Below are 71349 nucleotides of genomic sequence, written 5' to 3'. Positions count from 1 at the left end.
TTTCTAAATTTTTTAATATCCAACAATTCTTCCAAATCATCACTTACTTGTTTCTTCTGTAGGGATGCAACTGATTTCTTCTCTAGGATTTCTACTCGGATTTTTTTTTTGAAGTTTCTCAATTTCTAGAGGTGAGCCTCTTGTTGCTTCTTGAGAGTGTGATGTCCTTTGACCTTTACGATGTTTCAGCATCCTATCCAACATGTCAACATGTTCTTCTGGGATCCATTTGTAGCAGTCATTCTTAGTTCTTTTTCCTTGCATAAGAACTCGTCCCTCCTTATTTGTTACCCCTGCATCCAAGTTTATTGAATCTTACCTCCGGACCACTGGTCACATAGGCGACTCACGCCGATTAAATTTGAGAAGAGTCCTTCAACAAATAAGACATTATCAAGTTTAGGCAGCTTATTACCGATCAACTTACCTTTACCTCGTATTTCTCCCCTACCATCATCACCAAAAGTTACATATCCTTTTTCACAAGGTCTTATGTATTCGAAATAGTTATCATTCCCAGTCATATGTTTGGAACAACCAATCGTCAAAATACCAAACTTCTTTTGATATTGGTTTTTTAGACGTGTGTCCTACCAAGCCAATGTTGTCACTCTTAGGCAACCATTTGTGATTAAATTTACACGGATAACCGTATAGTTTGTAGCGAAAGGTCTAATGTGACCTTTTCTCTTACAATGATGACAAATCCATGGGCGAGTTTTCCTTTTCTCATGCAGATGTTGTTGAGAAGGTTCCAACATTGTCTTGTTGTCGAGGTTCCACCATTTCTGAAGTGTCTATAACCTTATGCTTTTTAGGTTCTTCTTTTCTTATCAATCCATGATCTTCCACAAAGCATATACAATTTTTTTGTTGCGTTGCTTTCGATTTATAGATTGATAATTGAAATTTATACCTTTTGTTGTGTCTTGGCTTCACCTTCTACGGCATTATTCGGAGATGTAGACTTATTTTCAACTTTGTATTTTTAATTCTCCAATTTGTGAGTTTAAACATGTTACCTCAACATTGAGATCGAATACTTTTGTCGAGAAGAGCCTTTTTATCGCAAGGAGTTGATTATTTATCTTCTTTTGTTCTCCTAACATCTTACGGATTTCGGTGCTTCTAGCATGCGGATCCTTATATGCGGTAACTAGGTCATCATATTCTAATTCATCATCACAAGATTCATCATCGAGTAGATTTTTCCCGTTAGAGCGATTACTTGTCTAGAGAACATACCTTCATTTAATCTTTCGGACATATTCTTCTCGGACCGAGGCACTATTGAGGCTTTTCTTGTGGAAGTTAGTACATTTTGTTGTTAAGTGACCAAAACCTCCACATTCACTACATTGATCTTCCTTGTCTTTCGTTTTTTCTCTCGATGTTGGACTTAGTGTTACGACCATTTGTTGTCAAACTCACAATTTTGTTGAATGTTTTCCTAGGAGAACTACGGACTCGATCAAGTTTTCATTATTTCCAAGATTCCCTTGAGCTTTTCTAATGCCGGTAGAATGATCTTCCTTTTCAACCACTGCCGTTGATGATGATTTCAAAATTCGAAGAGATCCAATGAGCTCTTCTATCTTCATTTCGAAATGTTCGAGCTTCTTCTATAGCAATGACTTTCATGTCGAATCTTTTAGGAAGCGACCCGGGAATTTTGCGACCGTTTTCTTCGGACATCTTTTCCCCAAGAGTGTCAAAATTATTAGACATGTCAAGAATGTTCATGTAAAATTCTTGAATACTCTCATCTTCCTTCTGGTCGGTTTTCAAACCGAGTGGTTAGAAAGTTTGTAATCTAGATTTTTTCACTCTGAGGTGCCTTCATAAGTAATTTCCAAAATTTCCCATGCCTTTTTAGCAACATTGCATTGTTTAATCATTACGAACACATTTTGATCAACCCCGTTGAAGATAGCATTTAGAGCCTTAGAATTTGCTAGTGACAATTCATCTTTAGGAGCGGTCCACTCCTCTTTCGGTTTCGGGACGGTTGTTTTGTTTCCATCTTTGTCAAGGACAATCGGATGTTCCCAACCTCTTAACACTTGCTTTCCGAGGTTTTGTTGTCTATGGATTTTTGGTATGCACACATACGTGACTTCCAAGAGTCATAATTGGTTCCATCTAACAGAGGTGGTACGTTAACGAATCCTCCTTCTTTTTCCATATTGCCGAACAGATCTCCTCCGGATCTCACCGAATAACGGGCGAGTGCCCGCTCCGATGCCAATTGTTATTCGGCACGTTAGACTTACGATGTTCCAAACGATGTTCCAACACGGGACACGGTAAACGAGATGTTGTATATGATGTTTAGAACATTAAGCTAACAGACATAAATATAATAAAGCAAATAATAGACGGGAAAGAAAAGAGGCACAGAGAATTGTTAACCCGAGTTCGGTGCAACGTCACCTACATCTCGGGGGCTACCAAGCCAGGAAGGAAATCCACTAGTGCGGTACGTATTCAAAAGCTCTCGGCAAACCACGTTTGCACTTATGACCTAGGACCTACCCCAACTAGACTTCAACCTAGGAACTCCTAGATTTGAGATCCCATCTCACTCCCTTACAACAGATCACAATCCCCCGTGATTCCCAAATTACGAGACTCAATTCAAATGAGGTTACCCTCGAAAAACAACAACTTGCAACCTTGCTTAAAAGCTTAGATGCGGTCCACAATCTACCTAGCTCCTTGCTTAAAAGCTTCGGAGTAGTGCACAATATTACAACTCAAAGCACAAGTCCTAAACATGTATCAAGATGATACACGAAAGGCTCACAATATGTATGACTCAAAACCTAAACAAAACTCTATTTGTAAACCAATGTCTTGAGTGAATATCTTCAGGTCTTGCAGCCTTTTATATACTGAAGCAAGGCTTGTCATTCCTTCAATCATGCTTCGGATCGGATCGGTGACTTCTTCATTAAGCAATGGACGGATATAGAAAATCCTATAAAATAGGCTTATTAAAAGTCACATAAAAATACTTTCCTAAGTCATTTCATCAATTCCTTAAGAAATCACATATGTTACGATCTCTTCATAATTGCACACGGTTCATACCAACACATCTTTGGTGTGGATTCCTTCAATCAAGCATGTGCGTGCGTAAACATAGGTCGAGCCCGAACGTACGGAACAACTCTTGATGTTGGAACATTGTGTTCCACATCGAAGTGAATATTTGTTTTAGGCAAAAGTGAAGCCAACATACAAATATCCAACAAAATCTTACAGAGTGATAGGAGTTTATATACCTGTCATATTCTTCCTTTGTCGGCAAATCCTCAACCAATATGCCGACCAAACCGTCATGAGCGAGTTGGACACCACCCCTTCTTTGTCTTCTCCCTCTGCCCCTTCTAGTTCGTGTACCTGTTTAGGACCCATTTGGACGATGATTGAAGTGAGAGTTGGAAGGATTTTAGGGAAATTATGGTAATTGGTGGTTTAGGGTCGTGTTTCGAGAGAATAGGAAGAGAGAAAGTTGTGGTTTGTAATGAATGGTTAGGATGCAAATGAGTTATCAGATTTTACGCATATGAATCGATTCACTTGTTTTATTGATACGATTCATAATGAATGGATTCATTTAATTTTTAAAACGAAGTGAATCGATTCAAAAATAAAAATTTATGAATCCATTTATTTTTTGGAGATTTAAACACAACCACAGAGAACATCTAAATACATCCTAAACAAGAGCATGTAGACAATCGCGATTGACATACGTGCAAGCATGCAAGAAACAAAGAAAAGATAGCATGCAAAGGATGAAAAGATGATCAACACACATCTAACTCATAGGATAAACACACTTAACATATGAGAGGAGATGATTAACTAATATAGAGATAAAGAGAGATTTTCAAGGAGAGATAAATATTAGTTGAATCTCCAAGAAAATTTTACCTACTACCAATAAAACTTACTCCCTTGCTAGAGTGCTCCAAGATTAAATGATGATAGAGAAGCCACTTATGATCAACCAACATGATAAGACAATGGAGAGGTTAAGTATTCAAAGTCCTCGAGAACGTCTTCATCACACTTTTACTCATGATGTCCTTAAGAAATAAGGAGCTTATTATGGAGCATCATCCTTGACTTGCTTCATTCATCATCAAACCTACACACACTTAAGACAAGCAAACCTTTCCCAATCTTTTGGGATTAAGAGAAAACAAGGAATACCAAATTTGATTTTTGAGATTTAAGATGCACCTAAGGATATGAAAGTGAGAAAAGGAGCACATCTTAATTTTAGTGTCTTGGACAACCTAGAAGAAAGAAGTTACTTCAAGGTAGCAAGACACATTTACACAAATCAATTAGGATTCCTTTGGATTCCAACACAAGTTGGAGCCTTGTGATGAATTTCACAACAAGTAACTTTAGGCATCCACATCATCACCCCTTTAGGAACTTCAACTCTCCTAATGTGGCAATGAGGTGTGGTGTGATCACTTATACCACAATAATGATACTTGTTTTTCCTCACATAAGAATATTTGGTGTAGGGTCTTTTAAAAGGAGTTCTTTCATCTTCCAAATTCATAGCAAAAGTTATGGTACCTTTTGAGACATGCTCTAGTTTCTTATTTGGAGAATTTATCTCTTCATGAAGGCTGGGGCAAATCTCACAACTAGCAAAGTCCATCCAATTATCATATTTGGGTGACTTTGTTTTAGGTGACTCAATTGTGGGACTTACAATTTTCTCATTAATAAGTAAAGCATACTCATCTCTTAAACTTTCAAATGTTTCCTTAAGTTTAGAAATTTTGGATTCTAATTTCAAAATAGTTTTCTTTTGAGCAATTAGTTTCTCAAAAGTATTTAGAGATTCGGCATGCATTTCCTCATGGAATCTTGTAAGTCCTTATAGGTGGGTTTAAAATCGGAGTAAGAATCGGAGTCGGAGCTGAGAAGATTACCTCGTTTTTAGCTTTCTTAGTTTGACCCATGAAGCAAAGGTCATCTTCATCCTTGTTTTTGGCATCACTATTTTTGGAGGTAACTTCATCTTATTCCCAAGCAATGTAGGCCTTTCTTCCTTTCGAGTTTCGATTGGGTCCGGATCTTCCTCTTTCTCTAGTAAGTTCCGGACATTCATTCTTGTAGTGTCCTACTTTGCCGCAACCATAGCAACTAACCACTTTCTCATCACTATCCAACTTTTTCCTTTAATTGATGCCTTTATAAAGTTTACTAGATTCTTGTCATTGTGCTTTAACCCATTCCTTTTAATGTAACAATTGTACCGCCTAACAAACAAGCTCATTTCCTCTTCGTTTATAGCATCATCATTGGATTCATCATCATTTTGAACCAAAGAGGTAGAGACACACGAAGTCGTGCTTAAAGCAATTGACTTCCTTTCCTTCTTCTTAGAGTCATCCTCACTTGACTTAAAGCGATTTTCCGAAGAGTTTAATCATGCTAAGAGCATTGAGATTTTGTGATTCCTTGATAGCGGTAACTTTGGGCTGCCATTCCTTCGTCATACATCTCAAAATTTTATTAGTGCAATCTTGGTTTGAAATTGTTTTACCTAGGTTTTGCAACCTGTTTACAATATGAGTAAATCTCATTTGCATGGACGAGATGGTTTCACAATCTTTCATACAAAAAAGCTCATATTGTTGCACAAGGGTATTAATTTTTTATTGTTTAACTTCATCGGTTCCTTTGTGAAGGGTTTCCAATGCATCCCACATATCTTTGGAGGTCTTACAATGAGATACGGAATGATACTCATTAACCCCAAGAGAGGATATGAGGATATTCCCCGCCTTCAAATCGTATTGGACCTTCTTTTTGTCATCATCGCTCTGATCGGCTTTAGGCTTATCTTGTGTTACACCGTTGGCAACAACTTGAGGTTGAAATCGCTCGTTGGCCACGGCGTACCACACATCCATATCCACGGATTTGATGTGAACGCTCATGCATTCCTTCCAATATACGTAATTTTCTCAATCGAAACTAGGTGCCCTATTATACGCCCCATTGGGCTCCTTACTAGCCGTAAGAAGAGACCAAGCTCTATGATACCACTTGTTGGTATATATGGCTAGATAGTCACCAAGCTAGGGGGTGAATAGCTTTTTAAAAGATTTTCGGGAGTTTTGACAAAAATGGATTTTAGTGAAATTTGACTATTGGAATCATGCTCGAACAATCACAATCAATGAATCAAAAAGGCAAATATATGTGCAATAAGATTTAATCTTAGAATTGAGAGATTCACGATACAAATCTTATTATACAATCAAATGTTAATAAACCTCGAACAAAGTACAAAAAAATACACAATTTCAAACCAAACCTATATGAACAAAATTACTAAGCTATCAAATCAAAAACGCAATACATGTGTAATTGAAGAATTGAATATATTTTGCAATCAATTGATCTAAGAAAATTATGTGAAACCTAACTCAATGAATTAGATTGATTTTCAATGAAAAACAACTTAGATCAACACTAGCAATTAACCCAACAATTATTCAATTAATCGGATGCAATAGCAAAAAGTAAAGAGGATAGGGAAAAAGAGATAACACCGATATTTTTATAGTAGTTCGCTCTTTCCCGTCCTCGCTAGAGCTATGTCTACTCTTCTTGATGAAGTACGCCTTAACCAAGGCCATCCACTAAGTAACAAATGTTTATTACAATGTGTTTACAAGAGTTCCTTGAAATTAAACCTAATTCTTAAACCCCAATGCAAACACTCCCCCAAACTCCAAGTAACCCTTGAATTTGGTTCTGCTTGAATCTTCGGATCCTTGATTACCGTGCACCCCTTCGAACTCTTCACTCAAGTCATCGATGCTACGTCCAGGTAAACGAACCCCCTTCGACTTCAAGAACGGTTAGAAAGACCTCAAGTAAATAAAATAGTCACAAGGAAGGGGGTTTGAATTGCGACCCTTTAAAAATTAACCTGCAACTTAAATTTAAATATCAAGTAGTTTACTTGGAAAAGTTAAGTCGGTGAAATTGCTTGAGAACATTCGACGTTCTTGCACAAATTTATGCGAAGCTATTTTAATCAAATAACCGTGTTGTGTGTGTATAGTGTTTACCGTAATTAAAAGAGTAAAGGGAAGAGAAAGAACACACAAAAAGTTATAGTGGTTCATTCAATGTGGGTTAGTCCACCCCTCATAATCTTGTGAGAGTTTCCACAACGATGCTTGAGATAACCTCCCAAATCCTGCACCTTACAATCTTTGGTCACCTGAAAAATTACATAACCTGTATTCTCTAAGCCTCGGCGGGCATGCACTTTTCTTGCTAAGTTACCCACTTAGACTTTTTACACCCTTTGCTCAAACTAACACTTTAGTACCCCTAAAGCTAGATGAGGCTTTACAATTTGTTGTGAGTTTGAATGATTGAAATCGGACAAGGGAAGAAAGAAGAAAGAAGTTTATCTTTTATGAAAGATAAGAGAGAATTGATTTACACTTTTAAGACTTCTTGGAATCTTAGTGATGATCAACTTTTGCAAAAGCTTCAAAACACTCTTTGTTGTTTTTCTTGTATGTTTTTGCCGAGGTGCAAGTTATGTTGAGGCCTTATTCTCTATTTATAGAGTTTTTGGGCTCATATCGCCGTTGTAGGGTGACCAATGGTCTTTTGCCATGTGTCATGGGCCCCCACTAGCTTTTACTTGAAATTGGGTAAACATTCGACCATCGGAGATGTTGTTGTGTTCTTCGGGATGAACATCGGAATGTTGTTGTGTTATTCATCGGAATGTTGATGTTCATGATGTTCTTCATCCGGGTTCATCAATGATGAATGTATGATGAGTTTTTGGGTTTGTTCAATGCGTGCCATATGATTTTACGGGCTTTACCCATAAAAAGTTACTTCTCCATATGCATCAAAAAGTTGCTGGATAAAGTAGGATAAAGTTCACTAAATCTGCATTGAACAATGTGCGGGAGAGAGAATAGTGGATCTGCCGCTTCGGGACCATGATTCTAGGAGATTTTGCTTTGATACGGATCGAGAGGACGTGTCCATCTCCGATTGATTGGAACAAGATCTCCTTTTGCTTTGCTTTTTATCCTTCCACCAACTACACTATTCATATTTTAAAGCATGTGCGGAGATGAACATTCGACCTTCAAAATGTTCCATTTGTTCTTACTTTAGGATGATTTGTAAGACTAACTTTTGATGTAATCAATCCTAATAGTATAGACATAATTGAAGTGTAGAAATTGTAACCTTTAGGGTAATATCCTCTTTGGAATATTCCTAGTACTTCAAGTGTTCATAGTCTTGAATGAACCTTGAAGACCTTTTTGACACTTTTCCTTGTTTATGCCTTTATTGCTGTTTTATCCATGCGAGATGAACTTTATTGGACATTTATTTATGTCACGTATGTCTTGCATCTTTTGATAATGTTCTTGAGTTTTACGGGTTTGTTTAGGAACAACCTTCGATCTCGGTTGGAACATTTTGATCAACTCACTCGATCAACTTTACGAACTAACTTTACGAACTTCCAATTTAATTCATGAATTTAATGTCCGTTGATTTCTTGTAACTTGGTGAGATTTAAACTTTGTTCCTGTCTTAGTAAAAACACTCAAGAGCACAAGTTAAATACCAAGGAAATAATCAAAGTCCATTAATTCCTTAATCATTTACTATTTATTATCTTTAAAATTAATTAGGGATTTTGCCTCAACAAGACCCCCAAGTCGTTTGGAGGTGGAATGAGATTATTCACTTTCTTCGAAGCCTTGATTAAGCCCAATCAATCTTCTTGAGAGAACCAACTTACAATCCCTACTAGCACCCTAGAGAATCTATACACTCAAAGAACGAAGTGATTTTATGAAAAAGTGTTTAATCTTGAAGAATGTATTAACAATGAGTTTTTGAGACCTAGAGAGAATAGTTGCAAATGATTCAATGATTTTGGAGTTGTGAGGAGAAGACAATATATAGGAGAAGGTAGAAAGGCTAAATTTTCGCACAAAAACAAGCTTGTATGAATCGATTCACTTACTAGTTGAATTGATTCAAACCATGTAAGACAAAAGGAACAAAGGGAAAAATATGATGAAGAATGATACATGTTGTAACACCCCGTTTTCCCAACATAAAAATTTCTTAAATAAATCGAGTATTTCTTCGTGAACGGAATGTCACATTTCATAAAAATCATAAATGGATTAAATAATAATTTATCCTTCTAAATATTTCAACATAAATATTCAAACTCGCAGCGGATTAGTTCAACAACATAAAAGTCTTTGGAACGCAGGCCTCATCATAAAAATCTCATAAATCTTGGTTCGACATTTATTCATAAAAAGTTCATATGCAATACGTAAGGAATAGAAAGTAAGTCAAAGTCCCATCCCGTTACGTATCGAGCACCTAAGACACATACGTGAGGAGTCCCACTCACGACCGCCTCTAGTCTTTATTACCCGCAAGTTACCCATACGAAGAGCAACATTTTCAAGCGAAGGGGTGAGATTTCACAAACAACATATTAAGCACATAATTCATCAAAATATATTTTACAACATAATACATCGTAAGCATCAATATTAACAAACATTTAGCATTATATCATCATCATAAACAATTTCATAATCAAACATCAACGTCAAATTCATGATCAACTTATAAATCAATCTTAACAACTCGACTTGACTCGACAATGCAACTTGACTCGACAAATGCAACTCTTATCATCTTAAATCATCTTGATATGCAAATGCATGTGGTACCAATCGGGGCATCAAGCCCCCAACATATATGAGCGTAAATAGGCTCCGGGGCATCAAGCCCCCAACTTAATTGAGCAAAGGCTCCGGGGCATCAAGCCCCCAACGTGGGTGAGCAATGGCTCCAGGGCATCAAGCCCCCAACTTTAATGAGTATGCAAATGGACTCAACATCTTTCAACTTAGACATCTTGAACATCTTAATCATCTTAAACATCTTATGTGACTCCAAGAGTTTGGGCAACATCATACAACTTACAACTTAGACCGACGTTTACGACTTGTGACATTAAATGGTCAACAACGGCAAAAAACGGTAACAAATGCATCATATAACGGTGCCTAAATATCATATCATCATTAAGAATAATTCACATCAACTTAATCATCAACAATTGCCACATAGAGCATATATATTAATATCACATTAATCTTAATCTTAGTCATCCGAATCGTGCTTCGGGCAGCCTATATTGTTCTAAACAATCTTCATTCTTACCTCTAGGATCAACTCATAACTACACGTGCGAATGGATCGCAAGGAAATAACTTTTGGGCAACTAACGGCTTAACTCACGAGGCGAGTACTAATGCTCGCAACGGCGAGCAAAACATGCTCTACGGAACTCCTAAAAATACCCGCTCGCGAGGAGAGCTACTTTGCTCGCGTGGCAAGCATTCCGGGGGTTGGCTCGCGATGGCGGCCGAGATACTCGCGAGGCGAGCTCCTGGGTTAGCTCGCAATGGCGAGCGATACCGCTCGCGAGGCGAGCTATGACGATCGAGTTTGGGCGAGTTCGATTTTCTTAAATTTTCACTAACCTCATGGTTCTAACATCAAAACAGCATCTAATTAACACCCTATGGAATATCTAATGTATGTACACAAGTTTTACATCAATTCAACAAGTTTTCATGGTTCAATCATCAAAATTGCCCTCAAACCCTAATTTTCAATTCTCACAAAACTCAACCTACATCATGCTAAATCTATTTTTGAGAATCATAGGCTTAATAATATTGAAAGTTAGTCCCACCCTTACCTTATAACGAGATGAAATCGGCACTCTCCGAGTCTTCTCCTCTTCTCGACTTTTTCTCCCTTTTTCACCAAAAACGTACGTACTATGTCTTTCTATTTCCTCTTAACCCACTAAACTCTCTAAATTTATAAATTATCCCCACTTCTCTATAATTATTTTATTTTTGAATCTTATTTTATTTAATAATAAAATAAGTCTCACCATCATTATAACTTCACAAAAAAAATCATATAACTCACATAAATCTCAAAAATCACATAAATCGTATATAAATCATATATCTCTCATAAATCACATAATTCATATATAAATATACGTTAAGACTCATTAAAATAATTAAATAATTACGACGGGTGTTACAACTCTCCCCAACTTAAAGAATTTTCGTCCTCGAAAATTTACCTCAAGTAAACAACTGCGGATAAGACTCCGGCATCTTACTCTCTAGCTCCCATGTCAAGCTTTCACCGGTCGCTCCGTCCCAAACGACTATCACAAGAGGTATCTCTTTGCCTCTCAACTTCTTCACTTCACGACCTTCAATCCTCACGGTGAGGTCTCAATCGTAAGATTATCTCTAACTTGCACATCGTCTCTTTGGATCACATGAGATGGATCCGGAACATACTTTCGAAGTTGCGACACATGAAACACATCATGCAAATTCTAAAGGTGCGGTGGTAAACCCACTCGGTAAGCCACCGTTCCAACTCTTTACGATATACGATACGGACCAATAAACTTTGGAGTCAACTTCTTTGACTTCAATGCACGACCCACACCGGTCATGGGAGTAACTCTTAGGAACACATGATCTCCTTCTTGAAACACCAGGTCTTTCCTACGCTTGTCATGATAACTCTTTTGTCGACTCGTGACGCTTTCATCTTTTCTTGGATCATCTTTACCTTCTCGGTAGTCCGTTGAACAATTTCCGGTCCTAAAACCACACTCTCGTCCGATTCAAACCAACACAATGGAGTTCTACACCTCCGACCATACAAAGCCTCAAAAGGTGCCATTCCAATACTAGAATGGTAGCTGTTATTGTACGTGAACTCTATCGGTGGTAGATGACTATCCCAAGTCCCACCTTGCTTAAGTACAAAGACTACGAACAAGTCCTCTAGCGGCCGAATCGTCCTTTTCAACTGACCATCTATCCGAGAACCTAAAGCCTCTTGCAAACACTTCAAAAATCTAGAAGTAAACCTTGGATCTCTATCGACACAATGCTCGAAGGAACACCATGCGGCTTCACTATATCTCGAATATAAATCTCTGCTAAGCGAGCTATAGGAAAACTAATATTAATTGGAATAAAGTGAGGCGACTTCGTCAATCTATCAACAATCACCCAAATGGCATCATTCCCTTTAGGAGTATTGGGCAAACTTGTCACAAAATCCATGGATATACTATCCCATTTCCACTCTTGCACATCTAAAGGTGTCATCAATCCAGCAGGTTTCGATGCTCAACTTTCGACTTCGACAAATCAAACAAGAATACACAACCTGTGCCACATCACGTTTCGATCCGAGACCACCAAAACAACTTATTCAAATCATGATACATCTTTGTAGCTCTGGATTAATATTCGAAGCTACTTCTATGACTCTCTTCAAGAATAATCTTCTTCATCTCATCATTGTACGGAATACAAATCCTACCTCGAAACCTCAACACGCCTTGATCATCGACCTTAAAGTCACTATCCTCATTCGATTATCGGCAACCAACAAGTCCACAAATTTAACATCAACTTTCTACGCCTCTTTAATACTTTTCAATAATTCACTATCAATCTTGGCATTCCTAATTTAACACTACGAGATGACATTTCACGAGACTAAGCTCAAATCCCTAAACTATTCAAGCAGTTCAAACTCTTTAACCATCATAGCGGACATATGTAAAGTCTTCCTACTCAAGGCATCTCGCAACAACATTAGCTTTACCCGGATGATAATTCAAACTAAAGTCATAATCTTTCGGCAATTCAAGCCACCTTCGTTGTCTCATATTCAATTCCTTCGATCAAACAAGTATTTCAAGCTCTTGTGATCACAAAACAACTTAAATCTCGAACCATACGGGTAATGTCTCCAAATCTTAAGCACAAATACAAGCGCAGCTAGTTCAAGATCATGAGTAGGATAATTTCGTTCATGAATTTTCAAGCTGTCTTGATGCATAAGCAACCACTTTACCATCTTGCATAAGCACGCCACCTAAGCCCAACTTGGACGCATCACAATACACCACAAAAGGTTCATCGGGTTGCGGCAAAATCAAAGCTGGAGCCGTCGTCAACCGTTTCTTCAATTCATTGAAGCTTGTTCTCACACCGAACATCCCACACAAAGGCTTTTCCTTTACAAGTCAATTGTGTTAACGGAAGTGCCAACCTAAAAATCCCTCTATAAACCTCCTGTAATAACCGGCTAATCCCAAAAAGCTTCTAATCTCGCAACCGACTTAGGAGTCTCCCATTGTGATACCGCATCAACTTTAGACGGATCAAGCGCAATACCACTACCGAAATAACATGGCCAAGAAAACTTACCTCCTTCAACGAATTCACACTTTGACAATTTAGCATAAAGCTTCTTCCCTTTCGGCACTTGCAAGACAATCTTCAAATGCTCGGCATGTTCTTCTTCGGTCTTAGAATAAATCAAAATATCGTCGATGAACACAACCACGAAGCGATCCAAAAATGCATGGAAAATGTGATTCATATACTCCATAACCACACCAGGTGCATTACTAACAACGAAGGGCATCACCTTATATTCATAATGTCCATAACGCGTTCTAAAAGCCGTCTTCTCGCTTATCTTCATCTTTCACTTTAAATACGGGTGATAACCCGATCTCAAGTCAATCTTGCTAAACACACGTGCACCCACTAACCGATCCATCAAATCATCAATTCTTGGAAGTGGATATCTATTCTTTATAGTCACTTTATTCAACTGTCGATAATCGATGCACAACCTCATACTCCCATCTTTCTTCTTCACTAGCAAAATTGGCGCTCCCCAAGGTGAAACACTCGGTCGTATAAATTTCTTATCAAGCAAATCCTCCAACTATTTCTTCAACTCGGCCAACTCGAGAAGTGACATACGGTAAGGAGTCATAGACACGAGGCTTCGTTCCGGAATGAGATCAATCGTAAATTCAACTTCCCTCTCGGCGGCACATCGGGAATTTCATCGGGAAAAACTTCGGGAAAATCGCATACCACTTGTAGCTTATCAATCATTGCTTGATTCTCAAGAGACAAAGACGCCATCAATGAAAACATTAAAATTCCATCGCGTTCTAAGCTCGCTTCACGCTTCGTAGACAAAAACTCGCTCCACTTTCTTCTTCAGAAGAGAAATATCACCGACTTACTAAAACAATTAATGTGAACATGGTTGTACTCTAACAGTTCATACCAAGGATTACATCCATTCCACTTAAAGGTAGGAAAACTAAATGAATTTCAAAATCTCGACCAAACATAGACAAAGGACATCTCAAACAAACAAGAGAAGTAGTTACCGAGACCCTTAGCCGGAGTTACAACAACGATTTCCCCATTCATATCGGACATAGTAAGGCCCAACTTAGAAGCACAATCAATAGCAATAAAACAATGTGTAGCACTAGTATCAATAATAACAACTAGAGGAGTATTATCAATGTAACAAGTACCTTTGATCAAAGCGATCCTCATTCTCTGTCTGAGTACCGATCCAAGGCAAACACTCTCCCGAATAGTCTTAGTCTTCTTCGGTTTCTTGCATTGAGACCCAATATGACCTTCTTCATTGCAATTAAAGCACACAACATCCTCATGTTTACACTCGCAAGCGAATGTCCTTTCTTGCCACAACGGAAACACCATTTCTCATCCTTTGTACAAGCATTACTCTTATGGCCTTTCTCGCCACAAGTGAAGCAAACGATCTCGGCGACAACATCATTCTTTCTCGGCCTCCTCTAATCATTAGCTCTTTGTTTTCCTTTATCAGCGAGAACCTTTGTAAGGCTTTGGACGACTTTGCCGACCCCTTCCTCTCTTCTCATTCACAATCTTGTAATGAGCTCTAGTATCCTCTTCATAGATTCTGCATTTGCTCACTAGTTCGAAAAAGTCACGAATACGTTGATAACCAATGGCCCGCTTGATGTCGGCACGCAAACCATTCTCAAACTTGATACACTTGGAAAACTCGGCATTCTCGGCGGTGTAGTGCGGGTAAAACTCCACAAACTTTGCGGCATACTCGATCACGGTCATGTTACCTTGCTTGACTCAAGGAATTCAATTTCTTTTCTTCCGCGAACATCCTCGGAAAGTATACGTTTAGGAACTCTCTCCTAAACACAGCCCCGAGTAACAACCGCATCATCTTGCTTTAAGTTAGGTAGAAGACTCACCCACCAATCATCGGCTTCCTCGGCCGGCATGTGCGTACCAAAACGCACCTTCGATCGTCCGTACATTGCATAACACGGAAGACCCTCTCAATCTCTTTGAGCCACGTACGGGATCCATCAAGGTCGTACCTTCCTTTGAAAGTAGGGGGATGATTCCTTAGGAAAGTCTCCAACATTCTCACTTCGCATTAGGGCCCGACAGATTGGGATGTTGCCCCACGGCTGAGCTACAACTTCCAACGCAAAGAAGAATCGCAACATAATTTCTTCCGGCCATCCTAGTTCTCTGCATATCACACAACAATCAGAATAACATGATAATGGTACTCCAACGGTTAAACGACACTACTCGACTCAACTACTTGGCCGGACGGACCGACTGCTCCGATACCAATTGTAACACCCCGTTTTCCCAACATAAAAATTTCTTAAATAAATCGAGTATTTCTTCATGAACGGAATGTCACATTTCATAAAAATCATAAATGGATTAAATAATAATTTATCCTTCAAAATATTTCAACATAAATATTCAAACTCGCGACGGATTAGGTCAACAACATAAAAGTCTTTGGCACGCGAGACCTCATCATAAAAATCTCATAAATCTTGGTTCGACATTTATTCATAAAAAGTTCATAAGCAATACGTAAGGAATAGAAAGTAAGTCAAAGTCCCATCCCGTTACGTATCGAGTACCTAAGACACATATGTGAGGAGTCCACTCACGACCGCCTCTAGTCTTTATTACCCGCAAGTTACCCATACGAAGGGCAACATTTTCAGCGAAGGGGTGAGATTTCACAAACAACATATTAAGCACATAATTCATCAAAATATATTTAACAACATAAAACATCGTAAGCATCAATATTAACAAACATTTAGCATTATATCATCATCATAAAAAATTTCATAATCAAACATCAACGTCAAATTCATGATCAACTTATAAATCAATCTTAACAACTCGACTCGACAATGCAACTTGACTCGACAAATGCAACTCTTATCATCTTAAATCATCTTGATATGCAAATGCATGTGGTACCAATCAGGGCATCAAGCCCCCAACATATATGAGCGTAAATAGGCTCCAGGGCATCAAGCCCCCAACTTAATTGAGCAAAGGCTCCGGGGCATCAAGCCCCCAACGTGGGTGAGCAATGGATCCAGGGGCATCAAGCCCCCAACTTTAATGAGTATGCAAATGGACTCAACATCTTTCAACTTAGACATCTTGAACATCTTAATCATCTTAAACATCTTATGTGACTCCAAGAGTTTGGGCAACATCATACAACTTACAACTTAGACCGACGTTTACGACTTGTGACATTAAATGGTCAACAACAGCAAAACGGTAACAAATGCATCATATAACAATGCCTAAATATCATATCATCATTAAGAATAATTCACATCAACTTAATCATCAACAATTGGCACATAGAGCATATATATTAATATCATATTAATCTTAATCTTAGTCATCCGAATCGGGCTTCGGGCAGCCTATATTGTTCTAAACAATCTTCATTCTTGCTTCTAGGATCAACTCATAACTATACGTGCGAAAGGATCGCAAGGAAATAACTTTTGGGCAACTAACGACTTAACTCGCGAGGCGAGTACTAATGCTCGCAACGGCGAGCAAAACATGCTCTCCGGAACTCCTAAAAATCACCCGCTCGCGAGGCGAGCTACTTTGCTCGCAGTGGCAAGCGTTCGCAGGTTGGCTCGCGGTGGCGAGCTGAGATACTCGCGAGGCGAGCTCATCGGATTAGCTCGCAATGGCGAGTGATGCGCTCGCGAGGCGAGCTATGACGGTGAGGTTCGGGCGAGTTACGATTTTCTTAAATTTTCACTAACCTCATGGTTCGAACATCAAAACGGCATCTAATTAACACCCTATGGAATATCTAATGTACGTACACAAGTTTTACATCAATTCAACAAGTTTTCATGGTTCAATCATCAAAATTGCCCTCAAACCCTAATTTTCAATTCTCACAAAACTCAACCTACATCATGCTAAATCTATTTTTCATAATCATAGGCTTAATAATATTGAAAGTTAGTCTCACCCTTACCTTATAACAGATGAAATCGGCACTCTCCAGTCTTCTCCTCTTCTCTCGACTTTTTCTCCCTTTTTCACCAAAAACGTACGTACTATGTCTTTCTATTTCCTCTTAACCCACTAAACTCTCTAAATTTATAAATTAGCCCCACTTCTCTATAATTATTTTATTTTCGAATCTTATTTTATTTAATAATAAAATAAGTCTCACCATCATTATAACTTCACAAAAAAATCATATAACTCACATAAATCTCAAAAATCACATAAATCACATATAAATCATATATCTCTCATAAATCACATAATTCATATATAAATGTACGCTAAGACTCATTAAAATAATTAAATAATTATGACGGGCGTTACACATGTCAAGTGATAATTGAAACGACGCAAAAACCCCATAAGGAGATTGATACGATTCAAAACTAGTTTGAATCAATTCAAACCATGTCGAGAGAATTTGATGAATCATTTCGAACAAAAATAATACCATTCATAGTTGAATCGATTCACTAAATAAGTTATTCGATTCATATGAAGTCGAGAGAGTATCAAGTTAGTTTCAAAAGCTAAGTGAATCGATTCAAACTTTGTTTGATACGATTCATACGAAATCGAGAGAGCAATGCAACTTTTCTAAGACACATGAAATGCAATTTTTAAAAGGAAACAAGTTGAAACACTTTGTCCATGAATGCCTGATCTTCTAGGGTGCTATTACACAAATTAGGAACCTAACTAAACAACAATTATATTCAAATCAAAAGGGAACATCATCAAAAACTATTAGCTAAGCTAGAGGCTTCATTGATCACACCAGATCAGCCCGTTACACCATGTATTATCAACCTCAACGGGCTTCTACAATTCTTTGCACTAGCAAAAGAAAGGTTCGAATTTTCTATCTCAAACTATTCAGCCCAATAGACTTGAGAATTACAACACGCTTTGTATAATGAGGTTTTGTTTGGATCAAATAAATACTTGTTTCAGATTTACAATAGCAAATTCGAAAGAGAAGATTCAAGAGATATAGTCGAGAGAGCTTGGAGTTTGCTTTGTTTGCGAAGAGCTTTGTATGTAGTGATGATTTTCACTTGAGAGAATATTTGCTTTCAAAATTCTTGCTTTCAACCTTCAAAACCACTTGTATTTATAGGTGAGGAGTGTCTTGGTGATCAAGGGTGAAAATAGAGATGTTGGGTGCGTTTTTTATAGTTGTCCAAAGTTTCAATTGATTTCACTTTTCTTCTTAAAAATAGGTAGAACGATGTCGAATGTTTTGTCGATTTGCCTAGCCTTGCTTGCCTTTGTTGCTTGCTTGCGAGTGAGAAAACCGGTTGTTTTACTTGTTGTGCAATTTTGATTATGTCATATCCTTTTGCTTTAGTGATGTCATTCCTAAAATGTCATGTGCTCTTATCCATGAGTGAGATATTTTATTATTTATGGGCCTTTTGCATCCAAATGGGTCGAACCCTTTTCTTATGGCCCAAGAGACATATTTCAACTTATAATCTGCCATGTTTTCTTGTTGTGCAAACTTTTGATGTCTTGTTTTAATTTCTTCGTATATGCGAGAACGTTCTCGGTACATTCTCATGAAACAAATTCTCACAAAACAGATTAGATAACAAGATTAAATAAATATAATATGTTTGTAATCTTTAAAACATCAAATAAGGATTTTGTCTCAACATGTTTTGCCTTGCTTCCTTGCTTTTTCCGGTTGGTGGAGGTGAACTTTTTGGTGGTGGGTCGCCGCGAACTGGGTGGTGTTTTGGCAGCTCTGTTTTCGGTTTCTTTTTCACCTTGGACTGCCTTGGAGCTCGGTTTGTTTCAGTATATGTTGAGATTTGCGGTGTCCCTGTTGTTGTCTTCGCCGCCACCGTGCCGAGAGTTTAGAGGCCGTTTAGTTTTTGTTTTTCGTTATGTATTGTGTTTTGTTTTGTATTGTGTTTGTATCCGTTGTTGGCCTTGTATTGTGTTGATCATAGGGCGGTGGGATTCGATTTGGCTTTTTTTGCGGTGGTCTGTTTTCATGAACCCGAAAGGGTCTGGTTCGTTTAACCCGAAAGGGTCTGGTTGTCGATGTATTGGAATCATCCCTCGATGTGAGTTCTTACGCGTTGTTTTGTTTTAAAGAGCATTTTAAGCTTGCTATTGATCGGGGAGCTGTTGGCACTTGGATTTTGCATGGCGGTCGATCCATTCTATATACTTATACTCTAACTATCTGACGCGAGATGGTCACTTTTCATTCTTTTACGTAACTTGGTTTCGCATCCGTACGCGGGTTCACTTTGGGTTGCGCCTTTCGATTAGTGAATTTTTGTTAGGATAGATTATAGTTGATCCACTTGGACTGATTTATCACTTTGTATTCTCGATTGGGTTATTCTGGGTCGGGTCTTATGTCCCCCGCCTTTGTATCACTCTCTTTTTATTTATTGTATTTACTATTTGGCCTAAAAAAAGGCAACAATGGAAGAATAAATAAAAATTCCTAATGATGCTTAGTCATAACTAGAAGTATTACCATCCCATTTAAAGTAAGTATTATTAGAAGATGGTGATAACAAGGTTGTAATCATTAGCATTTCACTCTAGGCTAAGGAGGAGCAATAGTTGATTAAGATACCTAAAAGAAACAAAAGTGAAATAAGTTGGATGTAGCATCCCAAATTTTAATTTATTTTTATTTTAATTATTTATAATTTATTGGTTTATTTGATGTGGTTGATTTGAGGGGTTAGTAGATTTTCATTAGAAATTGTGAAGTAAAGAGTATTTTGGACTATTAAGGAATGAAGGGTATTTTTTGAAGTTGTTAGAAAATAAGAGTTTTTGAGGAATTAGGAGAATATGGGTGTATGAGTAAAAGGGAGGTTTAAGTGAAGTAATTGTGTAGTGTTTTCTTTATGAGGAATGAATAGAGACTAAGTACATTAAGAGTTGTGAGAACTAAACCAAAAACAAGCGGATATAAATAAGTGGTAGTTTTTGTGAATTAGGTTTAGAAAATCATTTGCAAACTTTTTGAGAAAGAGACAAGAAAGAGGCAAGAGAGAAGAAAAGGGGATCTAGAGAGAAATGGGAGGAAAGCTCAAGAATCAAAGAGAAGAGGGAGATTTAAGCTTGCATGAGGCTAGCTTTTGAAGATTAAGAGGTAAGGGGAGAGTTTTATTCACCTCTAGGAATTAATGAGCAAATGGGTAGATTATGGGTTTTTTGTGATTCTTGCTATTTTCATACTTTTATGATAAATTGATGATGAATTGATGATGAAATTGTGTTCTAATATGTTATTGTGATTATGAGTATATGATATGAAGTTATGATGATAATTCCATGATTTGAATATATGGGCATTGTGTTCGGAGTTCTATGTTGAAATTGATGAATTCCATGAAGTTGTTGTATAATTGATGTTTGATATGTATATTTGAATGTGGAGATATGCAAGAGTTTGAAGATGAGAGAATATCGTTGTGATGATTATGAATATGAGATAATGTTGTTATTGTTATCATATTTAAGAGTGGAAGTAACATGTTAAAATTGAAATGAACAACTTAAGATAATTTGAATCATGTAAGCTTGTGGTGTTAGATAATTGAGTAGATTAAAGTAAAATTAAGGTGTAATTGGATGGATTAACTTAGTATGAAGATTAGGGTTGACTTTGTCGAGAAATTGAACCGAGAATTGTATCGGAAGCAATTTTACTCGCTTCCGGGCGCGAGGGCACAAACCCTCGGCGCATAGCGCCTAATGCGGCATGGGTTGTTGTTCCCAGGGCGTAGGGGCGCATAGCTTAGGTGCAGGGCGCCCGAGGCAGCCCCTCGAGTTTTCTTGCGTCCTTACCCCATTTTCGATCGTTCCTTCGCCCGGTAACTCCTATAAACTTGAAATTAACTTCTTTCACTTTGTTTAGTCTATACCTACCTTCTAAGTACCCTTAGACTTGAATGATAATTGTATGTTTTGGAGTTGTAGGAATAATTAACTAAGCTATTGATGAAAGTAAACATAGAGATTATGTGAAAGATGTGTACTTGACTATGTGTAACTATGGAAAATGTGTGAGTTGATGATAGTGATGATGTGTGAATGTTATATATTCAACTTGACGATTATTTGATGATGCGACTACTTTCTTATAATCTTGTGATGATGTTTGAAGTTGTTATATCTAATTGAATAAGTAAATGAGAATACATGTGAATATTGTATGCTTTTGTAAAGTATGTATGTATGACGTTGTTGTTTATCGTGGAGCTATACCTACATTCGTATTTTCCTTTGTTGAATATTTCTCACCCTAATTGTTGCATATTGGACACCTACACCCTTGTGGTGTAGAGACTTGCGAGGTTGAGAACGCATAGTTACCGTGAGTTTTTCGAGGATGGCTTTGGAGCCTACTCATCTTTTACCGCTTCCTTTTGGAGTCTTGTCTAATGGTGCTCGATTAGGATTGTTGGGATTTTATTTATGTTATCAAATTATGTTTGAGGAACCTTGAGTTCTTTTCGGGATATATTTATTACGAGATATGATATATGACATTTATGTTGTTGAGACTTATTTTCATTGTGACTTGATATTTTATGATGAGTTTCCATTTGTGTTGAATGATGAAGAGTAGCACCTTAATATGTTCTTTTAATTGTTTGAATTATTATTTAAAAATAGTATGTGGGGTTTATGGTGTTATAGTGGACACTAGAGATAAGATAGTACTAGTCCCTCCTATTGCATGCATAAAATCATGATGGAAAATATTTTAAAACTAGTTGCCGAACCTCAAACTATAATGAATCCTACCATAAAGTGGTTGATCAAAAAGAAGTTGTGACACTACTAGAAGTAGGCACAATTAATTTAATATATGATAGTAAATGGGTGAGTCCGGTCGGTGGTTCCAAAGAAAGGGGGTGACATTGATTTGCAATAAGAAAAATGATTTGATACCAACTAGAATAGTCATCAACTAAGGAATGTGTATCTATTATAGGAGGATAAATCAAACTATTATAAAAGACCATTTTTCATTACCATTTATGGATCTAATATTAGAAAGATTTAAGTCCTTTAAGTTTGTAAACGTTTTCAATTTAGTTTTTAGGTTAACCAAACATTACAAAAACAATGATGTGGTAGTTAAGCGTATGATGTGACATGTTGATGGGAAAAACACGGCGTTTTGGCAACAAGGAAATTGAGTTTGGGTTTTTGAGAGATAGGGAACGAAGTTGGGGAAATCGCAACCCTAATTTGGGTGGAAAATCTATGATTCTAGTTGATTTGTACATGAAATTGCAAGTTCTTTCTACCTTAAAGGTTAGTAATCTTTTCAACATGCCACATCATACACTTAGCGTTACATCATCATTTTTGTAATGTTTCATTAAATGAATGACTAAATTGAAAGCAAACTTAAAGGACTTACGTGTGACCAAAATAACTTATATGTTACAAACCTTAAACTTAAAGGATTTCTAGTGTAATTTAGCCAAAATTATAACTAATGAAATTCCATAAAGTGATTAAAAGGATCCCTGGTGTAAGGACCAAAATCTAAATTTCATAAAAATTATTTATCATTTACACACATTAAGAGCATATAAACAGCCAACCTATAGCAAACATAAAGTGATTAAAAGAAGAAAATATACAACACGCCACTTTTATTGGTGCTATTTACGATGGTAACATTGGCCAACGTACGGTCCACGTATTCCTTTGCATTTGCATTTGATTATGGCAAAGGATGTCCATCATCCATAAGAAAGAAACAGTTATAGAATGGGCCAGTGTTTTATTAATTAAAATGATAGTGATTTTAGTATAAATAATGAATTTTTTCTAGATGATTTAAAAAAAATATGGTTGAAAAATATTTAAGTTTAAAAACAACGAATGTACATTAAAAATACTTTTCGGTAATATGGTTGAAAACTCTTGGACACCATAAATTATGTTTTTGATATGGTTTTATTTATTTTCAGAATAAAGGTTATTTTAAAGAAAATAATATTTGAAATGAAACTTACACCCAAACATAACTTAAATATTAAAAATCATTTTTCTTTAAAATCTTAAACAAACAGTCTCATATATATATATATATATATATATATATATATATATATATATATATATATATATATATATATGTTTTGCTAGAAGACACCTAAATTTTGATTGATGTGGACGAATTTTATTTTTGAAAAATGATTGATGTGGATGATAGTAGCCACCGATTACATTCTTTAATCTTTCCATTTCATTAATAATACAATTATGATACCTATAAAAGAGGATGAAATCAAGGGAGACAAGCAAGAACTGAAGAAGACAAGGGTGGTTGTCATCGTACAGGAAGAAGGGGGAAAGGAAAGAGATGCGCGTGAGTGAAGAGGAAGAGGCACGTGGGTTTTTAATAGAGCAATTAAATATCAGCCTTTAGTTTTTAGGGTGCGTTTGTTTCACTTTTAAAAAAATAGATTTTGTGTCAAAAGAATTTAGAGATTTTTTTTAAAGATTTTTGAAAAAAATCTGAAGTTATTTGTGTTTGCCTACTATCCATAAAAATCCATTTTGTTAAAAAAATGAGTTCTAACATGCACATGTGTTATCTCCTTGTTGTTGAAAAAAATAGATTTTGAGAAAAGCTAATCCTAATAGCTTTTCATTTTAGGGTCAAAATAGATTTTTTTGATAAAATGATTTTTCTAAAAATCCTAAACAAACACTTAAAAATGAAAAAAGTGATTTTTTTAAGGGAAAAAATAGATTTTTTGAAAAAAATCTGAAACAAACGGGCCCTTAATCTAATGGTTCAAAATCATTCCTATCATTCTCACATAAATGTCCATTCTCACTTGATATACCCACTATATATATATATATATCAAGTAATCTTTAATAAATTCTTTCAAAAAAAAGTAATCTGTAATAAATAACACGCATATTATCTTTCTTTTTTGAACAACTACTCTCTGGAAAAGGAGATTCTCAAAGCATATGCATGCATGATAGTAGCGTGCTCTTTTATTGGAGATGTAACAATCTTTAAAGAGTCGAGATGAAAAGTAGTAACAAACTCATGTAAAGATTAAATTGTTTTATTAACTAACTTTTTAGCGGTGTTGGTACGAGATCTTAAAGTGTGCTCCTTTTAAGGTATATGGTTCGATTATTCCTTATACCAATTTTCGGTGGATAATTTTGACTTCTTAAAAAACAATATTAGAGCAATCATATTTTGTAAGAAATACAAAAGACTAAAATTTTAATCATTCTCTAAGAGTTCAAGCAGCACATAAATACATTTTTGATAGAAAAAGCAAAGAAGAAACTTAAAAAGAGAAAAAAAGTCATTTCATTAAAATTTCCATTGAATTTCTATGAGTATTGGTCTAGATAATATATATTTAATTAGTGTTTTTCTTATATTGCGATTTGGTTTGGTTTGGTTCGGTTTGTAAAATCAAAATCGCAAACCGGACCAAACCATGCGGTTTAGTAAAAATATGATCCAAATACATCCGAACCAAATGTGGTCTTTTGCGGTTTTGGTTTGGATTGGTTCGATTTGCGGTTTTTCTTTTGGATTGGTTCGGTTTTGAACACCCCTATTTTATGATGTATTTACTTTAGTGTTTTCTTTGATATTGTTGTAACAACTAAATTGTTGTTTGAATTTTTTCAATTGAATATCATAAAAAAAATAAAAAAAAACTATATGATAGATATTACTTATGAGAAAGATTTCAAATATAAAAATTAAGAAAATTGTTCAATGTTTCTAGCATTTGAAAAATTGTTAATATTATAAATGATAATATGAATATTGTCTTCACTATCTAAAGTTCTGGATTTGCACTAATATTAATGTAGCTGATGACAAATCTCCACCCTATTTATCATTTAACTTCTTAATTAACTCTCTTCCATCCAACCACCAAATTAATCTTATATTTATCCTAAGATGGATGTACAAATAAAAAAATGTTATATATTGTACCAAAAGAAAAGGTGTTATATTGTACTCTAATTAAAATATGGGATGAGGAAGACTTGCTTGAACACAAATACATAAAAATGGTTTGGACACACTCATATAAGTTAAGAAAAATAAATGAAGAAGAATTTAGTCATATCATTCTATTATTATTTTTCTTTAATTTTGTTCAATTATGTGTATGTCTAAACACTTTTTACTTGTGTTTGTGACCAAAAAAAAATTGATGTTATGTCAGGTTATAGGCAATGACATGACAAATACGGGATATCTGTTCGGTTTATTCTCTCAAATAAGTTAAAGAAACCAAGGTTCGAGGCAGCTTCATGCTTTTTGTTTGCTTCTTCATAATTTGTTTTTATCACTACCATGTTACTATAATCTTGCAATTAATATTTGGAATTTTATAGGTCCACTTGAAGCTGGACGACAAGGCCACAATCAAATTGTACAAACTGTACTACTCATGAGTAGTCATTAGAATCAATACTCTAATTGGGTACGGAAGGAATTCATTATCATAAAGATAAAATATCATATATTAATTTTAAATTAATCGTAGTATCCTATGTATATTGTGTGGTCTATTTTCCAATATAACTAAAGCTAATAATTTATTTCTTTTATTTCGAAAATATGTTATAGTTTATGATCAGTCAAACCAAACGTTGTTTCTAAATTAATGTCTTGTTATGACGTTTATCTGTCAAGGAAAATGTCTTGTTACGATGTTTATGTGCCTAGGAAAAACAAGAATTGAACATGCAAGTGTCAATTATATTATATATGTATCCGGTCCAAGATGGTATTTTGTGATATACGGCATTTTTGATGGATGGGGTTGAAACGCTTAGAGCATTACATATAATATTATGCATTGATATTATGCATTATTCTATACCAATTGAAAATAAACCAAATCGAATATCCGAATATTGTTTGATAACCCGCTACTAATTCTTCTTCGCTACGGTAAATCAAAAGGTAATCTTTCACATTACTGCTAGTGAAGAAACTAGAAAAACAATGAAACCGATAGGTTGACGCCACAAATTCCATCCCCAAAAACCATATTTTGATTGCGCATCAACTATATCAATTCTACTTAAGCTGCTAGATAATCCTAGCGGTGATAACATTATTTTTCCCATCTCTATTACAGAACCGTGCATGAGATTTTCACCTCATACGGCTCTGGAAAGCCTTAAGTAAATCTAAGGACCGGGACGATTATTAATCTCGTGATATATCCATAAGATATAGAAGATTTAAATCAATCGAACGGTTACGAATTAGACCAATTCAATTCTATTTGTTCTAGAAATAACTAAATAAGAAAGATAAATCCATTTTAATAAAAGATACAATAAGGCACTTCTGAATTGATGGAGGGGGCATTATGAGATAGGTACAAACGGTTGTTTGATTTAAGGCTTAAATAAGTAAAAGGTTTCTATAAGTTAGCGCGTTTTTGGTTTTAGTCACTGTATCTTTTTTGTTGCAAAACATCCCCTTTGTAAGTTGTTAACTTTTTGGTTTTGGTCTTAGGGTGTGTTTGGAAGACAAGAGAAAGTGAAAGGAAAGATAGTATGAGGAAAGATTGTTGAAGGAATGAAAGAGAGTAGAAAGTGAATGGAAAGTGAGATGATTGTTTAGCCGTTTGGTATCAAAGAAAGTGGAAAGAAAAGTAAAGGAAAGATAGATCTATGTTTATTAAAATGACATAAATATCCTTACATTAAAAATTGAATATTATATATATATATATATATATATATATATATATATATAATTAATTAATAACGTAACATATATTAATAAAAAAACAAATAATAACCCCTAACAAACAAATAATAAATTAAAGGTATTATATTGCATAAAGTAATAAAAATTGAATGCCTGAAACCAAACCAAAGTCACGTGAGAAAACAAGCACATGTCATTGGAATTTTTATTCAATATTGGCAATATTGTAATTTTACAATTCTGAAAACCATTCCCCAACTTTCTTCACTGCATTGAGTGGAAAGTTTTAGAACGTGGGCTACCACCAAATTGATACTTTCTGTCTACAGTAACAAAGCAACCAAACCAAGGAAAGATTACTAATCCATCCACTTTCTGTTCTTTCATCAATCTTTCCTTACACAATCACTCAAAACAAACAGACCCTTAATGTCAACTTCTGTAAAAAAAAAAAACGATGTGCTGGCAAACGGGCTGAGATGGCATTAGTGGCTTACATGGACTGACAGAATGATAAGTGAGTAGTTTGAGGGACCAAAACCAAAAACACAAATGTTCATAAGGACGAAATTGAAAAAACGTAAATATCAAAATTTCAAATTTAAAAACAAGATCTTCTTCTTCATCCCTCTTTTTTCTCTTATTCATCTCCCTTCCCTTCCAATTTCTTTATCTCCCTAAAAAAAACCCACCCCCTCGTGGCAATTGGGGTCTCTTCTCCGGAGGTAGAAAAGCATATTGTGCCATATTTTGTTGGACAAATATTTTATCAGAGTAGTTGTTTGAAATTTCTAACGAGCGCATTTTCCTTTTGCGGAATATTTATGTTTTTCACTTGACCACTTTGCAATACCAAACACGCCACTTAATCATTTTGGTGTTGAAGAGATGCAGTTCTCTGATTGTGGGAAGGATGAATTCTTTTAAATGTTGCTTCTTTCTCATCTTTGTCTCCCACATGTTCAAAGGTTCGGTTTGATTTTTAATGTAGCAGATACTAAAAGGGGGCAAGGCTTTAGTGTAGGGGTAACATCAAGCATTTTTAAGGACTTCAGATTGATGTGTAAAGTTTATCAAGGTTATTAGAAAGTTTAGAGAGATAGAGATAGTTGAAATATGAAATGGAACTGGATAATTCTATAAACTTTTTTATTCTAAAGTGACAGCAAGTTCAAAATTAGAGTTAGAACCAAAGGCTGAAAATGATATTACCTTCGATGCCTTCGTCATCCTAGAATCAAAGAAATAGGAAGAGAGGAGAGATGAACAAGAGAAAAAAGAGGGTTTGAAATTTACCTGTTTTCAATTTCGTCCCTATGAACATTTGTGTTTTTTGTTTTGGTCCCTCAAACTACTCACTTATCATTCTGGCAGTCAACGTAAGCCAATAACGCCATCTCAGCATTGCCATGTCGTCCTCCGTTTGCCAGCACATGGTTTTTTTAACATAAGTTGACGTTAGGGACCAAAACCAAAAAGTTAACAACTTACGGGGGTTGTTTCACAACGAAAAATGATACGAGTCTAAAACCAAAAACGTGTTAACTCAAAGACCTTTTACTTATCTAAGCCTTGATTTAGTGAATCAATTAGTTACAATAGCTGAGATGTATGCCTCAAATTGGTGGTTAGCGGCAAAGGCTTGGAAATGGTGGCATCAATTATAATTTGCTTGGGAGGAGATGTTGGATGAGTGTAGTGAGTTTTTATCTGTTATTGTTTTATAGGTTGGTATCTCACGCCCGACAAAGGTTACACCATTAGTGTGGCTTATAATCTTTTGACGACAGTGGAGCTAAGTATTCAACATGACTTTCAGGAAATCATTCTGAACAAAACAATACAATTACAAATATCTATTTGTGTGTGGTGGCTACTAATGAACCGGATTCCTACAAAAGACAATATTATGGTAAAGCATGGAATTTCTCAACCAAATATGAATGTATGTATTGCTAGTTGCGGTTATGAAGAAAACATAGATCACTTGTTTGGATGCGAGTTTTTTGGAAGCATTTGGTTACTGATTCGGCAATGGATTGGTATTATTTGAGTGAACCCTCTTCATTTGACCGATCATATTTTACATTTTAGTACATTTGGAGGATTCTCCAAGAAAATAAGTTCTTCACACAGGGTATAGGAGGAATCAGTTTTATACAAAAACAAAAATAATAGCTAAAGTGGTACACCCAACAGAGCATTACATGCACACAGAAAAACACTAAATTTCTCAAAATATCTCAACTAAACTTTCAGGAAGCAGTTTGGAACAACAGCAAAATAATAATTTTATACACTGCAATAAGGCAAATCACAAGTCTAACAAAGGTGAAACCTGAGCTTCTGGGTAAGAACTAATTTAGACTCTAAATGATTCTAGATATTTGTCTAGTTCTATCATTTTCTCTGACAATCTGAGATTGAAATAAGGTAAATGATACATCAAACCATCTTTTCATTGCATTCTGAAACAGCTTTGGAATATAAATATCACACTGGCCTACAAAATATCCATGATTGATATTGTAAGTGATTTCTATAAAAATGGAATACGTAAAGTTTATCGGCGTAATGCAGTCACCAACTATTTCTATGGTTGTCATCCTACAAAACCCAAGTGTGTTTCCAAAGCTGTTTGATTGATCCCCAATCTCAGGCACAATAAGGTGCAGATGGCACCACTGGAACAGGTCTGTGTCATGTTTGTTGTCTGTGACAACCATTTTGTATAGAAAAAAAATTTGAATCTTTTTAAGCCTTGAAGCCATTGAAATTGAACTAATTTGTTTGTAATTTATAGGCAACTACATTGGTAATAATTATACGAAAGTGATATTTCTAAGAGCCTCATCCTCAAACTCTATGGTGGACTAATACGAAAGTGATATTCATATACATTAATCCAACAACTAGCACTAGTGTTGTGAGGGTTTTGAGAAGAAAAAAAATCTATGCGAGTTATACCAATAATCTGTTATGTACTTTTGTAAAATAAGACCAGGTGAATTGCGTCGGTAGGATGATGATGAAAAGCCACAAAAGGTAATGCAAAAAGAATTTAAGGTTTGGTATTTTGTCAAAAACAGAAACCAAAATTTATCACCTAACATTGCAGGCTGGGGTCATAACCATACTACCCACTCACCCTATATACAAGAGTTAGTACACAAACCAATATAAAGCTTCAATGAGTCGTGTGATATCAGGCTACTTTTTCCCTTATTTTGAAACTGGGCAACTTCTTTCCTGGAGTTTTTGTATTCCTCAAAAGAATGGATTGCTATACTCCATTACCGCAAGTAAATCCTTCTAGCTGGATTACCTGGTTTCTTTGCCTCACATTGATCGTTGACTTTTCCCTGTAATAATGTGATAATAATTATGCATTAGCCTTGGAAGATTTGCCAAAGAGCATTGAAACAAAAAATAAGGCGAAAGGAAAGAAAGTGTAAAGCACTTTGCAACCAAGTCATAAAACTGAAGTACAGTTCTCTATTAAAACTGCAAGATCAAGATCCGTGAGTTGAAACAATGTTGTCAAATAGCAGCTATAGGCTGCAGCAATGCTATAGTGTAGTGGAATTTGAATAATCACTATTTTCTGTGGTACACTATTTAGTATGAAATGTTGTCAAATAATGGCTACTGTGGCACTATAGAATTGTAGCATAGTAGAATTTAAACAAACTGCTATTTTTCGCAATCCGTGATTGACAACACAGGTGTTACAAATAGAATGATAATATTTTTTTTGGACAGGAAAATAGAATGATAATATGAGCACAAGTTCATTGTAATAATTACAAATTTAAATCTCTCAAGAGAACGCATATCTAGAATTAAATATTTGGTCAGAAGCCATGGCAAGAAAAATTAAGTTGATCGAAAAGATTGGTACAAACTTCGTGAAGAAACATGAACAAGAAACTTGAATGCAATATCTGCTAAATGAATGATTAATCACGTTCCTTGGAAAGTTTACAGGATAATGGATCCTTTTAAATTATAATTTAACAAAAGGATATTAGAAGTTGCTAGACATCTCAATTAAGGAATTTTTTATGATTTCTAAATTCAACAACAATTCACAACGCATGATATATTAAACTTCTAACAAAACTCTAAAACTAATATTCTTTCAACTTTCAACAATGAACAAAACAAAAGAATAGTGAAATTGACTAGAAATACCAGTATTGTCAAAGCTGCTGATCCTGCTTTGTCATCCTTATGTTGACGATTATGTTCTCTAGTTTTCTGACTTTTTAAAATGCCCCTTGCAAGAACACCTTCTTCATTGCAATTTTTATTCACTGTCAATTTCCTGGTAGCATTCTCTTTCCCCTTGTCAAAGGCCTCCTTTTTACCGATGGTAGAGTTTTTTTGTTGACTTTTCCCTGTAACATTGTACTTGAACTTACAGATTGACTTTTGACCTGTGAAAATGTAAACCCAGCATTCTCGATAAGCACATATCTTATTGTTTCTAAACTAAAAAGTAAATTATAGGATATCTAGGAAAGGAATTATTGTGATGACTAACAAGATAACTGTCACTTAATACAAAGGGAAGAGCTCAAAACTTCAAATTTGAAAGATATAGTGATGCATTTGATAATCATTAGGTGGAAACGTTTACAATATTAAACTAATGCCTGTTTTATACGAGCCGGACCAGATTTGCTAACTCATTCAGAACTGAATAAAGATAAAATTTGTAGGTCAAATGAAATAAAAATGCATGACTTGAAGACGGTATAACTTCTCACCAATGACTTTGCAACATTGATGTTACTTCCTCCTATTATTATTCCTTTTCCTTTTCCTTCAGCTGTAATGGAAGATGTCTTGGATTTATTACCAGGATTGCACCTGTTCTTATCTGTGATTTTCGCCCTCTGCTGCTTTGAAACAAACTTAGCTTCATAACTAGGATTTGAACATGACCCAACACTAGACTTCCCAGAAGACGATTTACGACCCCTAAACTTCATGTTACCAACATCCATCTCCACTTTTGAGACTTTTGGTGTTACATGACTTTTCCTAAGACTGGTACTACTCACTGATGAACTTCTACTTTTCTGATCACATTGTTTACTAGACACCTCCATATATTTATGCTGGTCCTGAACTCTTGAGGCTTCTACTGTAATCGCACTTCTCCCAAAACTAACGCTTCTAACTGACGAACTTTTGCTTTTCTCATCACATGATACCTTCTTATGCCCCTTATAATCCTTCTTTTGCATCATACTCTCAGATGTAACCATGCTTCTTGTAGACCTTTCATAATTCTTTTTATCCATAGAACTTGAACTTCCAACAAGATTGCAACTAGCCTTCGACGTAGCTTTTCCCCTGGTATTGTGTTCAAAAGTCAACCCCGATTTTTCACTCATCAATCCTTTTGTCCTGCTAACATTTGATGTTGATTTGACCTTCCCTTCATAACCAAAACTAGAACCTTGTTTCAAGCATCTTCCCTTGCTTAAACCCTGCTGTTTATCCAACAAAACATTCAGATTAATACCTTTCCCCCAATTCTTGTAGTTGTAGTGTTTTCCTCTTGATTTCGAGACTGAAGAAGGAAGTGCCGGCGACGCCACTGCCTCCTCACCAGAGTGAGCAAATTTTGACTTTAACTCGCGAGCAGACAACTGATGGAACCTGAAAATGATTTGATTGCAACATTGTACTCAAACACCATTCAGTAAAACCCTGAACCGAAAATGGAAAACCCAAAAAATATTCCAGAAGGGATTCTTACGGGTGGCTTTCGTTGAACCAGTCATCATCAGTTCTGCAACACAACCAAAACAAAATAAAAAAATCAAAACAAAGTATAAATAGAACAAAATAAAAGCAATGCAGAATCCATAAAAATCCAAACTCACTCACATATTTTCATAACCAGAGTTAGCTTCAACAATCAAATCTACCCACATAGGTGCTTCAAATTGTTCCTGTGTGTAATACAATTACAAATATAAACTCAATTTCTTCCTTAACAAAATAAATTAATAGCTAAATTAACCCTAAAATTAATAACTGTTAATGAGTAATTGAACATGTTGTAAAATTGGAAACAGTTTCTGCAAATTTGAACGCATTGCTGTTGAAGTGAATGTCTCAATTTCTATTGATTGTAAAAACAATACTTTAGTTCTTAGTTACCCTTAATTGAAACAAATTTTTCACTAGTACCACGAAAACGAAGAACAAATAATTTCTAAGAATCTGCATAATAAAAAACCTAAAAAAAAATGCAATGCGTCGATGCGAGAGTGTTGCTTACATACATGAACAAAAAATGAAAAAATTTCAAGAATGTGAAGAAATTGAATAAGCAAAACCCTAAAAATGTGAAATCCGGAATCGATGAAAATGAGAGTAAGAAGAAATGAGAACAGAGTGTTGGTTACCAGAAAAGCCCAATGATCGATGAAGATGCCGTTCTTCTTAGAAGCTTCCATGATTCTCCAACTCAACGAGGACTGTGAAATCGCTTCTCAGAACTCGAATCGATGGTGAATTGAACAATCGTGTGCGAAACGACGGTGTGCGATATGCTATAGTTTTTTTAGGGGAAAACACATTTCGACATAGTTAATGTCTTTTTTTTTATTATTTTTTTAATTGATAGATTTTTTTTTAGGGATTTTTTAATTGATAGATATAAATTGAGTCTTTCAAAAAAAAAAAAAGATATAAATTGAGTTTGATCAGACGAAAAATGAATGACCAGACAAACACTTGAGTTTATATTGTGTAATTTTTAAAACAGTCGGTTGGAACTATGGATGGAAATAGGCTAGGCGGCCAAGCTTTGTAAGGCCTAAGCCTTGGTCTACTTCAAAAATTATAGGTTTGTATTGACCTATTACCCGTCATAGGCTTATTTTTGAGGTACGTCGACATATTTAAAGGCCGATAAAGCTGAAAGCCTATTTAAAAGCATATTTTACCCTAAAACCTAGCAACACATGTAAGCCCACTACTAAATAAGCCAAAATTTACGAAGGCCTAAAGCACATGAATATAATTGCAACTAAATAATGAAATCTTACGAAGGTCTAATCACACCAATATATGTGCTACTAAATAACAAATCATATGAAGGCTTGAGTTTATGAGAAAAAACTTCAATGATATCAATAATGGAAGATATATTATACATAAAAAGCTTAATAGGTCGGCCCGACGGGCTTAATAAGCTTTTTTGTAAGTCTTACCCCGACCTATTTAATTAAATAGGCTTTATAAAAGCTTCGAGCACGGCCTTGTTAATAAACGAAGTGGCCGAGCTAGGCTTTAAATAGGCTAGGCCATAGGCCCTTGTCGGACGGTCTGGCTGTTCCACTAGTTGGAACTAGATAAATTGCGGGCAAATGATCGAACAAAATTGAAATTTGTGTCTCTCGCTAACTCATGATTACTTTTTATCTTAAATACAAATTATTTAAAATACTAAAATATTTTTTTCATCAAACATCAAGACAAAAAATTATTCAATAACTTAAAAGTTTACCATATATTGTTTTGTCTAGTACTTATTTTTGTAAATCAAACAGACCCATAGTTTCTTCTTTTACTAGACAAATTGATCAGTTTTTTTTAACAATAAAAAATGGAATATATTACGACCAAAATAGACTTCTTAGAAGCACAAGATGTATAAGTAAAGGCTTCAAAAGTTTACAAGTTACAACCGAACAAGCAAAATTGATTAGTTAATCTAGGCAAGTGGTCACACTCACATCTTAACCATAAAGAAATGGAAAATCTAAGGGTCAAATTCAAGCTCTACATATTAAAGTTCCAACAACTATATCTGAGTTAAACTTATGGGACATTGATATAGTTAATCTTTTAACCAACAATGCAATTTTTTTCTCATGATATCATTTTCATAAGTCTCGTTTTCTCATACTTAATTTAATTTAATTAGAGGTTGAGATAAAAAAAAAAAAAAAAATATATATATATATATATATATATATATATATATATATATATATATATATATATATATATATATATAAATGCTATAAACTTTCAAGCATCTTTTAGCATACAATGATTTAACAAACATGTTTGGGTTTGGTTGAATTTCTATCCTTAATATACTCAACTCTCTGCACTATTGGATGATTGGCTCCACTAATTGTATTTTGATTAAATGAAAATTTTCAATTTTATGAACAAGTGTGTTTCAAACATTAATAATTATGGAAGTGTTCTCTCTCCAAAAAAAAGGGGGAAGTGTTTCACATGCCATTTTGGAGTTTGAGGGGGTAACATAAAACAGCCAATACCTTGGTGGTAAGTACTTTGACCCTCTTGGTCTTGCTAATGACCCTTTCACTTTTGCTGAGTTCAAGGTTACGGAGATATATAATGGAAGGTTTGGCTATGTTCTCTATGCTTTCCTTCCTAGCCATTGTCACTGGAAAGGGACCACTGTAGAATCTTTTGGATCACATTGACAATCTTGTGCCAAGAGAAAACTGCTCATAGACATAACAAAACAGCTGGAATATTTTTCCCTTACATTGAAGATATTAACACTTCTGCATAAAAATCGTTTAGGTCGGCTGCAATATGCATGACACGAGCATGACACGACCAGATAAAGGAAAAAAGAATATACAGAAGCAGACTAGACCAATCTATGCTATAAATCTACATACTACAGCTTTGCACGACCTCTATTATTTCCACCATGTAACAAAATTGCTAGATATACAAATACAACTTTCCCTTCACCAAGTAGCACAATGATAAACACTTTTATCAAGTGTCCAAGTAACATAGTGAGATAAAAAAGGAAGGAACTTTTCAAAAGATCATGGTTCATGACTACAATCATATTGCCATTTTTTTGCTGATTCTTCAACATTTATGTACTTCAGCAAAACGACTTCTTGAAAACTGGATGCTATTATGCTCTTGAGCTTAATTTCCCGCCCCACCATGTCCGTCGGCTTTTTTCATTTTCTGAAATCCTTGCTTTTGTTTCTCGTAATCTGACCTTGTATTGTTTCTTCCATCCCTCAAATCTTTGCTTAAGTTTCCGAAGTTCATCAGCAGAATTTGTGTTGCAGGACTGCCCTGGTTTAACCTCATTCAAAGCTTTAACTTCATTATTAAAGGTCTGTCTTCGCTGCTCAAATTCCTTCATCAGATTGCCCACTGTAGTCAAAGTACCATTAGCCTGCCTCCCTGCATCAGACACCGAAAAACTACCAGAAAGCTTCATATGTGTGCTCCCATCAGTGGTTCGAGATTCCAATGAAGTAGCATCTTCAGAATCATAGTAACGAGGTGACACAAGATCATGTCTTACAGGCTGAACAGTGCCATTCTCTGAAGCAAGGCTCTTTCTAGCAGCAGCAAGACTCATCTGCATTGAAATTGCAATTAGAGCCAACTAAAAAAGTATAAACTACCTGTCTACTAAAAAGTGAAATAAACTCATGATAGCAAAAATCAATAGACACATTAATTTACCAGCAACAATTTTTACTCATTAGAAATTTGACAAATTCAAAGTTAAATCCATTTGAATATCAAACCAACCTGTGATAACAAGTCTGGCTTACTTAAGAAAATTACATGCTATCAAAGTAAATTTTGGTTCTCGTAGGTTTTAAATTAAGGCTGACTCATCCTTACAGAATCAGCTTGTAAGGTATGTGATGCACTTCTTTATAAACTTTTTTTAGGCCTTATCTCTTTTCAATGTTGGATATGGGTTTTCCCAAATACACCCCTTACCCACAATACTATTGGGCATGAAATGTGGTTAGTATTGTGGGCTCTATACCAATCTTAGATTTTTGATTTAGAATAACTCATCCATACAAAAACTGATTTGCAAGGTGGGGATCTCCTTTATAAACTATTTTCAAACCGTATATTTTTTTCAATGAGGGTCTTGGGTTTGCATTGAAAATGGTTGGTTGGAGCCAAGATAGCAGCATTTGGTCTTGTTGCTCTCAATCAAGACAGGCACTGCTGACTGTACCAATGTCGCAATCTTGCTTTGTGAGAAATTGCAGTGGAATGCTAGGGCATACAAAAAAATGTTGTAAACACTGTGATTTAATGACTGGTTCTACTTGCTAGTGCTAGAGCGAGAAATTTGCTCATCAAGCTTGTCTGAAGTCGAATGCTAGAACGGAGTCAAAGTAAGAAACGAAGTTCTTGGCTGAATCTGATGCACAAGTCGCCAAAGCAAATGAGTTTAACGGCGTAGTATATAAAGAAGGAGTTTGTGCCCCCGTGGGTGATGGCGGTGAAAGAGGAAGAGGAATTTGATATGCGGAGAAATGTGAGGACTAGAGAGCTCTTGATACAAGAACCCCCATTGGAGGAAGAAAAAATGGGTACCTATTAGGTAACAAGCAACTATATAAGGACTCTCTCTGAGCAACTAACGGATCCCACGATCAAAAAAGTAATAAAATATGTATAAGTTGGTCCCACTTTCAAAAGAAGTAATATTTTATGAGGTAATTTATAATTTAATAAATAAATTACTTTTGTATAATGATGTAAAGTTAGTGGGACCTATTTAAGTACATTTCATTGGAGTCCCTATTAGTGTATTGTCATTGGAGTCATTGAGTCCTTAATAAAAGAAAATTGATAAAAGAAATTTCTGTATTTTGATTTCTGAGTATAAAGTACAGAGCTTAAGCTTATATAGAGATTGCAACCATCTCTGTCTGTAACTGACTTTATATGATAAGTTTAACTAAAATAGTTTCGACAGCTATCCTAGCTAACTACCCATAGTGAACAGAGGTAGAAGTGCAGTAAAATTAGACATTTAAAACTATTAGGTTATTAAATTCTTCTATTTGGGATGTAAATGTTATTTGGTTAGGAATTGGAGATAATAGTAGGAAGTGGAGAGGATGGTAGGAATTAATTGATGTAGACTAAAGGTAAATAAACTAATTAAAAATTTGGTTTGATATCAACTGCATCCATTTCAGTAATAAGTCAAAAAATGAGGCCTAGCCTAAACTGAAAACTTACTTGCAAGGATGCCATCTGCTTTTGCCATGCATCCTCCATTGACTTCATCTTCGCCTCATATTCAACCCTTTTTCTTTCAGATTGTTTTAACTTTTCCCTCAATTCGGTGTTTTCGTCTTCCTTTTTCTCAATAATTGCTTCAGCCCTGTACACCCGTTTTTGGAGTTCTGATAAAGTTGAAGGCCTATTTTGCACCAGCTCGTTGGACAAATCCTGCTAAACCAACAAGAAGAAAAGAAAGGACTTTCACCATGAGTGGATGGGTATTTTAACAATATCATGAAAAAATAGTCTATATCCATGAAAGGAATATTTCAAAAAGTAAATAAGAAAGATGTGCATTAAAAGCATATGCAATATTCTGAAGGGAAAAGAAAATTAAATTTTGGTATACAATGTAAATTAGTGGTTGGTACCACTTTTTCCAGGAAGCCTACATTATTATTGTATAATTACCACAAAAATGAAGACAAATTAATATTTTGGATATTTGGCAGTTGACTGGTAAAATCCAGCTGCAACAGAATCTGCTTTTTATGTCACATAAGCTTAATTCATATTCTTTGAATGTCCAAACAAGGAAATAATTAGGGAAAAGAGTATTTCCAAAGCATTCCAAAGATTGTTAATTAGATTTAGTTGAGAGATTAATAATTAAGAACTCAAATATACTAGAACTGGGAGTAGTCGAAATTATAAATGAAACCATACTCTAGGACCTCTCTCCATTGGTTTACAACTTAATATTTTATTCTTTTTCTTTTTTTGACAAACCTTAAGTGTTTTATTCTTATTCTTGATTTCTTAGTACTTTGTTACCGTAAACAATTCAACACTCGTTAGTCTAATAATAAATGATATTTATTAGCTAGGCACTTGCCAATTAACCTTTGTGGATGCAATAAACTTTTATACAACTTATGCAATAAAGGGCACTTGATCTAAGTGAGTTTTTAGCACAACAATAGACATTTCAATGATACGTAAGAAAGGCATTTCCGGTAATAGTATTGAATGGTTTTTATTTGGAACCCTAATTAGTCACAAGTTTTACTAAAAAAAAAAAAATATAAGAAAACTGGATTGTAATGTATTTACAAGTAGATGGAAATAACTTAGAGCTGTCTAGAATAAATGAGAGATAATAAGACTAGATTCAAGTGTAGAGTAAAATACCTTAACTTCAGGTATCTTAACACGAGACTTTCGTCTAGGTTGTGCATTTTCATGATATTTCCTCCATTTATTGATGTTACTAGAATCCCTACGAACCTTCCACCCACGAATCACTGCATATAAAGGAAACTCGTAATAACTAAATCAGATTCAACACCAATTTGGAAGGTAAGCATGACTGAAAACAGAACCATTCTAACCAGATTGAAGTAATATGACTGCATGAATCTCCTCAAGTTTTTTAGAATAAACTGTTATGGAAGATTTCGTCAAAACACCATGTTTCCTTCTTGTAACTTCTCCACGAATAACTGCAATGTGACAAATTAGAGATTAGCAAATTAGAAATAAACTAGAAGCAAGGTTACAAACAACGAATTGTGACAAGAATTTTATGATTTAAGCCTGTAACTTGTATAATTTTCGTAATGAACGGGTACCAATAAGATCCTCAAATTTATTTTACAACTACCGGCTAGACTGCTGAGGTGTGTTTCTATTTCAAGCAATATCAAAATTGCTTTTATGATAATTATTGGAGAAATCTTCATTTCAATGAAGAAAAACATTCACAATGCCTACAATCAATAGATTGTTTTGCTAAAATTGAAACAATATTGCTACTGGCAGTACATGATTGTAATGTTGTCACTCCATTCTTAAGTTCACAGAAATAACTCCGGACTTGATGACCACGGAAGCATTTTTGAATCCCAACTGTTGCTTGCGAAAACTGTTTTCTCTTATCCTCCAGTGCACCAATCTACAAAACAAACCAGAGCACAGAAAAACAAGGTAAACAAAAACACAATATGCAAGACTATAAAGTCAAATCAAACAAGAAATAACAGATTAAACATAGAAATTAGATATTCTTCCATGCAAAAGTTAATGTTCAAAAACAAAATATTGAAAAAAACGGGTGGATCATCTTTCAAGGGCACCTCCGGTGTTTCATGCAGAGTATGAGCCATCCGGTTTCCTTTTAACTAATAAGTAGTATACACATACAGCACTTTGATTTTGAAGTGCAGTTAAGAGAAGTGAAGTCAAGGCATGAATTTGTCTCTACTGCCAAGCTATATATAGAGGTAATGAATTTATTTTACATGATGCAGGGGAAAAAGAAAATGAAAATACAAAGTAGAATCCATCCCTACAAAGAAAACTTAGACATATACCTGCCCTGCTCGAAGATACAGTTTTGTGTAGCCAACTTGGTACATTTCAGAAGGGATATTAAATTTTTGCAAAACTGCGACTGTGGTGCTCAACGGATCCTTAGGCACATCAGTCTCAGAAAGCAGAATCCCGTACCTAAATACATCAAGGAACTGAAGTCAACCCATCATTCAAGATATAATCAAGAAACCACGGGAAATTTCTCCAATTTCAACTACCTTCTGGAAAAATCCTGATGGTTAATTCGAGTAGGATACCCAGCCCTTGAAATTCTAACAGCTTCTAGAAGTCCACAACATCTGAGCTGTTGTAGGACAAGTTCGTTGTCATAAATTCCAGGAAGCTTCTTAGTATTTGGCTTTATGCAGCGAATAAAGTGAGGAGTCGTGCACTCCAACTGATGCATCAACTTGAACAATTGATCCTAAGAGTAAGAAACCATTTAGATTTGTGTTATGTCAATCATTTTTTGTATATGTAATGCAATGTTTAGGATAGAGTTCATTGTACATTGTCATGTCCTGATCTTCTGTGGAAAGCAAAAATAATAATTTCTTTTCAAATTCTAATTAAGCTAAAGCAGCTTATGATATGCTAAAAGATTACCTTGAACTTCGTTCCAATACCTATCTTCTGTGAGTATGGTGCACCAACGTGGAAAGTGGAATTTCCATGCTCCTCAGACTGGTTAAACACTTCGGAGAATAACTTCAGCAGTTCACAATTACTTGACGAAAGAAGTTGAATGGAATTAGAAGACAATGCATCTCTGTTCTTTTCTAGAAAGCCATTTGTATCGTACAAAACCTGATAGAGGCCCATACGTTAGTAAAATCACAAACTATGGACACGTTCTGAATAACCAAAGTCTAAAAGAAAGAAAATTAGGAAAAATAGAGGTTCTTCCTTGCTCCTTGACAAGTTCCAGCTATAAATCACTTTCCAAATGCTTACAGACAAACATAACTGAATAACATTTTTATTTGCAGGTAAAGAAAGAAACTGATAACTATGAATGGAGCAAAACACTATGTACAGAAACAACTTAAGATCACATTCAGAACTTGCACCTTTTGATAATCACATGCTGGATAAAAGTACTTTAACTTTCTAGCTAAGATAGTATAAAAAGGAAATAACTATAACAGATCTTAGAATATGGATTTCTCATGTCATGTACATCAGTTAAGAATTAGATTTTTGTGACCAGGATTATCAGTGTCTTACAATATATGCAAGTCGTATCTCGATTAAAAAAAACCAACTGAACTCAATATATACAAATCTGTGTGTGTATCCATTTTGGACATGAATCACAACGTCCTCCTGAAATTTCTGTAGCCAGACATTTTCTTTTCAATATTATAAAGCTAGACACTTTTCTTTTGTTATTTTCATTTATTACTTGAATTATTTTGAGGTTTGTATATAACATATAAGCTTATTATTTTGAACATGTCTTTTACTTTTACTGAAAATAGCCTTTTTCTGCGATTTACCTTATGATTAAGTTTCAATTCAAATTTGTATTCCAAAAAAAAAAAAAAATTCAATTCAAGATTTGCAAAATAGGCCATTCAACTTATGATTTGAATCTGGATTTGATAATAATGTTTGCAAATTGCAACAATTAAATTCCAGAACTCCTTAAAACTGGGCAGAAACTAACCTCCCCTGCATAGTGACAAACACTGAAAGCTCTGCCGCTTTCCTCTTTGAAGCAATGATTAGCATTGAGGAGATTCTTAAGTTTGTTGGCAAATGTTAAATCAGAAGCCTCAGGGAAATTTGATTCCTCATCCAACAAAGAGAGTAGACTGAGAGGTTTCTGCACATTTTCAACAGATAACGTAATAAGTACAGTAATGACGAGAATAGTGTAAACAGCCAACATTGGACCTGAACGCAATTATTTTTATAAAACAAGTAACCGTTTGGTTTGTGCAAATATTTTCTACTGTCATTTTTTAAAAATAAATTTTGTTTTGAAAATATGTTTGTTTTGACTTCTTTTTCCTATTTTCATGAAATGAAAATATTGGAAATATCTTTTGTTCAACTAATTTTAAGAATCAATTCATAAAATACTTTGTAGTGTAATTTGAATTTAAATTTTTAATAAGAGAATCTACTAAATATTATAAATCAAAAAATTTATTGTAATATTGAATTAATTCTATTATTTATTAATAAATAATTATAAAGATTGCTACATGTAAGGAAGCAAATAGAGAAGGACATGAGTACAGTAATTCTATCATTACTGTTTCACCTTTTTACCAATGAAAATAGTATTATTTTATTTTCAATATTGGCTCATTTTCGAAATGTTATAAAAGCGTAACGAAAAAATGTCCTCTATTGTGTTTTGTTTTAAGTAGAAATAGGAAATAAAACAAGTAAACAGGCCCTAAAATGGTCCATTCTATAGAGAGGGATAAGTCCTGGAAATGAATTATACTACAAATAACAGCTCAATTTCCAGGGAAAGTGGAATAACCTTAAATCATTTAGAAAACTAAACCAAATAAGTACCTTCTCAAATAGATCCAAGCACTCTTGGTTGTCCTCAAAATCTAACACTGTACAATCTATGCCGTCTGATTCACAGTCCTGAGAAAAAATGTAAATTGCATATCAAGCATGTGATGAAACATACTTAGCATGTGACCTTCAACTTATACATGCGTAAAAATAGTACCTACTATCACTGCATTCATATTTTACTCTGATGAGAAATAGTCAGTTTACAGATCTACAATAATTGTACCAAGCAACTGACTCTTTAACAACATATCCTTCTTGATTAAACTAGAGTCTGTAAATAGCATGACACAATTTAATCTCCATGAATGTATTTTAACTGCAGAGCCTTCATGAATGGATATGGTACTACACTCATTTCACACCTTTTCATTAGTATTTGGAAATAATTTTCGTAGTCTAATCAAACCTTCCCTTTTGCATAGAATAAAGAAGAATTAAAACTTTAAACACAAGGAAGGAAACACTTTCTAGGAATTCACACGACAAAATTGAAAGTGTACAGGATCAAAATATCCAGTAATATTTACACTCAACATAGTTACTGACCTCCTGCTCAAGTTTAAACAGATGCCGATTAAAATGTTGTTGAAGCCTCTCATTGGCATAATTTATACACAACTGTTCAAAGCTGTTCTTCTGAAAAAGTGAAACAAGAAACTATTAGATCATATACCACAATCTTTGAAGCACGAATATACTAATACAAATTGCATACCTGGAATGACTGAAACCCACAAATATCAAGGATACTAATGGATTTCTCAGTATGGTTTTCACCCACTTCAAGCGACTTGTTAACTTGTTGTACAAGCCATTCAAACAAGCTTGAATAAATAAATTTGGCGATTGCATCTCTTGTTTCAATTGCCTGAGCATGAATGTGAAAAGAGAGATAGTTAAATAAATAAATAATACACATATACACATACTGAACAAAGAGCATTTAGAGCCATGAAAAATAGGACAGGTGAAATGTTTGAATAATAAACAGACCTGCAATAATGTCAAATTTTTGGAATCAATATGCTGGTCAGATTGGATTTTCTTGCTAGATAATGCTGACATTAAATCCTGGCAACTGCAATCCATCAGCAGGGCAGCACTGGTTACAGCTGCAAAAAGAAGTAAAATTTCATGTATCCTCTTAAACTAATATCTTAGCCACAATGAAACAGAACTGGTTCAAAATCCTTTCCTACACAATACAAAATAAGATATTTTTTGTTCTGTATAGTTTCAGAATTTAATAACATCAAGTCACAATACACAGCAGGAGGTGCATATAGACCATCAAAAGACATGTGACATGCTATGTATCTTACCTTCATCACCCACAACCTCAATGTGATTTTCACTGTCAGTAACTTTGAATGATATGTTTCCCAGCCATAGTATTGTAGCAAGCATCTTCAAGATCATCTCTTGGTCCTCTTTACAAATTCGAACAGCATCAAATGCTTTCTGGGGAAATTGCAGATGCAAATGGAGAAAAGTTACATGGATTTCAAGCGGCCAGAAATGAAGTTATAGAGTTTACTATAAACCAAACACGTTTCAAGTAGTATACCATCAACTGATGAAAGTTTTTAGCATCATCAATACCACCAATTGTCATGCAGTCACTTTGATTTAGATATTTATATTCACAGGCTGCTCTAAGATTTAGTCTCTCTGCATAGAAAAAGAGAATGGTTCTATAAGTCAAATTATTACAAATTCAATTATGGTCGAGAAAACATTCTGCTCTACAACAGTACTCTCAACAGAATGTTTTGTAGAATACAGTTCTGTTGTATTTGTACCAAAACATTATATATTTCTTAGAATATTGGGATGGGCCTAACTAAACCTAAAAAACTAGCTTGTAAGGTGAGAGATGCCTCTCACTTATAAACATTTTTCAGGACATATTTCATCCAATGTGGGACTCTCACGACACACCCCTCATGCCCAGAAACTGGACGTCAAGAGCATGACCTGATTGGCTCAATAGCAGGTGGTCTAGCAGATCTTGGATATACTCTGATACCATCATATAATTTTGGATTGGGCCCAACTCAACCCTATAAACCAGCTTGGAAAGTAAGGGATGCCTCTCAATTATTAACACTTTTTAGGTCACATTTTATGCAATATGGAATTTGCAACAATATTCAATGGCAGATCATACTCATTGTCAAAGCATGCCATCTTCAATAATAGTAACACAAGGGTAAGTAAAACCCCAATAAATATCCAGATACCACGAGCGGATAATTTTTTTAATCATCAAAACACTTCAATATTTTCAGAATAAATAAAAGAATGGGATGATTGGATCTTTAAAGTAAACTCAGTGATCATTGCCATTTCAACCGATTGCATAAACCTCATAAATAGAAACAAATATGTCATATACAAGATATGATGGTGTGACAGAAAAGGATGCATAAGCCCCATAAATAGAAACAAATATGTCATACAAGAGATGATTGTGTGACTGAAAAGTACACAAGTACACAAAAGTTAACAGATTTCTCAGAAAACACACCTTTAAGACTAGATGAAGATCCAGCACAAAGTTGATAAAATACGTGATACGACCTCTCACCACTGGCCAATTGAACAACTCTTGACTGCACACAGCACACATGATATTTCATAAGTGACAAAAGATGAATATTACAGTTCAACACTTGGTTCAAACAGGGGCATCAGAAATTACCTTTTCCAACAAATCTGTTTGAGTTAGCATATGGGTTGGAATATGACAATCACAGCCACAAAAATAAGTCAACTCAGTAAATACAATGGACAGAAATAAAATCAAGCACGTGCCTAGTAAAATGTATAGCTTGAGTTAGCTTACAGGTTTGAATGTTAGCCCCACATATTTTACCCGTTGCACTGAAATGAATTTCAATAAACTTTCCCTGCACCAAAATAAAAATGTATATGAAAGAAAATGTCAGCCTTTAAATATCATCCAAAAAGTGATGCATAGCCTTTAAAAAGTGATAATGCATAGCATTTAAAAGTAAGACTAAAATTGCAAATTATTGGACTAATTTCTTGGAAAACCTTTCAAGCTGTAGAAATCCTAATAAAACAATAGCAGGAGTAAGTTCCTTTATACTATGGGAAAGAAAATACTCACAAATCTGCTAGAGTTGTCATTCACAGATGTTTTTGCATTCCCAAAAGCTTCTAGTATACAATTTGTCTGAAGAACATCATTTGCTCTCCCACAGCTGCCACTGCCAAGAGCAGCTAAGTATTGCATAGCCATTTTAGCTGTCTCTGTCTTCCCAGATCCACTCTCACCGCTGCAAACAAATTGTAATGGTGATTTTCAATAACTGCACTAGAGTTTATATTTATTACTACTATGACAATTCAATGCCATCAAGTAGTTGAGGAATGTATATTTAAGTATTGCGCACAAAAAGAGTCTCCAATGTACTAAAGTGCTGACCTTATAATAATGGACTGATTTACTTCATCTGCAAGATACAAACAAAAACAAATAGAAAACCTTTATAAACATGTAATTCAAGTACAGCACAAAAATTTCAAACGAAGAGAGGGAAACAGTCTCCACTCACCTCTCATCATCTGGTTATAAGCTGCTTCTACAATACCATAAACATGAGGACTATCAACAAGTCGCTGCCTATAAGTGGAAACATAATCATTTCCATACATCTGGAGATCTTTGAAAGGATTGAGTGCAATTAAAACCGGCCCTGCTTTACTCTGCACACAGAAAACAAGAACAATTTATGAGGTCATATATATGACCGCCTAAGCAAAAGAAAAAGCTAGAGCAGTCATACATACATAAATCATCTCCCGAGAATATCTACACCTAAGATTGTGAAGAACCGATGGCTCATTCAAATAAGCCAGTTTAATAAGGTCATCTGCAACCTCTAAAATGTCAGGATTAGATGGTACGAGTTCTGATCTAGCCACTTTCAGCACCTGAAGTAACAGTTGAATAGCATGAGCAACTTGTAACCTTGCAAACATAAGATTACACATTATCTTCAAAAAACACAAACAAGCATAGAAACTTACTTTTCCACTTGAAACTAAAACAGATGCTTCTTCTCCTGACGTTGATTGTATTGACCCTAGCTCCCATTGCTCTCTTGGTTGCCTACACCAAACACGAAGTTTCTGCGGGAAACAACAAACAAACCAAAAGTAAATTTAACAGAAAAACAATTCATTATGCAATGTCTTAGGTCCTGTATGGATTGACTTATTTGAGCTTATCTACTGGCATAAGTTTTGGGAGAACTTATGAAAACAGCTTATGACGTAATCTTTTTTCAACTTATTTTCATAAATCCTCCAATATAACTTATAAAAACAAGTAATGTTAAATATACAAAAACAATTTAATGTTAAATTATCTTTTGCTATAAAAATAGATTATGCAAACTAATACATAAGTGCTTGAGCTATAAGTTGTAAATAAGTTGTTTATCCAAACAGGCCCATAGTCTATTATACCAATCACAAACAAACAAAAGAACAAATTTAATGCTAAAATTCAATATACTACTCAAAAAGATAACAATCACAAACAAAAACTCTAGCTTACAAGGTTAAATTCAAAAGGTAAAGTAGAAAAATTTCAATCAAATACCGTTGTAAATAACCACTAAGTGCATGTTTATATTGGTTAAATAACAGTGACACCGTGATTTTGTAAAAGCTCTTAAGTAAAGGTTTTTGTCAAAATCACACTGAAATATGATGCATGATTCAACCAAACTCATAGTGAATCCAAACATGCACTAAGAAGCAACTTAACCCTCATTTCAATCATAAATCAAATATTTAATAAGAAACTAGGAATGAATAATCTGAAATTTAGTACCATTTTGATGAAATAAGAAAGAGTGTCACAATCGAATTTCGCATAAGGTGACTCCACAGCATCTTTCTTCACTCTCTTCCTCCCAAAACTACTCATACTATCTCTTCTTGTTGTTGTTGTTGACATTGATATTTCCTTTCTCTTACTTTTTTCCACATTGTCATTCAATCCACTTCCGACTATGAAATTATTCGGCAACGACCGCCTCGCGGGAGGCAGCCGTGCTTTGGACGCCGGGCGAGATGGCAAAGCCGGTGGCAAATCTTTGTTGTTCTCTTCTTGTTCGTCTTTTCGACGAAGCGAATCTAACATTTCTTCTAAGGAGCTTCTCGTTAGAGAATTTGGCGAAGCTGATAACACCATTCTGCTGGCGAATTGGAAAAGGCGCGAAATAGAATGTGAAGTTTTGATTGTGAGAGAATGAATGCGATGGGTGAAAATTGGTTAGTGTTGCTGTTGCATGAATAGAAATAGAAATAGAAATAGTAGTTGAAAAATTAAAATGAAGAGTTGCGTTTGATAGGTGAAAGGGTGAGTTAGTTAGTTAGATATGGAAGAATGGTGCATTCAAGAGTGAAAAGTGGTTGTGTTCTGTTGCACTTGTTTGGGAGAAAAGATGGAGGAGAAACAAAGGGTGACTAAAACAGGAAGGAAGGAAGGAAAGGAACAAGTTTTTGTTTGTCAAACTAAAAAAAAATTATTAATTAAGAAAAAAGAAAAAGGAAAGAGAGGAAAATGTCTTTTTCTTTATAATTCGTCCGTTGTAATAATACAAAAGAGAAATGAAAATTGAAAATATTTATTTGAATTTGAAATTTCTTGTGTCGTGGCCGTGGCGTTTCTCTTTTTTAGATGTGGTTCCACTTAACACATTGGATTTGAAGAAAAGAAAAAGAAAAAATAACTATTTGGATTGGATCTTTAATACTACAATAAAACGGACATACAATAAAAAATGGCTATTTATTTAACAAAACAAAAAACATAGCTATTTATTTAAGAGTTGGTCCAATTAAAGCTGACAGTTCCGTTAGGTGACTCAATTGGACCAGGTGTTTGACTAGTAAGTTACTACTCTAATCCATTCTATTTGTTTTTTGACAAGTTTTAAAGTAGGAGTACTTAACTTAATACTTTGTTCAACAAAAAAAACTTAACTTAATACTTCACCGAATTAATTTTATTTTATTTTTCAATATAGCAACAAATAAGTTTTATCTTATTAACTAGGGTCGGCTACATTAATCAAATAATATTATATTGTTTGGTCAATATTAATAAAAAAATTTGATGAGTTGTTTTTTATGTGCAAACATGAGGGTTAATTTAGAGAATACAAGCATTTTATATTGCTTTAAGACAAGCAATTGAGTTTACATAATTTTCTTTATGTATATTCTTTATGTATATAATAATATTTTCAGAAAATATTATATACAAAGCGGATCACAGATGTTTGTGTAATATTTTTCAATTTATCACTTCAATTTTGATTTTCACTTTACAATATCACTTCAATTTTGATTTTCACTTTGCAATATCACTTTACAATTTTGATTTTCTCTCTTCATATACAAGATACAATTATTATTGTTTTAAAAAACTAATTTAGCTTATTCAAATTGACATCGAGAAGAATCGACGTGAGGCTTTGAGGAAGAAGCACACTCCTAAATTTCAAGCCAATATCACCGAATCAACTTAAGTGGGTTTACAAGATACAATTATTATTTAACAAATAACTAACAAACAGTTAAAACTAACTAACTGTCAATACAAAACGTTCTGAACTTTAACTCTTTTTTACTTTCACTACAAATAAATGTATTATAATTAGTTAAATTGAATTACAACTCACAACAAGTAATTAAGTGATTGATATAAAATACTTGTGAGTATTATACACCTAAAATATAGAGTTTCAATTTTACAAATAAAATAAATTAATATTTTTACTGACCCAATTTATAAAAGAGATTTGGATGAATAAAAATTATGTATCATTATCTAAATGTCTTTTATAGTATCCTTAAAAAAATTGTTTTTTTATAGTAGGATTGGAGAGAGCATTAATCTAACATGATTTTATTTAGATCCAGTCCATTAATTAGTCTTGTTGTAATTAATAAGACACCCACTTACCACTATTTTCAGAAAACATTCCTAAATTTTATACATGCTCTGATCTAGTTTCCATAGATTGAGCAATAAAGTTATTGATCCTTGAAGTAATTTTGTTGGTGAATTAGTGTTCCAATTGCAAACATAATAAGCTTGCATTATCCGGCCAGAGATTTCGGCTTTTATGCATAATATTTTTTTATAAATCAAAAATCAAGAATTAATCTCTCCATTATAAATCGGACATCAAGAATCAATCTCTTGATTATAAATCGGACATCAAGAATTAATCTCTCTAGTTTTGGTTAAATTCGGATTAATCTTATGTCAAATGAACGAAAAACTCTTCCTAAAAGTTTTAATATTACTACATACCTAACTTTAGGTTTAAACACTGAAACCTTAAACGAAGAGAGACTTTTGTCATTTCATTAAGTGTTATATCATACTTTTATGCATAATTTAATAAAATAATTGGGATAAAATTTAATTATTTGCATTTTTATTGTTTTTCGTATGATTATAATTTTAAGTATAATATTTGTCATTATCACAAATTTTGAGAAAATTATGGTTAGATAAATTATGAACAACACAAAAAATATTTAAGGAATTTAGAAAGAAAAAAGCAGTTAAAGAAATAAAAAAAAATTAACAGAATCCTTAAAAAAAAAATTGACAGAAGCATTTAAAGAAATATGTGTAAGTCCTATTCAAATAATATAAACATGAGACTCAAAATTAATTGTTTAAGAGATTCAAAGATTTTACCACTTAAACCAAAATTCATTGTTTGTGAAATTGTTATTTTTTAATTCATCTATTATTTGAAAATTGTATTATAGTAATACATTTTTGTTGATACACATCAACTAAAACTTTGAACTTTAATTCATATCTGTTAGAGGACAGATACAACTGGTATCAATTTCTCCAATCCCTTCTCCTCATTATTCATTTTTTATTTAATTTTAAAGTCAAAGTTCAGTAGAGATGGTGACGTTTTATGGTGGAGGGCAGTGGGAATTTTAAATCATTCAGTATGCTTTGGCATATCCATTTGTTTTTAAGTTTTCACATAAAAAAAGGAGGTCTTATCTTATCCAAACTAATTAGCAATAAAAAATAGGAAATTGTTTACCAAACCAAAACAAATCATATACTGGTGATACTGATAATGGCTATACGTGGCATCCACATCACTTAAAGTGAGATGTCGAGTCTTTTTATTTTCTTAGGACTTAGGGGGTCAAAATCGCATGATTGTGATATTTAAGGAGTCAAAATTGCAATTAAGCCTAATAAATAAAGTGATACGGGTGCCACGTATGATAATGGCCTAGTTGCCTTCTCGTCCCGTCTAAGGCAAAAGTGATAGAGTGACGAAAAAAGAAAGCTAAATGGAAAAAAGTTTATGGTAACGTGCATAGTGTTGATTGAAATGCAGACTCCAGTTTGAAGGTAATGATTCTGTTCTGGACAACCATGTTAGTGAACTTACTTTTACTAAAATTGAATCCAAAGTAACATCTCAATCAGACAAGTCTCCGCGGATTGCTCTTTATGATTAAACAAATATATAACCACAATCAATTCCCATCTTTTAAATAAATACTATAAAGGGAAATGCTAAGCGGGTGCCGGGAGCCTGGTTAAGGATATGAAAAAGGAAATTATATAGTAGTTAATGCATTGAAATTGTGTAATTAATTTATAATGAAAAAGGAAATTATATAGTAGTTAATGCATTGAAATTGTGTAATTAATTTATAATAAAGTCAAAAGCGGTTTCCTTTTATGGTAATAATTCTCTTTTATGGTATGCTTAACCAAAGTGCCGGGGCACTCGGTTAGCAGGACCCTACTATAAAAACAAAATTTGTTTTGATTAGATACATCAACTTCATTTTAAACCTAAATTAGTGATAATTTGATGAAAAACTCAATTTTAGTGAAGGCGAGCTTGCATCGAGTTTGAGAAATTTAACTTGCGAGATAAATCGGTGAAATCAAATAAACTTGGCCAATTTTAAACGAGTTTCTGATTTTACTTTTAGAAAAAGGCTTACGACTCCTCTCCTATGCTACACTATGAGAGAAGTGAGGCAAATATAGTATTCGAAACGGTAAAACCCTAATGACAACAAGGCTCCAAGACCGACATGGTCGCAAGTCTCTGGTGCTTTATTTTGACATAAGGTTGAGCATGACACATTATTTTGGTGATTGAGTCTATTTTGGTTTTAGAGTTTGGTTAATATTTTAAATTGGTGACCTAATACGAGTTGAGGTAAAAACTAAAGTCTAAAAATCTATTTTGACCAATTTTTACTTATATATTTGATATGAGAGATAGCTAATAAAAAATCGAAATTTTTAGGCACACAAATAAAAACAATAAAAAAAAATTCTTTAAAAGAAAACAATTAAAAATAAAAAAGTAGAAAGGAAATTTTAGATTTTAGTACTAGTTTTGAAAGAATTAAATGATATATTTATACGACCACAACACCGTCAAACCAAATAGGGGTAGCTCAAAGGCATATGTTACTTTGACGGTACGTCGTCACCATTGGCACCATTTCTTGCTCCAATGGTTCTATTAACACGTTTGTTTCTTCAAAATGGTTTTGCTTCTATCTCCCTTTCAACTACGGTTCATGACTATGGTTCGGTTTGAGTTTGTCGTCGTTGTTTCGAGCATTTGGGTTGTTCATTCATACGTTGCATTAATCTGCTTTTCTTGTCGCCTAAAAAAGGTTTAAATGTGTTTTTTTCTCCCTTAATTTTTTTCGAAGTTTTGGTCGTCCTATTTTAAAAATTGGTTTTTCATCCTCCTATTTAACGTTTTTTTCCTTCGATTTTGGATTCACCGTCTCGTTTTTGTGTCATCTTTGATGATGTGACATATCCATTTATGTTGTGGCAACGCTTATTAGACCACACTCAATATTAATGTAATAAAAAATGTTTAATAAACAATGTAACGACTTTAGGAATTCAAATACTTAAGTGTGGCAAAAACTCTGTCATCTTGAGCTCTGCTAGGGTTCCGATCTATTCTTCCGGCCAAGGATCTCCGGCGACGATACGGACATCTACAATTCTTTGAATTCTCTTCCTTTTGAGAACGCGCAGCCGTGATGATGCCCTAGGGTATTGCAAAGGTTGGTTCACGTGTTTCCCATTACTAGAGAAATCATTGAGTTATTTTTACGTATTGTTTCCAATTTGTTCTTCTTTGGAACCCCATCTGTTTTGCTTCGATTTCTTTGGTATCGTTTTCCATTTGCCATCGCCTGTTGAATTGTTCTCATCTGCACACTTTTCTGTTCGGTCTGTTGTTCTTCTTTGGTTGTCGAGCTGATTTTTCCAATTGTGGTCGCGCAACCGTGTTAATGTTCTTCTCGCATTACAAAGGTTGATTCACGTGTGCTTTGCAATACTAAAATCGTGCTTGGTAACACGATCACGGACAACGAGATGGCATACACGTGCCAATGGCCGTGTGTGTCCGATTCAGCCCCGTCACGAAGCGCCAATATGCATTCTGCAAAGCACCGGTGCATACTTCTTCGGCCGGCGCCCATATCATTTGCGGCGGCGCTCACGGGAGTCTCGGTGTTGATGACGAGCCTTACCCTCCCCGTGCATTAAAGGCGACTCTTTGAGCATTAAGATAAGTCGGGGAGGAGTACGATAAGGGAGTTGAGGATTGTAAACATGCGTTAAGGGCTCGTCTTACCCTAAACAAAGGAGATAAGCCGTATTCGGCACGTGATCTTAGTTCAAAACTTGCCAATTTATGGAAGACAACGAGTTTGGTGGAAAATGGTCCCTCTCGGTAAGGGATATTACAATTTTATTTTTGAATCGGCGGAGGATTTTAGAAAAATATGGGCAGTAGGTACGGTTTCTCTCAAGCCGGGTCTGCTTCGATTCTCACGATGGACAAAAGATTTCAAGTATCAAACACAAAAGCGGACTCATGTCACGATTTGGATACGCTTGATGGAGTTACCGCAAGAGTATTGGAGGGAGAGAACGTTGAAAGAAATCGCAAGTGCGGTTGGGACACCAATTGATATAGACGGACCAACTAGAAACCGCACATTTGGACATTATGCTAGAATTCTTGTCGACATTGACCTCTCTAAGAGAATTTATGATGAAATCCTTGTGGAGAGAGAGGGTTTTGCTTTCAAGGTGGAGGTGCAATATGAGAGGCTTCCTTTATTCTGCCATCATTGTCATTCCATTGGACACGGTGTCTCATTGTGTCGTTGGTTACATCCGCAACCGCCGAAGGACAAGAATGATCGTGGGAAACAAATTATGGTTGCGGGGCTGCCCACTAAGCCTCCTCCTCGGCAAAAGAATAATAGTAATGAAGTGGGTGCTTCCACATCGGCCAATGGCACTAATTGGGTTCCTATCCCGGTTGTGTCGGCTTGTTACCACCACTCGAGAGAACTCCGGCTTCTTCTACGGCTACACCCACTTCATTGGTCTCAATGGCATTGGCTATACTTAGGTTTCGCTTCCTACTCCTACTTTGGCTATCAATTCACGGTCGGAGCCGGTTGTTTCAACACGTAGTTACTTCTCATTTGGATCGATCTAATAGCTTCGGTATTCCATTACATAATGTGTTTGATGTGATTACTCTGATGAGTTGACTCGCGGTATGCCGGTGCTTGATCTTGTTTCCCACGATGCGCACGTTGACGTGCAACCCGTAGAAGTCGCAAAGTTGACTCGGGAACCGAGGAGGTGTTGGAGAACCCCTTGGTAGCTGCGGATGCCGAGTTGCTTACGGAGGGTGTGGAACACGAATCATATGAGTTCGCGGGAGGCGGGGAAGAGTCCCACGGAATCTAATGTGCGTGGTACACACTCATCCCCTCTTGGGCGTGAGGACGTACGACCTAACGGGGTGGAGCGGACAATTCGGACGTCGTTGGTGAACCCGGCGGCGGTTGGGTTTTACGCACCGCTTCGGGATGGCGTGGAGCAAGATCATGTGAGCCCACGGGAGTGGAGGAGAGTCCCAAGGGTGCTCGTGAGATTGTTCCAAGGCCATTCAATGTTGAGCATGATGACATGCATGAGTTGTTGGATATTTTGTCGGAGCATCAAGACAATCCTATCTCGGATCCCCCATTAGGTCTGACGGGTGCTGTTCATGATAATGCGGCCGTTGATGTTGATTCACACGCATTGATAACAAATTTGGTTACCGAAGAAGCTAGTCTTATTGATGACGGTATGGCAATGACTACGGATCGGAGCGATAGTGTCCCTCGTAGGCGGGAGGTACATCCTAGTAAAAATATCCAACTTGGTGTCGAATTGTGGGAGAGGGTCCGAGAGTATGATGCAAGGTCGCTGCGGAAGGCTGCTGCGGGTTCCTTACTGTTCTTACTAGGCATCGAAGCAACATCTTAAGGTGAAAAAGGTTACGACGGCGCGGCCTCCCTAAACCCCGTGCTAGGGGTGCCTCTCATCCGTCTGCTAAATGAATATTCTTTATTGGAATATCGAGAGGTATAGGTAATTCGAGTCTCGTATTGCTTTGAAAAATTTTTATTTGACGCACAAACCTATGCTTATTCTTATTGCGGAGCCAAAGATTGATTTTGTAAATATTCTGCTTGGTATTGGCCTACAATTGGTGTTACTAAATATTGCATTAATAATAGAGGTTCTCTTTTGCCTAATCTATGGGCTCTTTGGGGGAATGATGTCGGTGCAACGGTAATTTTTGTGTCGGATCAATGTATAGCTTTGGAAATTTCTTGTTATCGGTCCATTGTTTACATAGGCTACGTTTATGCTAGCACTTATTACATTGGTCGTCGACAACTTTGGGCTGATCTTACTAATCTTCAAGGTTGTTTTCAAGGGCCGTGGTTATTTATTGGTGACTTTAATGCCGTCTTGGGCGCACATGAAAAGAGGGGCGAGGCTGCCTCCTCCATCTTTGTCGTGTGAGGATTTTTTGCATTGGTCTAATGCCAATATTTTGAATCACTTGCCAACTTTGGGATCATTCTTTACTTGGACTAATGGTAGATTTGGTAATCACAATGTTGCTCTTCGTCTTGATAGGGCTTTGCAATGAAGATTGGATTAATTTTTGGAGAGGTATTTCTTGTTCGGCCTTGGTGCGACATCAATCGATCATAATCCCCTTTTGGTTTCGGTTGTTTTTCCTCGGTGAAGCATGCTACTCCTTTCAAATTTTTTAAGGTTTGGACTTCTCATAGTGGTTGTCGTGATTTGGTTTTGGAGACACTGGAATCAAGGTGTTCGTGGCCAAGGTATGCTTCGGTTCCAATCTAAATTACGGAAGTTAAAAAATGCCTTTAAAATTTGGAACGAACGGTGTTTGGGGATGTTGACGGACAAGTTAAGCTTGCTATGGATGAAGTTAATAGAATTCGGCAGTTAATTGATTCGGATGGATTCTCGGACCAGCTGTACATTCAAGACCTTGAGGCACAACTTATGTTAACAAAAGCTTTGAATTTTCGGGAAGAGGTTTGGAGAGAAAAGGCTAGAGATCGGCGATTTGTTAGTGGTGACCGCAACACGGCATATTTTCACGGGATTTCTAAAATCCGGCAGCAACAAAAACTATTTCATTTTTGCGGGATGGTGATAATATTATTACTGACCCCATGGATATAGAAAGGCATATTTTATCTTATTTTCGGGCTATATTCGGCATGGATAACAATTGTGCACAAAATACTATGGTGGATGATACAATTCCATCAATTCGGCGATGTTGATAACCAAATGCTCTTGCGTTTTCCGTCTAGTATTGATATCAAAGATGCGGTGTTTGCCCTCAATGGTGATTCGGCTCCGGGTCCGGATGGGTTTGGTGGTCACTTTTATCAAACTTATTGGGACATTATTGGCTGCGATGTGGTTCATTACGTTCAAGAATTCTTTCATGGTGGTGTGTTGCCGCAAAATATTAATTCTAATATGATTGTGTTAATTCCGAAGGTCCCGGGGCCAGCTCTATGGGAGATTATCGTCCTATTGCGCTTGCAAATTTTCACTTTAAAATTATTACAAAGATAGTGGCGGATAGGCTTGCTAGTATTACCACTCGTATTATTTACGTAGAGCAAAGAGGTTTTGTCGGGGATCGTAATATTTCGATTGTGTTATTATTGCCTCCGAAGCGATTAACTCTCTCGGTAAATCTCGGTATGGTGGGAACATTGCTCTCAAGGTCGACATATCCAAGGCATTTGATACATTGGATTGGAATTTTTTGATGATGGTCCTCGGCAATTTCGGTTTTCTCCTCAATCTTCATCAATTGGATTTTAAATATTCTTAATTCGGCTCGTTTGTCTATTTTGGTTAATGGAAAGGCGGTGGGTTTTTCTCTTGCGCTCGTGGAGTTAGGCAAGGTGATCCTCTTTCTCCTTTATTATTTTGTTTGGCCGAAGAGGTTCTTAGTAGAGCTATTTCCAAGTCGTTGATAGTGGCCGCCTCATACCCATGTCTTATTGTCGGGGTCTTGCTTTTCCAACTCATGTGTTGTATGCGGATGACATCATGATATTTTGTCTTGGTTTGAAAAGCAACATTCGAGAGCTTCTTAGTATTTTTAATAATTATTCTGCGGCCTCGGACGGATTGTGAACAAAAATAAAAGTCGTTTCTTCACGGGTTCAATGTACGTGTCCGGACAAATGTGATTGCAAATATGTTGGGGTTCGGTGTTGGATCAGTTCCCTTCATGTATCTTGGCTGTCCTATTTTTCAAGGGAAACCTAAGGTAACTCATTTCGGAATGATTACGGACAAGATTCGTAATAAATTGGCAACGTGGAAGGGTTCTATTCTATCAATAATGGGTCGTGTGCGGCTGGTCAAATCTATCATTCATGGGATGCTCGTTTACTCATTTCATATTTACCTTTGGCCTAGACGGCTGCTGAAGTTCTTGGATTCTTGGCTGAAAAATTTTATTTGGAGCGGTGATGTTCAAACTAGGAAGGTTTGTACGGTTTCTTGGAAGGTAATGTGTCGCCCTTGGTCCGAAGGGGGCTGGATTTAAAGCATACTCGTTTGATAAATGAGGCTTTAATTCGAAGTTGGCTTGGAATCTTATGGCAAAAGAGTCGCAATGGTCATCTCTCTTCAAGAAGCGTTACTTCAAGAACGGTAAACCGATCACTCATTATTTCGGATCTTCGGTTTGGTCGGGTATCAAAGACAAGATTGGGACGGTAATAGAGAATTCCTTGTGGATTGTAGGCAATGGGGAGAAAATTAATTTTTGGACGGATAATTGGCTTGGGGAAACTTTGGTGGATTTACTTCACTTAGATTCCGTCTATCATGCTAGTCTTCAAGGAAAGGTTTACGAGGTTATCGTAAATGGGGGCTGGCTTTTGCCTTCGGCCTTAAGGGATTTTGGGGACATCCAGAGTCGTTTGAATTCGCTTCATATTCCTCCGGACAGCTCCCGGATGTGTTTGTGTGGTATCATGCTTCGATGGTGTGCCGACGTCGAAGATGGCTTTATCTTTTCTACGTCCTACGTCCACTTTCTTTGCCATGGGCGGACGCATATGGTGCCCGGCGGTACCTCCTTCTCACTCTTTTATTTTTTGGAGGTTACATAATGGGAAAATGCCCACGGATGAGAATCTCCGTACCCGTGGCTGCATTGTTGTATCGAGTTGTAGTTTATGTTTGTACGGATGAATCGTCGGATCATCTTTTTCTTCGGTGTCCGTTTGCATTGAATCTTTGGAATTGGATAAGTGGTAAATTACATTGTATTATTGATTGCACCTCGGTTGATACTCTCCTTTCTACTAGGCCGGTTCGGTGCTCTTCACAGTATCCGACATTTTTTGGCGACTATATTACACACACTTCATACTATTTGGTGGGCTAGGAACTCTATTCGGTTCACAAATGTTACTCCGACTTTGCATTCAGCCAAAGTTCGTATTCATTCTAATATTGCATTGTCCAGGAAACCTTTCGACGAGTAAGTGTTTGCATTCGACTTTTCTTTCCTTGATTCTTTTGCGGTTTCTCCCCATTGTCGTAAAGTCAAGGAAATTGTTCTGATTTTATGGAAAGCTCCGACACCTCCGTGGATGAAGGTAAATGCGATGGTTCGGTGATAGGTGGGAATGCCACTTGCGGGGGCTGTTCCGTGATAATTTAGGTACTTTCCGGGGTGCTTTTTATAGCAATGTCGGTGCACATTCTGTTTTCTATGCGGAAGTGATGGGTATTATTTTGGCTCTTGAATTTGCGGCGAATTTTGGTTGGAGACACTGTGGTGGAGAGTGACTCCACCGGTGCTCTTCGTATTTTCTCCAATCCTTCGTTGGTTCCGATCATATTGCGTAACAGGATGGCATAATGCCCGTAATCTTGGCGTTCGGGTTATATCGTCTCATATCTTCGTGAAGGTAATTGTTGTGCGGACGGGTTAGCTACTTTGGGACACTCCATTGTTGGTGACATTTGGCTTGACATTCTCCGGAAGAGTTAAAGATTGATTTTTTAGGGACGGATGTGGGTTGCCTAATTATAGGTTCCACTTAGCCTTTGTGGGCGGTTTTTGTGTTCTTTCTGTTTTGTATTTTTCTTTCTGTTTTCGTATCTTTTTCTGCGGTGGGTTTTGGCCTAGTCCCCCACCTTTTGTAATTATTTTCCCCTTTTTTTAATAAAATTTGTTGAGATGGGTGGTATAGGATGGAAGTCTCTCGGGGTGCCAACCTAGTTGGGATGTCGATGATGCTTCTGATGCTTACCTTATCTCCTTGCTTATCAAAAAAAAAAAAAAAAAAGACATAAATGTATAGACGACATCATCAAAAATGACCCCAACTTTAAATTATCAAATAAAAGAATATATATTATTAAAAAAGTGCTACACATACTCAACATTCCATCATTTTGAAAAACAAATATCTCAAATTAGCAGGCGGAAATAGTTCATCAATTTCAATGAAACAAGTTAAGTTCTCAACAAGTAAGATAAATTAAAAACTCCAAAACTTTAATTCCAAGAAACATAATCAAACGATAACCACGGCCACTAGTGTTACGAGATCGAACACGTAATTCGACTACATAGTTTTTCACTAATAAAAATAATGACAAGAAAAAATTAAATCGTCACCTTCTAATTGTCCCGCAACTAGAGCTTCTCGTCTTGAGTATATGTACTCCACAAGTACGTACACCACAAACACACAACAACAACAACAACAAAAGGGTGATAATACAATTCAAAACACATAATTAGTGCACATGAACAACATAAAATAATAACAACATTCGATCGTCAACATTAACATCAACATTCACACACATCATTCACAACATCACCAACTTTCAAAACAACATCATGTATATGCGAAGATGCAATTCACTCCTGTCACCTATATACATGCGATATCGTTTCTACTCATCAATATTGTATGTCGAGTTACGTTACTAAGCATATACATCAACAATCATCACCGAATCTTAATCATGTTATGATGCATGAAGACTCATCATTAATACTCCCTCTGTTTTAAAATGAGTGTCGTTTTAGTAAAAAAAAATTGTTTCAAAATGAATGTCACTTTCGGTTTCCAATGCAATAATAACTTTTTCTTTTCAATTGTACCCTCCAATTAATATTGCACACTACTTCCAAAGTATTACTTTTAAAACTAACCAATAGTTAATAAGGATAATTTGGTAAAATAATCATTCTCTTTCTTTTAATCATTGCATTTCTTAATATGTGTGTAAACACCTAAAACGACACTCATTTTAAAAACCGAGGGAGTAGATAAGCTGTTTTATCTTGGTTTTCGGGTGTCAAACATTGATTACGTTTGAACATTTTAAACCGGTGATATCTTATTTTTCTTGGGAAGGGAAAAAGTAAGCAAAACCCTTGAGAATCGAGGTCCGGGAGTTGTTTTCGCTACGGGAAGGTGTTAGGCACCCATAACGACTATAGTAACCTATAGGAACCGTCTTTAATTTCTACGCGCGCGCTCTATTTTTAAATGCTATTTTGAAAGATGTTGTTAGACCTAAAGGGATTTTAAGTGAAGAATTGGAGGGAGAAGAATGTGTTTGAATTTTTTATTTTTATTTGAATTGAAGGAATTTTGTTCCTTGCCTACGTACCCGTTTAAGGGATCAAATCCACCGTAGTTCTCTTCCAAAAATGTTTTTATTTTTTGTTGGTTGATTTTAAGTTTGAAAATAGGGTTTTGAAGAATGGAGATTGAGAGGCCTTGAAGGCATGAGAATTTAAGAAAAGAGTGGGGTTTGATTAGTTATTTGTAAAAACAAGTCAAAGTATGATTAAAATTTGTTGAAATTTGATTAAGAAAATGAAAAGGAGAATCAATGGGGTTTTGACCCCAAGGTTTATTGTGAAAATTATTTGAGTGAAGTTTGTTCATATTTTTTGGAAAATTGGTTTTTTCTAAGTCTAAAGCCTAAACATTCATCTAAACATACAATCCTAAACATACATCTAAACATGCATATTCTAACTATATAGTGATGTGTGTGCATGTGTCGGTGCTTGTGTCGGTGTACATCATTAGAGTCCATTGTCCTTTACATCATACCCTAGATACATTCTATGGCCTCTTTGCCAAGAAATTAAAAGTGCATAAAGGAAAATATTACAAAACTCCTAAGTGTTTACATTCTAACTTTGGTACAAATTAAATTGTAAGAAAAAATAGAGATGAATATGGGATGAAATGGAGATGCTTATGAAATGATGAAACATGCAATGAAAGGAGTTAGTAGCACATGACAATATCAAAGGAAGTAAAGCAAGAGAAACACCAGAACATAAAGGATAGAAAATGAATGCAAACATGGCTAAAATTTGTTCATAGAATGCAAGAACCATATGACCTATAATTCTCACATTCCAATACATTTTTAAAGGTTTAGAATCAAGTCTTGGAATGGGAATTAAGGCAACATGATTTGCTTGGCATTTTAAAACAAACTTCAAGCATATTTGCATTATTTATTTACACAAGTAACTTGTAAACTAAGTAACTAATCAAGATTCATACTCATGCATTAATATCAACACAAACAGTAGCTAAAACTCCCTCAAATCAAGTGGCATAGGTCACAAGTGTTCATCAAGCAATTGGGATTGAAATCAAGCAAAGTTTCACTCATTTTTAGCACAAAATATGACAAAAATAGCAAGAAAAATAACACCTTATTTTTTAACCAATTTTAACATGTGAAAATTATTACAAAATACTACAAAACTATCAAGAAACCTATATGAATTTTTAGGAATTTTTGTTAAGGGTTTTTGGACTAAAAAGTGCAAGAAAATTACTAATTCTAACAAAAATAAGGAAAAAAAATGCTTCAAATATTTTTCACGAGGGCTTCAAGATGAAAAAACGTCACAAAAATGTTAAGAAAAATATCAAGAACACATATGAAAGATTTTAGGATTTTTTATGAACAATTTTGGACAAGCAAGGGTGTAAAAAACAAGATCCAGTGGTGCACATAGCAGGAAATAAGCAAAAACGAAAGATCTGTGAAGAACGGACATCCGAGGCCCAAAACGAGAGATGGATCTTGGATCATCCAAACGCACCGGGGCGTTGGATTGATCCAAACTCTCTTAAACCTAGATACGATGGCTAAGGGCGCGGGAGAGCATGGCAACGCAAAGTGCACGCGCGCGCGAGGATTCCATAGCAACTATATAAAGGAAAAACAAAGGGGAACCCTCACAAAACACACACGCGCCTCTCTCTCTACAATTCTAGAGAGAGAGAGTCCGCAATGCCTTCTTCTTCTCCGACTTTGCTTCCAGGTCGTCTTCTCCGTAGAAAGGGAGCTCCGGCGGCCGTTACGTCGCCGGAGAATCAAAACTCTCCCGATCTAAAACTTTTACATCTATGACTCCCTTTTTCCATGGAGAAGACGAATCCGTCTTCGGTTTCTCGAAAACGAGGCTTTAATAACCTAGATCTAAACAAGAGATTCGAAAATTTTTTGAGCAAAACAATAACGAAAGAGAACAAAAGGAGTATGAACGATTTACTGTTGAACTCGCCGTTGTGTGTTCGGTCCTCGTTTCTTGCTTCCGTTTGCTATGCTTCACGTCTTCTTTCTTCCTTCCTTGTTTGAATTCGTTGAGCTTGCGAACGTTTTCCGATCCGTTCCTTTTGTTGTCTTGATTCGATTTTAGGCTTCGATTTGAATACGTTACTAACGATGACGAATTCAAATCGAATTTTGTGATGTTGAGCTTTGTGGCTGGTGATGAATTCGTGATGAACGGTGTTGTTCTGATTCTTGTTGGATTGATGGATTTGTTCGGTTTGGTGATGAATCCGAACCGATGATGATGGATTTGTGATGAACGGTGTTAGAATTGGAATTGGAATTTACGGAATTTTTTGCGAGGTGAAGATGAATGTTCATGCGATATTCATCTTGTTCTTGAGCTTTTTTGGTTCTTTGATGCTGAAAGTGCGAGAGAGAGAAAGTAGAATCTGTTTGTGATGATGTGTCTTGTAATGAATGGACTGTGACTTTATTTGTGATGGTGGGCTTTATAGTGACACTTGTATTCTTGGACTGTTAGATGATGACATGTGGCATAACTAACTCTTGGACAAATGAAAAAAGGACACGTGGCACTTTGGACTAATGACTTGGACAATTAAGGACTAAAATGCAATTTTTTAGGAATTTAGGACTAAAAAATAAAAAAGTAAAAATAAAAATGAAATAAAATTGGTAATTGGGAAATAACGTAAAGTGAAACGATTAAAATTGACAAAAACGGACTAAAACGAACCAATGGCCTAAATGAGGTACTTTAAAGTAACCTCTCGCCGAAATTTCGTGTGAAATGACCAAAATGCCCACAGGGCTAAAACGACTAAAAATGACTCGGATGCAAATTAAAAATGAATTTTTAACGAAATTGAAACAACGGCTTATTTAAACCAACTTGAAAGACTCGAGACAATTTTTAGGATTTAAACAGGGCTTTAACACTTGAAAAGACTAAAATGCCCCTAGGGGCAAAACCGACTCAAAAATGACTTCAAATGCAATTTTAAAATGGATTTTGACATAGGATGAAACAGAGACTTATTCAAACTACTTGAAAGGACTCAAACAAATTTTTAAAAGACTGAAAGAAATTTTGACATAGGAAATGACTAAAATACCCTTACATGTGAATTTTGCAAATAACATTGAAATAGAATGCGAGAGAAAGATGCGATTGATCGAGACAGTTCAAAATAGCTTGACATGCAAGAAAGGAAAAATTGATTAGTATTTTTAGGTCCAAAATTAGGGTATAACAATAACAACAAAACATCTCCAATAAGCATCACCACAAGATTTATTTGTCTCACCATTAATCATCACCAATTTATTCTATAACTCACCAAATCATCACCATAATACACACACACACATCACCAACAACAACATCGAAATTAACAATTGACTCACCTTGTAGCGACACCACAATCATCATTTAATCACCATATAACTACACCATTTACACCATTAAAAAAATTGTCTTATTAACTTTAATTAACTTAATACTTTGTCTCACCACTTTTTATATCTCTAACATTATCCATTACCTTAACTCACATCTTTCTATTTTCAATTACATTTGTCTCATCACTTCTCTTAGCATCATCAATCATCTTAATCGATCACACTCCATTCTTCGTTCATTTGAATCTTTTACCACTCTATCCAATGAATATCTTAGGCTCGTTACTACTATGGGAATTTACATTTGTCATCATCAACTATCCTAAACCACCCCTCCATATCTCTTCTCATACTCCTTTAACTAGTTCATGTATTAGACTCACCATTGTTTTTAAGGAATCACTTCTAAAACACCTAAGCACACTTTCAGCACACTTTCCTCACTTATGGTACATTGCTTCGGGACCCTAACCTTCACTTTAGGAACCCTTTTAAGGAAGAAAAGTAGGGTTTTCTAAGTGGAAAGGGGGCACGATCGTGTTCCCTAGGGCACGATCGTACGCCCCCAAAACAAAACCAAAAATGAAAATTGGGCAGCAAGTTTTGTTCTAACTTTAAATGAGATCCCCGCAAATGAACGTGAAATTGAACCTTTTAGATTAATTGGTTTTTGGATCGGATACCGAGTTTTAAAAAAATACGTTTTTTTTTTTTTTACTTTTGTAGATGGTTGACTACAAAAATTTCAAAATAATTTTACTATATTTGGTTCCTTGACAAATACCTCAAAGGAATTTTAGCATTATTCATCTTTAAATAAAGCATGTTAACTTTTATTTGACGTCAACTTTTGTGACAACTTTTATCTTCTCTCTTTATATTGGTCAAAAATAATAGAGAAAGAAAAATGAAGAGAGATGATAAAAATATCATGTAAATATGAAAGAAATAGTTATGTAAAAGTTGTCACAAAATAATTGTACAAATATCACTTCTTTAAAAAAAAAAATAATAGAAGAAAAATTAATGATCTCGAGAAAAAGAAGAAAAAAAAGATTAACTTTTGTGACAATGAAAGCATCGTCCCCATTGATTTATTAAGTCGATAAATAGATGGGCTCCCCCACCACCAATCAATTCAATTCAAGTGCATATCGAGTAAGAAGATGATCCAGAATAAACCAAACAATGTCCATGCTCTTCTTCCTTTACACTTCTTAATTAGTTTAGTTTCCTGTGGGTCTAACCAAACAAACAATCATACCAACCATATGATATGTTACTCTTGTAATTCAATTCTTGTTCTTTTCCTTTTCCCCATCAACACTGCCTTGATTTCATGCGTTATTGCTAAGGTGTTGTGGCCCCATTCCAAAACATTAATTTTAATTGGGTCTTGCTAACAAGTCCCTAAGGGCATTGTTTAAGGAACCTACAAAAAGAAACTATGTCTTGAAAATACAAGTCCAACACATGTTAAAGTCATAACCATGCAATTTCCAATACAAAAGTTGCTACTTTTAAATGCTTAAACAATACCCTTAAGACACTTGTTAGCATTTTCTTAATTTTAACTACACACATGATCCAATTTTGTGAAACTAAAAATAATAACGGTTAACAAATGTCCCATTGATACTCTTTAAAATTTTTAAATTAAAACAGTATTTAAAAAGTCAAATACTATAATTTCAAATACATTGAATATACACATTCTCAATAAAAATACTTCATCAGTTTCAAAATGCATATCCAATTTTTGCAATGTGCACTATTCACTTGACTTACTCGACCATACTTTTTAAATAATGTATAAATACAAATATTAGCATATAAGATGTTGTTTGATTTGTCTCGACAAATATTTTCAAAATATTAAATTTTTATAATTTTTTACTTTAGATAATTAAAGATATTAACGAGTCAAAATTGTGCATTGACAATATGTGAAGTGGTTGACTTGAACATGTATTTTGAAACGGGTAATAGTTTTTTTAAGATGAGAATAATAATAATTGGATCTCTTTATCACTCAATTTAAGTCTCACACCTTCACTACAAAGCCAATTTTATATTCTCACACACCAGGTGCCAAATTATCAGTGCATATGGTTTGGGATAATGAGACTAATATTCCTCGACAATGGTGGTCACATAGCTTTTAATTATTGTTGAATTTTTTTTAAGAATGAATTATTGATGATGTCCATCAACAAAAAGGTGCACTTTTAAAAAATCAAAATCACTTTATCCAAACCAAATTTCGACCTTGTGCCATTAATGATTTGTTCCGCTTATTATCCTTATATGATATGGTATAGCTTCATGTCTTCAGTTGGACTAAATTAGAGAGGAATCCCCGGTAAGCATGCTTTATGGAAAAATTAATCAATCGAACTGTATGCGACACTCCCTTTTATAATCATGAGACGGGATCGAAGACGGGATCGAAGAATTTTGAATAATAAAAGTATTATATGTATAGATAAATTTGTAGTTATTGCATTCTGAATTTATGCTGACTCTAGGGATACAATTATTTTGAATGCAAGATATGATAACGCACGGGTGATTACAATTTATGAAGATATGATATGCAATCTTTATGCACTTACCTAGAAGATATGAAACTTGGGATTTAAAATTGTGCTCCTTATTAGGTCTCAATTGGAATCCTTAAAGGTCCAACAATTTATGTGTTATGAAATGTGTAAAATGAATATTCTCGTTTCTCATGCATGTGAAAGAGTTTACAAGAGGTATTTATAGGAAGAAAGTAAAGTACAATCATCCTATGAACAAGCTAATCCAAGTACAAACTCAATTGTAAAACTAGTTAACTTCGGACTACAGTGATCGAAGTTTGTAACTTCGGACTACGAGTGATCGAAGGCTGTAACTTCGGACTTCTGGTGATCGAAGCTACGTAACAACATTATTGTCTTCCTCCTAATTATTCTCTAATAGTCCCCCACATGCTAGGACATGGTAAATGTCAAGCATTCCCGGCTTGGACAATAAAATGTGAAATGGTTGAGGAAGAAGTGGTTTAGTGAAGAGATACGCAATTGATCTTTGGAAGAAGCTGATAGCAACTTCATGATTCATGCTTGCAATTTTTCCCTAACCAAGTGACAGTCTATCTCTAGGTGCTTTGTCCTTTCATGAAAAGCTGGATTAGCGGCGATATGTAAAGCACTACGATTATCACAATAGAGCACATGAGGTTTAATGAGGGAAACATGAAGATCTTTGAGCGAGATACACAAGTCACCTTGCCGGTTCACATGTTGCTTTGCACCCAATGCTCTATACTCGGCCTACGATGAGGATGCGGAAACAGTCAATTGCTTCTTAGTCCTTCATGTAATGAGAGAGCTGCCAAGAAAGAAGCATTGACCGAGAGATTGATCTTACGGAATCTATGCATCTGCCCGGTCGGCATCCGAAAACCACGAGAGACATAGAGAAGAAGCTCTAGGGAAGAAGATGCCTTGACTCGGGCATTTCTTCGGATATCCGAGAACTCTAGTAACCGCAATGACAAAATGTTTCTCTGTTGGAGAAGAAAGAAATTGGCCGAGTTTGTTGAGTAGCAAAGGTGATATACGGCACGATATTGGTGAGATATATCGGCCTACCAATCAGCCTTACGTAGGAGGGGACATCATTGTAAGGTGCACTATTGTCTTGATGAAGCTTACATGCGGGTTCGAAGGTGTAGATACGGGTTTGCAAGCTAAATGACCTGTATCGGTGAGAAGGTCAAGACAATATTTCCTTTGACACAATGAGATGCCTGTGGAAGAATGTGCCACCTCCAAACCAAGAAAGTATTTGAGTTGCTCAAGATCTTTAATCTTGAATGCGGAGAATGCAAGATGGATTTGATGTGTTGAAACTCAAGCAATGAATCACCGGCAATTATCACATCATCAACATACACTAACATAACTTTGAAAGTAGTGGCGAGTTTTCTTGATAAACAATGAATGATCGAGAGGTTGATTGTGTATATTGATGGGCAAGAAGTAATGAAGTGAGTTTTTCATACCACTTTCTCGCTTTGCTTGAGACCATAGACGAGACTTATGTAATTTGCATACTTGATTTGGTTTAGAAGTAATGACACCTTAAGGAACAATCATATATACACCTTCCTACAAGTCTCCATGGAGAAATGCATTATTCACATCAAGTTGATGTATGTGCCGGTTGTTGACAGTGATAAAGCAATAACGATTCGGCTTGTGGTGAGCTTGGCAACCGGTGAATAAGTATCAAAATAGTCCGGTCCCTCAACTTGATTGTATCCTTTGGCAACCAATCTTGCTTTGTATCTCTCAATAGTACCATCTGCATGATGTTTGATCTTGTATATCCACCTACATCCTATTGGTTTGATGTGTGGTGGTAAATCCAACTTGATTTCCAAGTGCCGGTATTCTCGAAGATTTGCAAGTTTAGCTTTGCATAGCCTACGCCAACAAGTGTGTTTGCTTGCCTCATCATATGTGGTTGGCTCAATGTGTGAATCAATGGATTGAGAAAAAGCACAATGAGAAGGAGACACATTAGTATAAGAAAGGGAATCGAAATGGGATATTTAACATTGGCGAGATAAAGCATGAAATGAACCGAAGTATTATTGCGGATATAGACTTGTAAATGAGATGGAGGGTGGCTGGTTCCGAGTAGATTTTACGAGAATAGGTGGTGAAATAGGAGTGGTAGGTGGTGTAGAGTCATCTGTGGTGGGTCGGGGTCAATAATAGGTGGTGGTGGAGAAGAGGAAGTAGGAGGTATAGGATTGCTTGCGGTGCAAGTATCGGAGGAAAAATAGGTCCGGTTAGTGGTTATGGACAAAGGGTTGGATGGATAGGGTAAAATGTGTTCATGAAATTGAACATGTCTAGCTATATGAATCTCCCTTGAGTGAATATCTAAAAGAAGCGAACCTTTGAAACCAATAGAGTAACCCGGGAAAACACATTTTACGGCTCTAGCAGATAGTTTGGATCCGTGTGTTTGAAAAGTAGAGGAGTAGAATAAAGAACCAAAAACTTTGAATGACTCAATATCGGGGAGTTTATTATGAAGAATGTGGTATGGTGATTTGTTGTGGAGATTAGGGGAAATGACTCGTTGATGATAAAGGTAGCATGTAAAAGGGCATATGACCAATATGGAGCGAGTAGTTGGGATTGATATAAAAGAGCTCTACCTACATTGAGGATGTGTTGATGCTTCCTCTCAACCCACCCATTCTGTTGGGGGGTCTCAACACATGACGTATGATGTATGATGCCCTTAGAGGCATAGGAAGAATGAAGTAAAAATTCGGGCCCATTGTCCGACTTTGATGGCTTTAGGGGTTATATGAAACCGATTTTCAACGAGAGAAATGAAGTTTTTAACATATTGAGAAACTTCGGACTTAGATTTTAAAAGCACAATCCAAACGTATCTACGAAATCATCAAGAATAGTAAGAAAATATCTATGATTATGAACGAAGGAGTGGAAATGGGACCCCAAATATCAAAATGCGAAGCTCAAACTTTCGGAAGCTACGGATACACTAGAAGGAAAAGACAATTTCTTTTGTTTGGAAAAATGACATATATCACATGTGGCATTGTGATCAAAAGTGAGAGTGGGATACAATTGAGACATATGAATGAGTCTTATGGGTGAAACATGCCCTAATCTAAAGTGCCACAATGCGAGATGAAGGTATGGTTAAATTGGTATGGGTGGAAATGTGATTAACGGACAAACTATTGCACAAAGGCTTATTAAAAAAATATAAATCTAATCTATATAGACCTTGAATCTGTTCACCCAAACCTCATCTTACGGGGAGTGAAGATCCTGTAACAAACACTTTTTGTCATGAAAGTTGGCATAACAATTCAAAGACTCACATATTTTAGAGATAGAAATCAAGTTCATAGTGAATGATGATGAATACAAGACATTTTCAAGGTAAAATTGAGGTGAAAAATGGATAGTGCCAACATATTGAACTAAAGCGAGGTTCCATTGGGCAAATTAACGGGTTTAGGATCAATTTTGTGATAAGATGTGAACCGGTGTGCGAGAGGAAGTGATATGTTCATTGGCTCTGAATCTAAAATCCATATATCGACTTAGCGAGAAATAGAGCAAGAGAATATGGATGATATGCACGACAAGGGAGAAGAGTCGATTTGATTAGTGCTTGGCGAAGGTGTGGATGATGAAGGTAACAAATTCACTTCCGAAGCAAACTTACAAGCCGATCATACTTCTCTTGTGAGATATTGGCACTTTGGATGAAGATGCTTCATTGCAACTTCTTGATGGTGCTTCATTTGTTTCAAAACTACTTGAAGCATTAACGGAAGGATTTTGTCGCCGGAAATTATTTGGATATCCATGCTTGGCATAGCAATAATCCACAATATGATTGCTTCTTCCACAAAAGGTGCATTGGCGTGGAGGCCTTGAACTAGATGAATGACCTCTCCCTCTGCCTCTGCCAAATGAATAATCGATTTGTTACGAGAATCGGATGCATTGATCAAAGAAATGGATTCATCAATGTTTGGAGATGCTGAATTATTGTTGCTTTCTTCCGAATCACCAAAGCAAAAACTCTATTGATAGTAGGAAGAGGATCCATCATGAGGATATGAGTTTTAATAACTCCAAATTTATCATTCA

The 71349-nt window shown here is 35.5% G+C and overlaps 2 protein-coding genes and 2 pseudogenes across 6 annotated transcripts; 1 reads left to right on the top strand and 3 right to left on the bottom strand.

The window, feature by feature from the left end:
• Positions 1-13698: 13698 nt before the first annotated feature.
• LOC146899351 (uncharacterized) lies at positions 13699-15146 on the bottom strand (annotated as a pseudogene).
• Positions 15147-30199: 15053 nt separating this feature from the next.
• Positions 30200-33703, bottom strand: LOC146899350 (uncharacterized; annotated as a pseudogene). Its single transcript, XR_015024223.1, has 6 exons — positions 33582-33703; positions 33058-33122; positions 32927-32959; positions 31926-32826; positions 31348-31592; positions 30200-30515 (listed from the first exon to the last, which is right to left on the bottom strand). The product of XR_015024223.1 is annotated as an uncharacterized LOC146899350 (transcript).
• Positions 33704-35679: 1976 nt separating this feature from the next.
• On the bottom strand, positions 35680-48753 carry LOC146899349 (myosin-2-like). Of its 4 annotated transcripts, none has more exons than XM_085739377.1 (24): positions 47981-48753; positions 47170-47271; positions 46930-47073; positions 46695-46845; positions 46565-46592; positions 46247-46415; positions 45959-46022; positions 45815-45828; positions 45641-45725; positions 44678-44781; positions 44433-44571; positions 44104-44222; positions 43826-43978; positions 43657-43746; positions 43099-43176; positions 42233-42391; positions 41170-41370; positions 40782-40987; positions 40563-40698; positions 40015-40144; positions 39582-39692; positions 39382-39494; positions 38206-38421; positions 35680-36562 (listed from the first exon to the last, which is right to left on the bottom strand). In XM_085739377.1, exons 1-24 carry the CDS (start codon positions 48341-48343, stop codon positions 36101-36103), a joined length of 3537 nt encoding a protein of 1178 aa, XP_085595503.1. In that variant the 5' UTR covers positions 48344-48753; the 3' UTR covers positions 35680-36100. The 4 variants fall into 4 exon arrangements, with proteins under 4 accessions (XP_085595503.1, XP_085595504.1, XP_085595506.1 ...); XM_085739378.1 differs by having other exon boundaries at positions 38206-38418; XM_085739380.1 differs by lacking the exon at positions 35680-36562 and adding an exon at positions 37079-37320 and having other exon boundaries at positions 38206-38418.
• Positions 48754-54112: 5359 nt separating this feature from the next.
• On the top strand, positions 54113-55549 carry LOC146899348 (uncharacterized). Its single transcript, XM_085736754.1, has 2 exons — positions 54113-54683; positions 55044-55549. The coding sequence occupies exons 1-2, from the start codon at positions 54113-54115 to the stop codon at positions 55547-55549; spliced, it is 1077 nt and encodes a 358-aa protein (XP_085592880.1).
• The last annotated feature ends 15800 nt before the right edge of the window (positions 55550-71349 follow it).

This window comes from Medicago sativa, chromosome 8 (assembly GCF_051527215.1).
Source record: "Medicago sativa cultivar Bolivia chromosome 8, Bolivia_mono, whole genome shotgun sequence".
In the NCBI taxonomy this organism is placed as follows: domain Eukaryota; kingdom Viridiplantae; phylum Streptophyta; class Magnoliopsida; order Fabales; family Fabaceae; genus Medicago; species Medicago sativa.
Note: the sequence above shows the minus strand (reverse complement) of the source record. Positions and strands in the feature narration are given on the sequence as shown.

What these genes read in the sequence shown, in the direction of transcription:
- LOC146899349 (XM_085739377.1), bottom strand. Translation starts at nt 48,343, where the DNA reads ATGGTGTTATCAGCTTCGCCAAATTCTCTAACGAGAAGCTCCTTAGAA. An exon ending in TTTCTTATTTCATCAAAATG is followed by an intron (nt 47,272 to 47,980) that starts GTACTAAATTTC and finishes TGTTTCCCGCAG; the next exon opens with AAACTTCGTGTTTGGTGTAG. An exon ending in ATCTTCATCTAGTCTTAAAG is followed by an intron (nt 44,782 to 45,640) that starts GTGTGTTTTCTG and finishes TTTTCTATGCAG; the next exon opens with AGAGACTAAATCTTAGAGCA.
- LOC146899348 (XM_085736754.1), top strand. Translation starts at nt 54,113, where the DNA reads ATGGAGTTACCGCAAGAGTATTGGAGGGAGAGAACGTTGAAAGAAATC. An exon ending in TCAATTCACGGTCGGAGCCG is followed by an intron (nt 54,684 to 55,043) that starts GTTGTTTCAACA and finishes AACGGGGTGGAG; the next exon opens with CGGACAATTCGGACGTCGTT.